The sequence below is a fragment of the Rattus norvegicus genome, chromosome 11 (assembly GCF_021556685.1).
Source record: "Rattus norvegicus strain SHRSP/BbbUtx chromosome 11, alternate assembly SHRSP_T2T, whole genome shotgun sequence".
Lineage (NCBI taxonomy): Eukaryota > Metazoa > Chordata > Mammalia > Rodentia > Muridae > Rattus > Rattus norvegicus.
In genome coordinates this window covers 90,380,275-90,437,074 of record NC_141544.1, presented here as the reverse complement: position 1 = coordinate 90,437,074, position 56,800 = coordinate 90,380,275, and the positions used below count along the sequence as shown (strand labels likewise).

General features: G+C 41.7%; 1 long non-coding RNA gene across 1 annotated transcript; it reads left to right on the top strand.

The window, feature by feature from the left end:
• The first annotated feature begins 24,607 nt into the window (after window positions 1-24,607).
• Window positions 24,608-33,750, top strand: LOC102553356 (uncharacterized). The gene is made up of 6 exons (XR_015633163.1): window positions 24,608-24,667; window positions 25,040-25,361; window positions 30,483-30,629; window positions 31,208-31,280; window positions 33,044-33,107; window positions 33,329-33,750. It is a non-coding gene; the product is annotated as an uncharacterized LOC102553356 (long non-coding RNA).
• Window positions 33,751-56,800: the final 23,050 nt, after the last annotated feature.

Genomic DNA, 56,800 nt, shown 5'->3' with positions numbered 1-56,800 from the left:
AAGAGACCATTGTGATCCAGTGTTTCCTGTCACCCAACATTCAGAAAACACTCTAATGGAGGAATCCCACCTTGCTTGCCTCCTTATACTTAAGACCTATGTCCTTTCAACTCATTGTGCTGGAGGTTCATTGAGAGGAGAGACCTGGTTTCCATAGGTTGTCATAGCAACTGACATACCTCAACATCTGAATCAATCGGCTCACAAAAGGCACTCTGCAGAGGGTTTGTCAGTATCTGGGATACCAGGTCACATCTGCATTTCCTATTTTTCATTTGTAGAATTCAGTGGTTAAATGAGATGATCTCTGAATCGCTTTCCATCTCTAACTGGAAGCCTTAGACAAACTCAATGAATACCTTAACTTTGCAAACAGAAATAGTGGGATCCCTTTAAGAAAGTGAATGGGACCAACGGAGGTGTGGGGCTTAAAAATGGGTGAGTGTGAGAGATGAATTCAGTCATCCCTCATGGAGTGACAGTACTGGGCAAAATAGAGTCCTCACCAGCATGGTAAGGAGCAGGCCGTGAAGTTCAGTGGGAAGAGCTTCAACAAGCCTGGGAGCCCAGACATATGCTTCTGTACCAAGCTTGCCTTTGTGTGCCCAGCTTCACCGAGCCTCCTGTTACTGTGATTTGAAATCAAAGCACCAAGGTCATGAGCAATCAAGAGTCTTACTGCCTCCCTCTGCAGGCAGCCATTTCTGTCTGGGTGAGTTCTATTTACCAGAAATGTTTCAAAAGCATGCTAATAGCATCCTTAATTACACAGGCCTCAGTGCTCTTGCTGGATAGCTGATCAGCTATTTGGGACCTGGTTACTGTACAGTAGGTAATTCCCTGGAGAATTACTGTCCCCACAAGTCTCTGGTGTACTGCAGAGAAAGCTGTCTCTACATCCAGCCCTCAGCCTCTAGGTTCACACACCGAGCTCACATGAATCACTCAGAAAGCACATAGTAACTTACTGCTTAAAAATAATGTCGATTTTTGGGGATTTTTCCCTATTCTTTAATCAAGGGAGTGTTACTCACTATTTAATTTATGAGGCAGTTCCATACAAATGATTGGGATTAAGTACTGGCTTGATTGAAGTCTTGGTTTTGGCTCCCTCAGAGGTGATGCAACCCAAATCCAGTTATTTTCCCTTTCCAAGTTTGTCCTGGTACAAAAAAATTAATAATATTTACTTTATGAACTATTGAGAGAATTAAGCTGAGAATTCAAATTAGGTGGCTTGTCCCATGAGAAATACCATTAAGTCATTAAGAAGACATATTTTCTCCACAGTTCAGCCTTATCCACAGTAAGTCCTTTCTGGTACCATTGACCATCTCATTGGTCTCAGTTCTGTCTTCAGAGACCATGCAAAGTAGGCCAAAATCCTCTTTCCACTTGGCCGTCTTTCAAGTATTTCCATTTGACCACAAGCTCCATACATGGCAAAGAACCTTACCAGAGAAATTGAGGTGGGAAAAAAAGTGTATTCAGGGTTTCACCACAATCTGGAGGGAGAACCAAGGAATTCTGACTTCTGCCCTGGAGTGACTGACCACTTCACAACCTGACCTCCAAGAACAGAGGGGCCAGCCAGAGCTCTTGGAAGATGGCATTGTGGTAGCGCATGGCACTGGAGTGCTGACACATAGCTCTTTGATGTGGCTTAGCTCATGATGTTGCTGTATTTCCCTAAGTTAGGAGATAAGCATGCCACTAGAACCACTTCAGTGAGGAGTATAGCGCACTGCCCCAAAGGCTTTTAGGAATTTTCCCACAGAAGTATTGCAGCCAATTGTGCAAACTTGAAGATGTTTTCATGCAAATCTATTTTGCAAATACACACAGTCTTTTTTCCTGAATTGTTTTTATGACCCCACATCACTATACTATTGAAATTCTTAAATAACCGGTTCATTCTTTCAGGTAGAAGCAATTTCAGAAGCAAGAAAGGATTTGACTCAATAAGCAGAGACTTGGACAAACTGTTTGATGTGTTAAATAGGCACTGTAAGAAACTATTTGCTACCTTTCTGCCTGCTTGGGATTCGAGCACTCTGTGATCCCTTGTTTAGAAGTGCAACTGGCAGACAATTGGAAAATCCCTTTCTCTTTATGTGGTCCTGTAACTTGTTCCTCGGGGAACCTTCTTAGCTCTAGATGGTGTTGAAGCTTGAGCTCCTATCAGGAGTCAATAGCTTATTGGGGGCATCATGACAAGATTCTATCACTAGGATACTGAGTAGGCTCCAAATTTTTCAAGGTTACTTTGAAACCAAGACGTACTTTCTGCTTCTGGTGAGGATTTCATTAAATGGTGCACTGGAGGCTGCTGTTCACTGTTGTGTCTTGGTCACAATTTCAGGGATTTATTATGGTATTTCCTGCGTGAGACTGGAAAAACCTCCCCTCCATGACTAACAGCCTGTTGAAGGTAGGACCAGCCAAGGATTTCATTTTGACCTCCTGTCAGTCTCAGGGCAGGGCCCAGTCCATTACTATAATGACTAGATCAGAAAGTTGACCTTATTAGTCATCGTTCTCTGTCTATAGACCATCCCAGGCAATGTTTACTATGTAACTTCTAAGAGTCCCAGAGTCCATCCTTTCCATTTTCTGTACCTGGAGCAGCTAGGGCTCAGAGCCCTTTGTCTCCAGTGACAAGGATCTTCTCGGCCTGCCCCAAGAAAATAATGCTGTGGATTGTTCTGTGCACTGGAAAGCACCGAGCTTCATGGTAAATATTAAGTCTTTCAAAATATACAATGTTATTTTAAAATTATGGGGACAATAAAAACTAGCCAGTCGTTGGTTGTGCCAACTTTGTCCCTAAGGTCATCATTACCTCTTCCTTGTAAGCTGGTGCCATTTTCGTTTTTCCTAACTCCATTTCTCCATCTAGAGAAGAGAATCTGTAACTTCAAAGACTTAGACTACTCTACAATACTGCCCCATAGAAACTGGGTGGAAGGCTTTGACTGCTCTGCCCCAACCCCAAAACTGCCCTAAAACAGACTCATTCAGATCAGATATGATTTCTTCCAATAAGCTTTCTCTAACTCTTCACATTCCACCAGGCAACATGGAAATGTAATTGCTCCGTTCTCCAAATTGCCTTTTCTTACAACAAAGAGCAGTTTTTGAATCCTGGTAAGTCCTGTGTGAATAGATTTCTAGAGAGTGACATCGGGGTAGAGGTGGGGTTCTTGCTTAAGTGTTGCTCTTGATATTCCTTTAAAGCACTCCTGGCGAGAAGAGCAGGATGTGCAAGTCAACTGGGAGATGAAAGACAAATTAGCTGGATACGTTCCTTTTTGACCACAACACCCTTATAATTTCATTACTTTGCAAATTTGAGTTCCTCGGGAGGCATTTTTGGGAACACTCTTGGGAGCTTTCAGAAAATTTAAAAATCCATGTCAGGTTATTTTATAATGTCAATAACACAACCTATAAACACAGTGAGAGCACATGTCAAGCATTAGATGCTCCTGTTAGACCAGCACAAATAAAAACAAATTGGAAACATTTAAAGATTAAAGTAGAAAAACCCTTTACTTAGAAAACCGAAGACTTGGAAGAGTTGAGGTTAAATTGGTTAGCAGTGTTTTGAACGGCCACTTTTTTTTAAAACTTTGTTTTAAAAACAGTAAGGAAGAGTCATAAGATGTCTGGGCACAGTGCCCCAGTCAACTCGTCAATGGGATTCTGGAATCCAAAGGTTATATGGTGTAACAACACAGAGAGCAAAATGCACAAGGATCTTCATGGAGTCACAATTTTTCAAAAGCAAACACCTCCTCCCAAAGGATAAAGCAAGACAACTTGAAGGTCTCAAAGTGGGAGCGTGGTTTTATTAGTTAGAGAACAGAATGCAAATTATATTATCTAGGCATTATAATGCAAACTTTAAAAGGAAATGCTCATTATGTAATGTTAACTGAAAAAAAATCAGGCCATAAAATGAAATGTGCATTATGCATGCATATGATGAAAAGACAAGAAATAGATAAGAATATGCAGAAATACAAATAGTTGGCTGCGGTGTGGGATTCTGGCTTGTTTTCGGTTTTAAAGCCATTACATCATCTTTCCAATGACAAACCACATTTTAAGTTATTGAAAACAAAGTCTTGTTAGCCTTGTCCTTGCATAAATTCCCAGAGAACACATTATTCTTGTTCCCTTCCACCTCTGCTACTTGTCTTTGATTTGGACCTGTTCCACCTCTTCTTCCTTTTCAGTCCTTAACTAGATGAGGAGAAGAAATAGACCCTCATCAAACAAGGAAGCCAAAGGTACCAACTGTGCGGAAGCCATGCAGTAAAGCTGGAAACTACTGGAGTGGCTTCAATACCTTTACTTTTCCCCATCCTTGCAAAGGCAGACCCAGATTCTTGAATGACCACAAGTGGCCTCGGTTTAACAAGCCTTGCCAATGAGGCACAATGTTCCCGTCCTCAGAAATAGAGCCCGGCAGAGCTTCCAAGGACCCATAAAAGTCTGCACTTTTGGAAAGATGTGACAACCCTGGCAACAAGCACAATTTCGTCATTCTCTATATTAAGAGGACGTTCAGTTGCATCAGGCTTTTGAGCTGGGCCAACACTTAGCAAAAATTTGAAGCTGGCAGTGCCAATTTTCATCTCTAGCCCAAGGCTCCTTTCTCTATAGATGATCAATAAAAAAGTCACTGTAAACAGTTGACAAAGTCCTTCAACACTTCTCATCCGAATCTTATCAGCCTAATTATGTCAGTGTTCTTACTAATTTGACATTTCAGAAGTTTGCACTAGGCCTTGAGCTAGGAGTAGTAGGGTGACTAGTCTAAGGCCACCCAGCTAGTCAGTGAGAGAGGCAGACAAGGGGCCTCTGATATACTTGTGCTCCATCACCCACCCTCTCTTTTTCAAGGGAAGAGTCGACCTTATATATTTCTCACATGAGTACTTGGTGCTTGTCCCATCTCAAAAATACCTTCTAAAGGATGGCACCTGGGGGAACAGCATTAGATAGTGTTTAGTCAGACTACAGGAAGAAAAAGCCAAGTGGAATTCTTAGGATGCTGAACTAGCCTGACCTGTTGGTTATGAGAATGACAGAGGAAAAAAATTACAATTTTCATTTTATTTATTTACATTTGACTGTGGGGCATATGTACTTGGAATGGTCCCAACTTAAAGCTGAAAGGATTCAGGCCGCTGTAGCAAAACAGAAAAAGAGAGGGATTATGGTTCTCCAAGTCTTCATCTCACTTCCTTCTCACTTCCTTTGCCTTGGAACCTTCAGATATGAAGACAGGGTGATGCTGAGGCCCAGGACCTGTCACAGGTAAGGCTTTCTATCAGTAATACAAATTGAGGCACAGAAAGAATCAAACCAAAGGAAAACTCTGATTCTTGGAGGCTGTAGACATGGGTAAGTGGTTGAGAGCCAGTACTGCTCTTGCAAAGTACCCAGTTCAGTTCCCAGCACCCAGGTCATAAATGCTTGTTACTCCAGCTCCAGGGTATTTAATTTCTTCTTCTTGCCTCTGGGGGCAGTCACACCCATGTGTACATACTCACAAACATTATGATAAATAAACTTTAAAAATATGAGTATGTAGATCATGATGACTACTGGGGGCATAGCCTCATTAGTGCAATGAGAGAACAAACTGAGAGTGGCTTGAGGAAATCATTTTAAAAGCAGAGAATATGAAGATGTTGTGTAGCAATTTCCTCCAAGATTGAAGCACTGCATCCTGAAGAGAAACTCCTTCAGTTTGAAAACAATCAATTCAAAATAGCTGCAGGAAGTTCCTGAAACTGATCAGTTTCACTAGGCCCCTACCTCCCAAGAGTAAATACTAAAGACTGACGAGAGTCACTCTCAGACAAGCCAAGTTGCAAATAAGATACTAGGGCCAGACACGCTGCTTGGAAGAAGCAGAAACCAGCCAAGCTTCCTGGAAGAGGTTTAGACCAACTGAGTCATTTGGAAAAGACATTCCCCAACTTGCTGAGCTGCCTGCAGGCTGTGCATTGTGCTCCAGGTTCCCAGTTTTTGTGAGCTGTCACCCATGCTGGGGCTGGCTTTGGTGACACAGCTGTCTTTGAGTCATTTCTGCTCCTGTAAGCAACCCCTCACACATATTCCTGTAAATAACTCCAATAAAATTCAATGGCCCACTAAGTTTAAGTTTGATGGTATACGTTATGGATTCTCTATCTGGGGTGAGTAGATGTGTATATTGGTCACACAACAAGAGTCAATAGAGAAAAGTCAAAGATAGTCCTAGAAGAAAAAGGTTGAAGTAGAGAAGAGGAAATATTTGTGAGAATAATGGGAAATAAAAATGAAAAGGCAAAAAGATCAAAGATTGAAAAAACCCATAGAAGAAAATAAAATAAAAATATTCAGATGCAAATTATATTGAAATTTTAAACACTGAAGAAAACAAAAGGTTATAAAAGCTTTCATGGAGAAACAGTAAGGCCAAAACAGAGACAAGGAATTTGGGAAAGATATCAACTACAAAGACACCAACTTGCCACTGGTGCCATAGTGACAAGACTAATTCATGTTGTAACCAAGTTCTCTCTTGATTGCATTTGAGGTCTGGTCTCAGGATGAAATTCATGCTTGAAACTGCAAACACAGTTTAAACAAAAAACAAAAAAGAAAAACCCATGGCTAGAGAGGCCATAGTGCCTACCAGAGAATTTATTGGTATTTATTTTGTAAATGGTCATGTTGTCCAACTGCTTTCTAAACATTTGTTTATATTTACGGATTTGTTCTGCTCTGAACCTTGGTCACAGGAGCTTCTAATTGCAGCATCAGTACAGAGACTCATCACCGTGCAGAAGAAGCGCAAAGGATGTCAGAGAGAGAGGGTAGAGAGGAGTGCTGTGAAATGTATATGGCCGCGGCACATGTGAACTCCGAGCAGCTGTGCTCACCTGTTAAGACCAGCATAAGAGTAATCCAGTTGAGAAATTCCAGCATAAAGGGCAGATTTACTCTGGAGACCCAGTCCCTAGCTAAGGAACTACTGGCAGTCACTCCGGGAGTAACTGGCAGCTATTGGGAGTGAGAGTCACTTTTTTCTGTGTTGTATTCATTGGTTGGTTCCCAGAGCCCAAGTAAATGGCCCTACACCTATATGGGTAGCATTATTTGACTCTGTGTAAAAGAAATGTCCTTGGTTTTTAACAGAGAGTATAAAGTTGGGAGGGGGATCTGATGGTGAGATTCTGAAGGGACTTGAAAGGGGAGTGAAGGGTGGCTATGATCAAGGCACATTGTATGTATACATGTGTAAATGTTAATAAACCCAAGGGGGATAACAATGATATTCAAGTTCTCAGCAACAAGTGAGGATATAAGAAGACCATGCAGATATGTTTTCACATTTGTGAAGACACAGAATTTGGTATCCAGTCAAACATTTGTTCAGATGGAAAGGCATGTTAAAATACTCCAAAGCATGCAATCTCGAAAGCTGGACACACAACTATCTGCAGGGCATTTTCCATAAAATAAATGAGAGGATGTCACATAAAGTGACCAAATACCTTTGCAAATTTGTTGTCTTTTTTTTAAAGTTGAGAGACCAAGAAAAAGAGAACCCAAAAGCATGTCCGAAAAGGCCAAGAGTTTAAGGTCCTGATGAGTTCCCATAGTAGATAGAGGTGGAAAAACGACTTTAAAGGCCTTGTCTTACATGACTGAAAACATGGACAACTTTAAACAAGAGAATGAAAGAAGGGGGAAAACATAAGGACTGTAGAAAATGACTGTGATACTGGAATAGATGGATTAGTGTATGAATACCTACTTCAGATATAAATCAGTCTACTTGCCAAATAAAACAACCATATCTTTGCTCTGTATTACAAATATTCTAAAGTACCATATGTTCAAAAGGATATAAAGATATTTAAATGCTTAATCAGGAGAGTAGAGCTGGTCTTGGTACATAAGAGGGCTCATCTAGTTGTCAACTTGAGGAGATGTAGCATCACCTGGGTGATGAAACTCCCAGCATGCCTGTGAGGATCATCTTGGTTATGTTGATTGAGGGGAGAGACTCAGACCTCTGTGGGCAGTAGCATTCTGGACTGCTACAGAAAGCACGGAAAGGATGCTGAGTGGTATGGAAGCATTCATGGCTCTCTGTTCCTAATGATGCATCAGTTGTACTCGTCCTATGAAGTTCCTGCTGCCTCAACTTCCCCGCCATGATGGCTGTACCATGGAACTGTAGGCCAACATAAACCCCCTCTAAGGGTCTTTATTTCATCATAGCAATGGAAAAAGAAACTAAGATATTACTAGATAGCATGAAGATTACAAACTTTATAACAAAAATAACAAGAGCAGAGAGAGAGAGAGAGAGAGCAGCTCAACAAAATTTTAGTAAATTTAATCCAATAGTTAATTTAGCACACTGAGCTTATCAAATGCTAGGGATAATTTGAATATTAGAAAAATCTATAAACATAATTTATCCAAAAAAACGAAAGATTGCCAGCAAATAAGTAAAAAGGGGCTTTTTAAAAATTTTTGGCAGATGGCATTATTTCCTTTTTGTAGAAAGCTCTGTGGGCTGGAGTTATCTCTCAGTGGTTCAGAATGCTTGTTACTCTTAGAGAGGACATGGGTTCAGTTCTCAACACCCACAAAGTAGATAAGAACTGTCTAGAACTCCAGTTTCCTAGGATTCAACATCCTCTTCTGAACTCTTCAGACATCATGCAATCACATGGTGGACACACATACACACTTTCAAGCAAATTACTAATACACGTGTAATAAAAATGAAAGACATTTTTAAAATAAAAAGAAATCTACATTCAGTGTATTAAAAGTAACAATATTTGAGTAGTGTGGTTATAAAATTAACTTGAAAAATACTCTATCTTCATTGTATCTCTTCAACAAAGAACTAGAAAAATTATTTGGAAGAAAGATATGTTTTGTAGGACTATCAGAAAATATCAAATGATGAGGGAAAAGGAAGCTACCAGTCTATACGATGTGTATGGAAAATAGAAAATGTTATTGGAATTTCAAAGACAATTTTCATTTCATTCCTCTGTGAAGTTTCCTGCTTCCATTTGGGATAATTTTGTCTCAGCTTGAAGAATGTTCTGTAGTATTTCTTGAAGTGTTGTTTGAAACACAGTCTCAAAAATATTTTTAATGGAAATAGCTTTAAAGAATATTTTTTAAAAGCCACCTTTTTAATGTGTGTGTTTTCTGCTGTATCTGTGTGCATGAGTGTTTTCTCTCTTTCGTCTGTTTGGGGCTTGGTAAGCTTGTTCACTCTCTGGACTGATATTTTTGATCATTTTGAGACCTTTTGACCAGCACCAAGTCAAATATCACGTTTGCCTTATTCTTTCCTCTCTTGAATTGGAACCTTAGACTTTGTCGCTTATATATTTCTAAATTAATTCACAGGCGAGTTGTAAAGTGATTGTGCTTTTATCCATGCTTTTCTCTCATGATTTTTCTATGTATTGTTTCTTTATTATTTGTTTGTGTTTTTCTTTGGTATTTCTTTTGTCTTGACTTGGAATTCAGTATGTTGTCTTTTGGTCTATACTTCTGGGTCTGGTACAATCTTATACACTTTTAATGAGTTTTCAAATCTCTAGCTATTACAAGATTTTGATGTGTTTAAAAGAGATTTTCAGGTCTCCTATTTTGGGGGGTGAATTTTGTTTGTTTGTTTGAACCTAATAATCATATGCTTCCTACTCCTTCATTAATGCCAGAATGCAATTCACTTCTGAGGCTAACACTCCTCCTGTTTGCTTCCCCCCCCCATCATAGTTTGCAATTACTTATTCATTACTGTCAACAGGCTTGTTAAGTTCTGATGTAATACTGAGCATTGCACGTGTGAACTTTAGAAACTTTGGGAGATCTTAGTTTTATATAGAAAATGAAACTTGCTTCTGCCAGGCAGGTAAGTGAGCAAGGGACACTCTTGATCCTGACACAGCCTGGTTTTAGACGCCATTCGACATCGTCCCTTTCAATCCTCTTTCCTGTTGCCAAGATCCTCATCTCATAATTGTGGAGTTCCGTCCCAGGCTATGGCTCACCAGAGGCCTTTCACTATGTTAGAACTTACACACTGCAGTCCTCTGGGCCTGAAACCCTTCCTGATACTGACAGCTTGGGTCAGCTCTGCTGTTAATTTTGTAGCTGAGAGTTCACGTGTGTATCTCAGGAGCTGAGCAGAGCAAAAGGAAAAACTTCAGGCAGACGTCTAGGAATCGCTTCTCTCCTCAGGATTCCCCATTTTGGGCTACCTAGTTCTTCAGAACTTCCCCCTCTACTGCTCAGCCCAGCAAGCCTGCTCAATAACCCCTTCCCTGTACTTCTGGGTACAATTTGCCTCAACTAAAGGTGGAAAAGGAAAGGCAGGAGAAAGTGGAGAGGCCACCCAGTGAGCTTCCCCAGATGTGTGCACAGTAATGCCTCAACTTCTGCCTGATTTGGCTTCTTTCCATGCTTTCAAACTGTTATCTCATAGACTTTGACCAAGTTTAACAGTTGGTTTTGATAAGGGGGATAGTCACGGCGAGAACTAGAAGTTTGTGAAACCACAAAGAAAAACAACTTGATATTATCCTGCAAAAGTGAGCGTTTATGGACTTTATAAATTCACCTCACACAACAGTGCTTCAAAGAACTACGTCTGTAGATCATGTCAATAAGCTTTTAAAAATCCACTCCATAGGAGAATTGATGAATAAGCTATTGGATAGTCTCACAAAACAACAGTTAAGTGAACTGCAAGAAGCAATATAGGTGAAGCTTCATGATACGATCTTAGTTAACAGGTGAAATCCTTAAGAGCCAATCACACATGAAGTCCTTTAGATAATGTCAAGGGAATTAATAAAACATGCTTTAAAATAAATATATACTGATAAGATAAATCTTCATAGAAAAGGCAAGGAAGAGATGAGCAATATATGATCTATAACAGCAGTTTCTTTAGGCAAAAATGGAATGATGGAACACACAGATTTATATGGTCAAAGTCCTAATTTTCACACAGAAAGATGTTTTATGAATGTTTATTAAATCAAATTAGTTAAGGAAATTAAAGGCTCCACATGCAAGAATTATAACTAACTTGGTTGTAAGTTCCTGAGAGCTATATATATGTCATTATGTATTCCCACATATTTGTATTAATGTACAAATATATTTAATGGTTATTTCAAATTGAAGACCTCAAGCACAGAGGCCCTGAAGGGGGGGTTATTTAGTAGTAGAGCTATCTGAGTCATAATTATTTGATGACATTTGCTTCATTGCCTCTGGAGGCCTGCATAGTTCCTGAAATGTGTTCTAAAGACCAAGGGCAAAATCCCTAACTTCCCTGGTCAGATACCTTAACATTTACCAGAGTCAGGCATGTGGCATCTTCTACAGTAGTAATTGACCAACCATCCTCTTCAACCTCACTATTCCTTAAGGTCTTTCACCTAAGCTTTCCAGAACACTAGGAAGTATAAGGTTGACCAGATAGCTTTTGCTATATCATTTCTTTTGGAATCAGGTCTTTGGATAATCTCTGCATTTCATCTGCAGAAACTATGAGTAGCTTTATACTATCACTACACCCTGATCATACACATTCATAACTGGCATATTAATACTTTCTCTGTCCTTTTGTATATAACATTCTGTCTACTATGATCATATTCTCATTTTATTGACATTTTACTCATTGTCAAGTCTCCGTTCACCAACTTTCACCTATTTTCTATCCCCCTTCCTGTGTGTGTGTGTGTACATGTGTGTTAATGATGTGTGTGATCTTCATATGTGTGCACACAGGCACATGTGTACTATGGTGTAAGTATGGAGATGGAAAGATGACCTCGTATGTTGTGTTGTTCCTTGCCTTCTACTTTTTTTTGACGCCAGGTCTCTTTGTCCTCTTCCCATGGTGTGTTTCAGGAATTCCTCCATCTCTTTTTCTCATCTTTCTTCAGGAACACATGGATCACAGGTGTGTGCACATCCAGCTTTCCTGTGGCTTCGCAAAATGCAAACACATCATGCTTTCATCAAAAGCACTGAGCCATCCCCCTTGTTTCTGAGTGGGATTTCTTTGACTACATGGGAAAGTGGAATAGTGGCTTGAATCTGGAATGTGCCCTACATCCTCAAGTGCTGGGGGCTTCGCTGCTAGCTGTCAAGAAGAGGTTTGTTTCCGGTTGCTCTGATTAAATCAGAGATGCATTGCTCGGTAGATTCATAAAATCTTGGCCTTATGGGAATAGTAAAAGGTGGAGCCTGTTTGGCAGGGCTAGACCCTTTAGGGCAGGCTCTGGAAAGAGCTGTCTTGTTCCTAGTTCTTCGTCGTCGTCGTCGTCGTCGTCGTCGTCGTCGTCCTCCTCCTCCTCCTCCTCCTCCTCCTCCTCCTCCCTGTCCTGTGTGCTTCCTGGCTTTAAGAGTTAAGCAGTATGCTGCTCTACCACCCACTCCTGGCACCATGTGCTCTGTCTCAATTTCAGCTTACAACATTGGGGTAAGTGAACCAGGAACAAAACCTCTGGAACAAGACAAAATAAATCTTTGCTCCTTGAAATAGTTTTCCTTACATGTTCCTCACAGTGATGAAATACCTGACTGACACAAATGTGGAGAATTAAGCCAGGCATGAAGCTTGCAAATTTCCTCTCAGGAGCGGGCTTGCTTATGGAGGAACCTCTATGGATCAGAGGAACCAACCTAAGGCCCTCTAAAACCCTGAGCTCTGCTCTAGCTTCCCAGACATGGTTTCTAGGCAGCCCAAGTACAGACAGACCTTGGGCTTTGGAATTAGACCAATGTGGATTAAATTCTTGATTTATCCTTCCCAACATATCAAATTGCTGAGAGTTAAAGTATTAGCTTCTTGGGGGAAAAAATGAGAGAACCATTTACAAATAGTGCAGATGGTTCTGTCTGCTATGTCATTAAGTTAGTAGATGTAATTCAGCAGCCAGGAGATGACACACCAGGCCTGTTACTTACACAGAACCACACATTCAGTGACAAACCGAAAGATGTCCAAGGCACTTTTGAATATGAACATTTTCCTTATTTCTTGTAAAATTTAACCCTTGAGTGAGAGGGTACTCAAATATGCTAGCTATGTGAATGGGAAGCATTTTCTAACCTCTTTGAGCTTTGACTTCCTCAATCTTAAATACACTTGGAAAGAATGCATTATCCAAGCAATGATCTGGTATTTCCGATTGTCACAGTTCATTTTCTGTTGCTATAACAGAACATCACAGATCAGGTGGTTTACGAAGAAAAGAAGTTTAAGTATGGCCCACAAAGATTCTTTCCCATTCTGTAAACTGTTCACCCTGTTGATAGTTTCCTTTGCTGTGCCAAAGGTTTTAATTTTGTATAAGCTGTTTGTCACTTCTTAGACTATTTCCTGGGCTTAGCTTCTGTTTAAAGTCCTTGCCTATACCTGTGTCTTGAAGTGTATCCCCTATGCTTTCCTCTAGTGGTTTTATTGTATCAGATTTGAAATTAAGGTCTTTAATCTCCTTTAACTGATATGCATGCAGGGTGAGAAATACAGTTGTACTTTCATTCTTTTGAGTGAATATATCTAGATATCACAGAACCATTTATTAAATAGGCTTTTTATACCAGGGCATGTCTCTTAAACATTTATTTATGGCATGCATGTGGAGATCAAAGGACAACTTGCAAGAGTTGACTCTGTCCTAATACAATGTGGTGTTTGAGATTGGAACTTGGAGTGTAAGACATGATGGAAAGGGGTTGGGGATTTAGCTCAGTGGTAGAGCGCTTGCCTAGCAAGCACAAGGCCCTGGGTTCGGTCCCCAGCTCTGAAAAAAAAATTGGGAGACCAAGACATGATGGAAAGCACCTTTACCTGACAAGAGTCTTTGGTAGCCCCAGGTGTGTTCTGATGCCTTTGTATAAAAGTAGATGGTAATAACTGTATGGGTTTGTTTCTGTGTCTGTTTTTGTGCTGGTACTTTTTGGATTTTGCCACTATGGCTTTGTAGTATAGTTTAAGACCAGATATTATAGTCCTTCTATTGAGTTCTGAGTAACAAATTATAAAAACAATCTCTTAAAGTGTGCCATGTTCTTTCTACTTAGGGTTTCATTGACTACTCATGGTCCTTGTCTTTTCACATAGATTTTGTAATTACTTTTTCCAGTCTGTGAAGAATGTCATTGAAATATTGATAGGAATTGCTTTGAGTTCAATTACTTTAGGTAGTTTGCCCATTAACACAATATTAATTCTGCCAATACAGGAGTGTGGAAAGTCTTTAAATCACTAGTGGCCTCTTCAATTTCTCTTTGCAATATCTTATAATTCTCTTTATAGAGGTCTTTCACCTCCTTATTTAGATTTGTTCACAGATATTTTAATTTTTTAGCAAGTCAATTATTGATATATAAAAAAGCTCCTGACAAATGTCAATTTTGTATCCTGAAATTTTACCGAAGCTGTTTATTAGATCTAAAAGTTTTTCTAATAAATAAAGTTATGTCATCTGCAAATGAAAAGAGATTAGCTTCTTTTCCAGTTTTAAAATTTTCTTTTATGTCTCTCATGTCATATTGATATGGCTATGACTTTGACGTTGAGAACTATATTGAATTATCATGTAGATTCTGAATGGCCATCCTTGTCCACTCAAGGTTTTCTTTCATTCAAGGGGAATGGCCCAACCTCTCCCCTTTTAGTATAAATAATGTTGGCTCTATGTTGTAATATACAGCGCTCATTATGTTGAGTTGCTTTCTGCCTACTCAAAGCTTTTCAAGACATCTCTCAGGAAGCCATGATGGACTTTTCAAAAATGTCTTTTCTGACTCTATTAAGATAATAAAGCATTTTCTGGTCTTCATCAAGTTTACTGGTTTTTATGTTGAATCGACCTTGCATCCCTGGAATGAAGTCAACATGTTGTGCTGCATGCTTTTTTTTAATGTGTTCTTAAATTTATTTGCAAGCATTTTGTCACTAGTTTTTACGTCTAGGTTCATCAGAGAAATTAGTGTGTCATTTGATTTTTGGTGCTGCCAGTTTTGGTATAAGGGCAATTTAATTCTGGATTTGCAGGGTAAATTTTGTAGTGTTGAATATATATATATATATATATATATATATATATATATATATATATATATATATATATATATTCAACATCTTTAAGTCATCAGAGAGATGCAAGTTAAAACTACTTTGAGATTTCAACCCAGTAATGACGACTGTCACCAGGAGAACAAGTGACAACAAATGCTAGTAAAGATAGGAAGGAAAAGGCTCTGTGGAAGTGAGTGCAGCCACCATGGCAGTCAGTGTGGAATTTCCTCAAAAATCAAAACCAGAACAAAACCCAACTAAAATAGGTCTAGCTTGTGAGCGATGACATCACTTGGTGGTGTGTTTGAACCAGGCTCCGTGTCCACACAGAGTACTTGCATGTACGTTTGTCACTGTTCCAGTCACAATAGCAAAGATGTTGAGGTAGCCTAGATGTCCATAATTTGAAGAGTAGGTAAAGAAAGTGTGCATCTTTTAAGTCTCCATAAAGGACAAATTTGGAATATGAAATTTGCAAGAACTGTAAAATATTATATTAATGAATGTAACTTGAACTAAAAAAAAAAAAAAAAAAAAAACCAAACCCTACATCTTCTCTCTATAGGCAGATCCTACCTTCCACTTTTATATTATATCTATGTGTGTTTATGTGGAAGTGTGGGAGTGATGTGGACAGAGGTCACAAAACTAGAAAGAGGCCCACAAGGGAAGAAAAAGATGTCTTAAAGGAGGGGATGAGGAAGGTTATAGGAAGCAGAAAGATGGTGCAACAGGGGGTAGATGTGGAGGGTGGCAGGTTGGGGTGGAGGAGTCAGGGAATGCAGGGGTACAAGTGGACATGTGTTACTATACTAACTGGGACTTTCAGGGACAGATTGCCTGCATCTGTAGAGGGTATCATACTCCATCACAATATGGCAAACCACAAATGCATGTAAAGCGCACTGTGAAAGCCAGCTGAACTCACTCTTAGAACAATTCACTCTGAAAGCAGGCTTGCTTCTGCTGTAATAGCATTGGTCCTTTCCTGAGGGCTCTACCTCTGTAAGCAAATCGCCTCTTAAAGGCCCATCTTTCACAACTGTTTTATTGACAATTAAAGTGTGAACTTCTGGAGGCCATATTCCAATCACTGGACTTGCCTTCTCTTTGTTTTCTTCCAAGGCAGGTGTGGGACTTACATCCTTACCCCTGCAGGATAGATGAAGGCAGGACTTGTTTGTCATCAATAAAGTACACAGCAAAGAACACAAAGGACAGGGCCTCTGTTCTAGATCAAAAGGTCACCTAACTCCTGTCCTTTGGGGGTAGAGGGTTAGAGGTCTGATGCAAGGAGTATAATCATCGTGATGCCACCATGCTTTACTGCTCAAACAATAAGGAGAGGTGCCTAACCAACATTATAGTCTAAGCAGAGACATAACATGAACTTCCATGACTGGATGCTTCTAGATGATTCTGATCTACAGCTGCAAACCTCCAACCTGTGCATCCTGAAGTAGAGGCCCAGACATTCTGAAGTAGACGCAAACCAACCCTTTATGGGCTGTTGACACTCTGGCCCAGAGACTCTACTTTCTTGTGTCTCTGAGTTTTTCAAGTGTCATTAGAAGTTGAGACTAAGAAGTCTGATCAATGAACAGAATATATTTGTTGTGCCAGGCACAGAGCTGCCGCTCAGAGAGTGAAGGCTGCTCCAGCGATGTGTCTAATGCCTAGCCTCGCAGCCTTAGATCAGCCTTTGTTTTGCCTGTCTAAAATTTCTCTTTAGAAATATCTGCCCAAGTCATTCAAAGGGTTATTGTGAAGATCAAAGAGGATAATGGATGTGAAAGCACTTTGGAAACTGGAATGTTCTGTACAAATCAAAGGTTATCACGTGCATATGATACCTGCTCTTGAAGGGCTCTGGTTGGAGAGCATTCTAATAAAGATTCTGTAGCACTTAGTACCTGAACTTCTAAAACCAAAGGCTCTTGGCTCGAGACTGCAACTTAATTCCTTGTTAGAGATCTTTAAATCTAACCATTCATCAAACAAGACTTTATTACATTTATTATAAGATAAAACAGTCGAATGCAGCTTATTTTCAGAAAAAAAAGAGAAAGGAACAAAAATAAAAATCAAACTTAGGTCATTCAGTCTAATCTTCAAAACAAGCCTGTTAGATTTGGATGCCAAAACACAGACAGAATGATAGAGTACCTGAAGCTCTCTGTAAGCTGTTTCCAGAACCCCCTGAAAAGAGAGTGAAAAGAGAAAGAGAATTTACATGCGTTCAGAACCTACAGTGTGCTGGGCACTATGCCAGACTCTTTATATGCCAACTGACTCGACCCTCACAGTAACTCTTCAGGATGGCCTTATATTGTCTACCTTCCCGAGGGAGGAAACGGACATTTGTGTGGATCATCTTGGCCACGTTCACATCTGCAGCAAGTCAGCATCAAAGGCTAGGGCTAGTGACACTGCACCATGTTGTGAGTCCCTAATTCTCTTTCTCCCTTGAATCCTTTCCATAATCGTGTTACTACAAAAACAAATGAACAAACAGAAAACAAAAGCAATGCCTGCTTAGGGATTTACCTGTTGGTTCATAGCACTCTTATTCTATCAATCCCTTCTAAAACCCCATAGCAGAATGACTAAGAGTAATATCTCATTTGCAGGAGACTTAATTGTTTACCAAGTGTGTTCACAATGTGTCACTTCTTGATCTGTACCAGTCCTGTCAGGAAGGCATGTATGATAGCAAGCATCGGACAGATGTTCAGTGAAGGAAGGATTTGTTTACTGCCACATGAAGGTTTTCCATCAGGGTGGCCACAACACGACCTCTTCACATTGTTGGCTATGTCATGACAAAAACATGCTTTTGTGAGAGAGAGTGGTTATAAATCTATTTTCAAAGTCACTACTGGATCACTTCAATTTCTTTGTGGTTCCCTTCTTGTTTCTACTGGTTGAATAGTTAATACTTTTTCCCCTTGCAATGTGTCTAGTGAAAGAAAGATTTCTCACTATCTCACCAAGGATGGCTTTGAACTTCTGATCCTCCTATCCTTACCTCTTCCCCTACCTACGTTCTGGAATTACAAGCACCAGGTATGGGTACAGGACATTGTATCAAGCTTATTCAGTGTAGGGTGCTAGATTCAGAGCTGCAAGAATACTAGGCAAGCACTGTAGCAACTGAACTATCTCCTCGGCCAGAGAAAGTTCTAGATGATGTCCTTTCCTTGTTGCCTGATCCTCCTTGTGGCATAGATATTATCTTCAATCTACTGGCTGTATAACTCCTCTTAGGCAGAAATTATTTTACCATATTGAATCCCATTTTAAAAAGATAATACAGGATCACACGAACTGCAGATCCACTTGATTGGGCTCCTCTTTACAACACACCAAGAGCCAATGAAAGGATAAATGTGAGGAGCTAGATATGGTGGTACACATTTGCCATCTCAGCACTCAGGAAGCGGGGGCAGGATGGTTGTCTCAAGTTCAAGGCCATCCAAGTCCATGTTATAGTTTCCGGGACAGTCAGGGCTGCCAGGACAGCCAGGGTGACACTGTGAGACCTTGTCTCAAACAAACAAGCCAAAACAACAACAAAAGAGAACATGTGGATTGCCGTACAGTCTTCCATTTCCATTCTCCCAATTGGTTAAGATATTATGAAATATACATGCATCTAAGTGGGCAGAGTTTACTTTATTTGTAAGATGTAAAACATGGATCGAACTTCTTGGTGGATGTAAATACATATCTGAGGGTTGGGCAAACATATACACAGAGTACATGTAAATACATTGGAACTCAAGTCCTGTGGCTTGCACAAGTGTTGGATTTCCTTGTTTGATTTTGGACTGGGGTTGGAGAAAACTAAGTGAAAAGGGGCGTGGTGCCCGCTTCATTTACCTTTGCAACTCCCTGTGCATCTTCAGTCATTTAAGAAGCCACTGACCAGTCCATCTAACACTCTTAGCCTGTGAGAGTCACTTGCTGCCCCTCGAAGAGATCATGGCTGTAGTCACAGTGAGATGTTGGAGACATGGTTTTCTCTGTCAGGCTCAGCCTCTCGTGTGTAAAATGGATAGCTCTTCAGTTCTAAAGTCCTGGACTTGTTTAAGTAGGAAATTATAACTATCTCTTGGTCTGTGGTTGACTGTGTTCATCTCTTCTATATGTGGTTCTCTTTCTCTTTCCTGGAGAGTAGACTTTCCCCACCAGATCCTTCAAAGGGTTTCCTACGACAAAAATCAGAATATACGAAAACAAAACATTTTAAGATTTATTTTAGTTCTCTGCGTGTGAGTGTTCGTGTGAGCATGTGTACGTGCATGCATGTGCGTGTGTGTGCTGGTGCCCCTGCCCCCGAGTTCAGGAGAGGGTTGTTGGATCCCTTTAGAAGTAGAATCACCAGCATTTGTCAGCTACCTGACACGTGTGTCGGGATCTCTAGTCAGTTCTGCACTGGCCTGAGGATGAGCAAATCATGTCCAGCCCTGACAGTGCTTTGATCAAGCCCTTGGCATACAGTGTAACAGACCGAGTGGAGGGGAGGAGGTGACATTACCTGCCGACTGATAACCTCAGCTGGGCTGGACCCTGGAAACCCAGAATCCATGCTGATTATTCTCTGCCCCCATGACCTCCTGAGGCTGCCCAGACGCTAGCTGCACAGGCAATGGCCCCTCCGCGGCCTACATTATAAGAGTTTGTAAAGGGAGTTGGATGAGACTCAGAGTCTGTTTAAAGTTGTAATATCTCTCTGACATTGAAGAAGGAAGTTGTCCTCAGATTCATAGCAATTAAAAGCACAGAAAGCTGGGGGAGGGGAGGGTTATGCCTTTCCATATTTGTGTACAGCTCCTGAACCCTAGAAACTGCTCAGCTGGGAATAAATATTTATCTAGGATACGAGGACAAGAGTGATCCTTACAATGGCTATTAAGGTAGCAAGGACAGTGTAGTATTTCAACTATGTACCTTCCTGTGACCGGTTTCTCTGCATTTATTAACAGAAATAACCTCATGGTGATAAAGAGATGAATATACATGTTTCCTTTCTACAGCAGTGCTTAAATGTGAGACTCTGGAAACAGTTCAAATGTCCATCCATAGGGTATTAGCTAAAACAGTGGTTTTCAATTTTAGAGAAATTGATATAAGGATGACATCTTTTCTTTCATGTAATAAACATCACAAAATGCTATTAAGCAGCAGTGCTAGTACCCCACAAAAAGGAAAAAGACATAACAGGAGAGTGAAGGCAGATCTGCTACCCAGAATCTCTGGAAACTTCTGTGAGCATGCTGGCAGGAAAAAGGTTCTTTAGTGCATCAAATGGTGACACCTGTAAGAAGGCTTATAGATTAACATCATTTTATCAACCTTAATCTCTCAGTTCCTGGTTTTCCTAAATACGGAGAGAGTACTCACAAATAATCTATATTTACAACTCCTCTGTAAGCCTGAAATTACTTTGTAATAGAGATTTTAAATTTTATTTATTCCCTGATCAACAAGAGGAAAAGCATGCCTGGTACTAGAAACCAAGCCAAAACCCAGGGCTATAGTGAAGTTGCGGATCTTGGGGACGAATCTGCAATCAGTGCTTTACTGTACCAGCACAATTCCTGGCTACCTTCTGAATGCTCACCGTTATCCCTAGCTACCTTCTGAATGCTCACCATTATACCCACAGGTAAACACAGGTCTCGTCCCGCAACAAGAAAACTTTTCTTGGCTGTAGTCGGAGACCATTACAGAAAACCATAATCAGTTAAGATACAGAGTTGTGGACCTGAGTCCCTAAGGATAAATCTACAAACCAACACCTGGAACCAAGGCTCAGGAAGAAGGGGTGGGAAGACTGTAAGAGCCAGAGGAACAGGGAGTTTGTGTGATGCTGTGTCTCCAGGGACTGTCAGAAACTACACCCATAGAATCTCACCAACATGACAGCCTAAGCATGAACCGAACAAGGACAACAGCAGACATGCCGGAGTAGAGGGAAAGTCCAGGAGGCCTTGCAAAGAACTGCAGACAACTAAGAAATGCAGAAGGAAAAGTCTTTCCCAGAGAAGAACACACCATTTGGTTATACAATTCCAAATGGGCAGTCCTAAAACTATACATACAAGCAACATTATGTAGATTGAATAGGTTATATTTATGTATTTAGGAATGCATAGACATATATGTATACAAGTATGTATGTATGTATGTATGTATATGATAACAATTAATGAAAGAAGAGTCCATGAATTTGAAAAGAGGTAGGAGGGGTCTGTGGGAGGGTTTGGAGAGAGGAAAGGAAAGGGGGAAACAACAGGACTGTCTTTATAATCTCAGAACATACAAAAATCATTTCTTAAAAATCACACTGGACATTTCCAGTAAAGCAGTTTATAGTGTTGAGTGCTGTCCTATGCTATGTGAGGCTTCTCTTGGGATGAACCTATTCACAAGACATTACTGTGTCATTTAAACCACCCAGCTAGTGCTGGTCCCTTGCTTTCTCCAAGTTGAATGTTTAAGAAATGGAAGAGGGATTGAGACCAGGCAGAGAAGAGCTTCCCTATATGGTTGGTGCCTGCTCAGCCCTCCTGCCCAGAGCCCAGGGCTTATAGAGCAGCACCCAGCACGATGTCACTCTGACAGGAGCAGAGAATTTGCTTCTAGTAGCCCACTCACACAGAGCGTGAGCCCACCTTGTCAACATGAAACAAAAAGTTGCTCGAAGTAACTTGGGATGAAGCCATGCCCCACTCTACAGAGAGAGAGAGAGAGAGAGAGAGAGAGAGAGAGAGAGAGAGAGAGAGAGAGAGAGAGAAAAGCAAGGGCAGTGAAGCCCTTTTTGTCTTTTTTGCCTTGGGTAGCTTGGAATGTATTTGCTTCTGGCCATGAACCTACACACCTACACATTACTTATGCTATACATATATATTAAATATATATGAAATATATATATAGACACATGCATGTGCACACACACCCCACACCATATATATATATATATACATACATATATATATATATTTTAACTACAGATACACTAGACCAAAGGTCCAGGTTAATCTTTCTGAAACATTTCCTGGTTCTAAACTACACAGCCTAATACAAACAAAGATAGGTTCTTAAATCCAACAGTTAAGGTGCGTGCAGTGTTGTCGCACTTGTCTTCCTAGGTTTGTCTCTCTTTCTCCTGAACAAGCCTTCCATTCAAAGTAGCCTGGTCGTCAACTGAGTACAGCATATGTGTCTCTCCCTCAGGCCATTGCTTATGTTGTGCGCTGCGCTTGGAATGTCCCTCCAGTCATCCCCTTCCAACCAGCAAATTCCAACTAATTTTCTTCCGGGAAACTGATCTGGTTTAGCTGCGTGTTGAATGTATCCCCCTGCAGTTCCCATGTCGGTATCTCAGCCCTATTATGAAGTTTTCAGCAAACAGACTCTGAACTTGACTGCTGAGCTGTGCTTGGTGGCGGAGCCTCTGGGAGATGAACATACTTAGATCAGATTACCAGGGTGGAGTCCCCATGAATAACCGTGGTGTTGTATAAAAATGGCTCTCGCTTGCTTATTCGCTCACCTGCTCTTGCTCTGTTCTGCTCTGCTCTGTCTTAGGGCTCATGCAGGAAAAAAAGGTTACAGTCATGTACAGACATTTGAACATCTAGGAACTGTGCACTGTGAGCTAAACAAATGCCTTTTTATTCATAACGTAACTCTTCCTTGGGTTAATTCTTCGGATCAGTGGGGTAACTCAGAAGTACACCCAGCAGAGTTTAGTATTCAAGATTTGTAGTAAAGGCTGGAGGTAGTTCAGTGATAGAGTACTTGTCTAGGATATACAAAGCTTTGAGATCAATTTCACACAGACTCTCTCTCTCTCTCTCTCTCTCTCTCACACACACACACACACACACACACACATGCTCTCTCTCTCACACACACATACACTCTCTCTCACACACACACGTTTACACACACACAAACATACACACACACTCTCACACACACACACATATATACTCTCTCACACATGTATGCACACACACATACATACACACACACTCTCACACACACACATATATGCTCTCTCACACATGTATGCACACACACATACATACACACACACTCTCACACACACATACACACTCTCTCACACACACGCACACACACATACACTCTCTCACACACACACGTGTACACACACATACATACACACACACTCTCACACACACACATATATGCTCTCTCTCACACACGTATACACACACACATACATACACACACACACACATATATGCTCTCTCTCACACACACATACACACTCTCTCTCACACACACACATACACACACTCTGCCTCACACACACATACACACACACTCTCTCACACACACACACAAACACACAGAAATAAAGAAAGGCAGAGACAGAAAATAAAGCAAAAATAGAAAAGAAATGGAATAGATTCATCAAATGATATATATACATATATATGTGTGTGTGTGTAAAACTGTATATACAATGTATATAAAAGGGCATATGTAGAGGACCTAGGGCCCTTTCTGAGCACCTATATAATGCTACATAATGGCTTAAAACCATCTACAACTCTAGCTCAGGGGATCAGAAACCCTCTTCCGATCTCTTCAGGCAACAGACATGCTTATGGTATACATACATACAGGCAGGCAAAATACTCAAAGACATAAAAGAAAAACAAGTGCATCTTTCAAAATGAAAACAAAAACGTGTTAAATACGCAGGCGGATGAGTGGAACTAAGAAGTGTTAGGTAAGGCAACCAAGGTTCCTGAAGACAAACACTGGGGCTCTCCCTTATATGCTTTGCTGGCTTCTAAGTTTTATAAAGGGCCAGGTGAGAGGGGAAAGGGTAGGATTGCACAGGCAACTTGGAAAGGAAGGACAGAAGAGCAAAGAAAGAGTGATCCTGTTAGAAAGAGTGATCCTGTTAGAAAGAGTGATCCTGTTGGGATCCACACATATTAGTAACTGGGGACAGAAACAGTTATTTGACAACATTTAGTACCTCTAGCCTGGCAATTTCTTTAACAAAGCTCTCTGCCCACCTTCAGCCTCCCTGTCAAAAAGAGTATTGGAATGAAAGAAATACCCAGTTCTCCCTAGAGATCAGAGCTAATTGCCCAAGCCAGGATTCTGAGGCAGGTGGATTCAATCTCAGCCCATCTCTCTTGTTTCCTTTTTTTTTTTTTTTTTTTTTGTGGCTCATCTGCAAAGGGAGAAGGCGGTAAGAGAGTTGCATTCTGGACTAGTGAAAGTAAAGATACCACTTTGCTCATAGTGAAACATCCAGTTGAAAAGAGAAGTGATGGCTCTCAGTCCCGTGGTGACAGTGTTTGGCCCGAGAGCTCTGAGGGCCTGTGTTTGCCTTGCTCGGTAAATATTGAGTGAGTAAACAGAGCCTGAGTGGGCTCTAGAATAAATTTCTCTTGTCACTCTGGAGCCCGTGCCTTTTCAAGTGATCAGCATCTTCCACTTCCTTAAGCATGTGTGAGTTCGCAGACCCTGCGTCTCTTTCCTCCTGTTTGTCTTTCTCTCTCTTTGTATGTGGTGGACACGGGTATTTCATGAGCTACACGGAGTAACCAGGGCTGGAGGGAGGGATGGGTCAGCAGTTAAGAGCACTGGATTCCCCTCTAGAGATTCATAGTAAGGTTGGAGACAAAGAACAATAAAATAAAAATAAAATAAAATAAACAAATGCCTGTAATCAAGTTTAAAGAGAGTTCTTAGCTTATTGGTTGGTGAATTTTTCATTACAAAAATTATTCTGATTGCTGACCTGCATGAGTATCATGACTACACAACTAATGTTGGTGACTGTGTTTTGTCCCGTGGCATCTCTCCTCATGACTGTCTCAGATGGCGTGAGCAGTGCTTCCGGTGTGCCCATTGTCTTGTTCGATTCTCTATTACACCTTGTGAAGAATCAATGTTTACGTGGCAGTCCTGGCCTGTAGAGGAAACAGCTGCAGACATCCAGTTTTCAGAGCAAACTGCACCTTTAGCTTTTTGCTGAGCAACTGAACATGGAGTGGGAATGCTAAACATGATATACTAGCATTTGATCAAACAGCTTCGAAGCTGAATATTTTAACTCTGGAATATCTTGAAGTGTTCACCTAGAAGACTTCCGTTGGTGGTGACCCTGCTTTGGGCTGGAAAACCTGATCCACGGGGCCAAGTAAGCTTGTGTTTGTTGTAGTTACTGGCTGTTTCCTAAGCCATCCACGTTGTTTAGTGCGTTGTCAGTATGCAAGTATGAAGTCAGAGTTGAGATTTCCTCTGGCATTTGCTTGCCTCTCTCCTTGTATCTCACAATTCTCTTTCATTAAGCCATTGTTAAGCCAGCAAGTAAGTTCAAACTTTGAAAGCTAAGCTTTTTTGATCTCTGGAAGAGTCCTCATGCAGCTGAATATCTTACCCACCAAGCTCCTCAAAATCTCGGGTTTTATTCCCCACTTGGGTAAAAAAAAAATTAGGAAATCATCAATAAAAATCATTTAGTGAAATTACTGTGAATGATTCATGACAGATCTCCCAATTCCAGCTTGATATGTCAATTACCATATTCCTGATGGCATTTTTTAGTTTCTCTTGACTTAGTTACATAGACAAAATAAATGTTAATTCAGACAAAGTAAAGAATCAGGCAGAATTTCAATGGGAAAGGAGAAGATTCAAAAGTGCCATGACTGCTTTCTTCCAATGTGCAGGTCAAATATTAATGCGGACCTGCAAAGGCTCCTGTTACTAACACAAAGAGAGGCAGGTGAGATATCAAGGCTGACTTGATTCATTACAAAGAAGAGTTCTTAGCTCAGAGTGGTAAAATACAGCTGACATCCCAGCACCTAGGAGATGGAATCTGTAAGTTCCGCCATTTATATTTATGCTTATCTACATTGTAAGTTCAAGACCAGCCTGGAGAGAGAGAGAGAGAGAGAGAGAGAGAGAGAGAGAGAGAGAGAGAGAGAGAGAGAGAGAGGAGGGGGAGGAGAAGGAGAAGAGGAAGAGAAGAAGGAGGAGAAGGAAAAGGAGAAGAAGAAGAAGAAGAAGAAGAAGAAGAAGAAGAAGAAGAAGAAGAAGAAGAAGAAGAAGAAGAAGAAGAAGAAGAAGACTGTTAGAACAGTTTATAAATGACAAACGGGGAACAGGCTGCTTCAGGAGCTAGTGAGTCATTGTCGGCTTAAAAAAATGTTTATTGGGTACTTGGGACAAGCTAGGCACTGTTTAAGGAAATAAAGTTACAAGGAATGAAGACAGCAGAATTATTGATCTTAAGTTAGTACAGAGCAGCAAAGGAAGCAACAAGAATAAGTAACTGTGTGCTTTGACAAATGCTCCAGCAAAGGTGGAGATGGCATACTGGGTTTTAAAAGTCTCTGATTAAGAAGGGTTTCAGAGGGAAGATGAGGTTCAAAGGGAATTTCGGAAAGTAATTTGGACATTGTAGAATATTGGAAATACCTAGGCTTTAAGGGGGTAGGAAAAGAGACATCCTGGGAGGGATTTGTTGGAGAACTGAATGAACTAGATTCCTTGTCTCCTTTATCCTAAAGAGTCTACCACTCTATTGGCTCAAATACACCTCAAAACTTTTCAGTTTTGATCATAGGGTGATCTATATGTATTTTCATTAGAAATAATACATTAAAAATTTTAACTTTTAGTTTCTCCCCCAGCCCAAGAATATAGAAGAGTGAGAACTAGAATGTTTGCTAGACTCTTAGATTGATCGCTCAGGACAACGATCCTGGCACTCACAACAATAGGAGAGCAGGTGAGCAGCTGCTTTGAAGAAGTAGGTCCTCAGATCATGCTCTAATGGGTCTCTATACTCATGTGACTATCACATTTGTCATTTGCCATGTTCCCAGAAAATGCATTCATGTTAGATGGCATCTGGGCAAGTTTTATTCTGTTGGGATAATACCTGTGTTACCATATGGGATTCAACTCTCAGAAGTTCCTTCCAGAATCTCATTCTCTAACCTACAGACAGAACTTCCTTTGTATGATGACTTGTTACTTGGACAACAGTTCATTTAAAATGCATCTAACAGGTTCTAGAGAATGGTTTATACTTGATCTCTTTGGTGATGAAGTCTTTGGGCTCTGGATGCTTTCCTGCATCAGCTATAATCTTCTTGACTGACCACCATGATGGTTCATGGAGAAAATGACCAAAGATTGCTCTTGAATTGCCATAGGTTCTTGTTTGTTTGTTTATTTATTCCTGCTGGGTTTCTACCTCCTGAAGAAAACACTCTGATGCTTAAGCCAGCAAGTTGATCTAAGTTCCTAAGTCAATGTCCCTTATTAGTAAAATTGACTCAAAAAGAATTGATTTTCAGAATCCTGCAGCAGCAGCCATTAAATCGCCTACATGAAGATTATAACAAGGGCAGGCACATTGCTTAAGTTGACACTCTTTGCTTCCTCAGCCATTTCTACCACCTTTCCTCTAGTCCAATAATTTCCTAATCCATGTTCACATAAATTCACATAAAGCAGTGTGCATAATATTGTATTCGTAAACTTACTGTTGTGAGTGCACGACTTTAATCCAAGCACGCAGCAAGCAGAGGCAGAGGCAGAGGCAGAGGCAGAGGCAGAGGCAGAGGCAGAGGCAGAGGCAGAGGCAGAGGCAGAGGCAGAGGCAGAGGCAGAGGCAGAGGCAGAGGCAGAGGCAGAGGCAGAGGCAGAGGCAGAGGCAGAGGCAGAGGCAGAGGCAGAGGCAGAGGCAGAGGCAGAGGCAGGAGAATCTCTGAGTTCAAGGTCAGCCTGATCTACAGAGTGAGTTCCAGGACAGCCAGGGTTACACAGAGAAACCCTGTGTCAACAAAACAAAACAAAACAAAAAAAATCATGATTACCTAACACTGCAAACAACTCACACACATCCATCGATTAGTAGAAATGACTACAAAATCCAGTGAACTTCTCTCCAACAATTAAAAACAATCTATTGATATGAATTTCCAGTTCATTGTAAGTCAAGGAAACAATTCTAAAAGCAAATTCTATAATTTATTTCACATATGTGACATTCATAAAAGGAAAGAAAAAAAAATACAGCATTGGCTGCCAGGATCTTGGGAAAGACTAGGTATTGACAATGAAGGACCAAAAATAATATTTCTTTTCATGAAACTAATCTCTGCTCTGACTGTGATACTGTCTAAACAACTACATGCATTTGTCAAAACTCATAGAATTAGATGATAGCAGTGGGAGGAATTATTGCAAATAATCTATATCTAAATAAACACGATTCAGAAGAGCAGTGCAGCAACAGAACAACCTCTTCTATTCAACTGAACTTGGGCCTCCTGGTCCCACATCCACCTTACACACACACACACACACACACACACACACACACACACACACACACACTTTTGACCCTTCCTATCTGCCAACTCGGACTTCCATTTTCTGTGCCTCTGGTTTTGTTTTACAGCTCAGTGGACTTGCGCAGTACCTGTGTGCTCTGTTCAGTGTCTTCTCCATCCTTAGCGAACTGCCAAGTCTAGACCTTCCGTCAAGTATCCCCCCTGGAGGAACCTCTGCTTTCTTTTGTGAGCAGGGTCCGTGTCCTCTGAGACTCCTCAACACTCATTCGGAAGTGATAATCCACACTGGCACCTTGGTAACTCCTCTTGTGCGTTAATCTGCACAGAGGAACGGAGGAGCAAGCCTGTCACATTCCTTTTTTAAGAAAATGCTTATTTTCGCTTATTTAAATAATAAATTCATTACGAGCCAAAGCAGCATATTAAAAAACAAACAAACAAAACCCCAGCTGTTTTCCTCACCAAAACTGACCCACGGAGAAGACAATTACTGTTTAACTTTTTTTCTCTTTTTTTCAAAGTCTCTCTAGTGTCTTGCTTAACTGGGGACAGCTGAATGCCCTAGCTGCTGCCACATGCCCTCTGTTGCAATATTACATGTCATGTCGCCTCTGGAAAACTCCATCCACATTCATGATTGAACGAGTGTGAGAGAAACAACTAGTGTACTGTGCTAGGGTCATTATGAAATCTCTGTTGAGAAACTAGCTCTCCCCAGTAGGGTTCCAGAGAGCCACAGGGGTTCCAGGAGAGCACAGGGCCACCGCTTACAAGTCTCCCTGCTTTTTGTTACTTGATTTTGTTGTTGCTGTGAGCTTTATTTTTTACAGCACCTTTAGGAAGAACTCTGTCTCTTCACATGCACTAGCACCCCCACTATTGATGTCCCACACCCCAGAGGAACATTAAAGTCAGTGACTCTACAATGAGTGACACAGTATTATCAGTCAAAGCATACAGCTTGTGTCAGGGTCCACTGTAGCAGCTGTGTGTTCTATGGGTTTTGACAAAGAGATGGTGCCAAGTACCCACCATGGTTATATATGACCATGAATGGGTATTGGATTTTATCAAATACCTTTTTTGCATTATTAATATGCTTGTGTGATGTTTGCTTTTTAACCAGTCACTATGTTATTACATGAATTGGTCTGTGAATAACGAACCACCTTTTTCGCATATTTAGGATAAGTCCCACTTGGTCATGGTTCATAAATTTTAATTTTTACCTGATTGATAGATCCATTGATTGATTGATTGACTGACTGAGTGACTGACTGACTGACTGATTCTGTGTGTGTGCAGGCACATACACGGATACAGGTATGCACGCCTATGTGCACACATGTAGAGGCTGGAAGTGGGTGTCTGTTTTTCTCCATTGCTCCCCACCTGACTCCCTTGAGGTAGAATCTCTTGCTGTACCCAGTCTCACCTTTCCTATCCCGGCAGACCGGCCAGTGAGCTCCTGGTCTCTACCTTCCAATGCTAGTGACAGCCTCATGCAGCCATGTCTGGTGGGGCTATGTCATGGGTGCTGGGGATTCAAACTCAGGCCCACATGGTTCCACAGTGGGTGCTCACACTCCCTGAGCTGTCTCCTTTTGAAGCATTATTGGATTCAATTGTATTATTTTGCTCAAAAGGGTTGCTTCTCTGCTCCAACAGAAAACAGATAACTGCTGAATTTGTCTTCCTTTGTATTAACTATCTGACTTTTGTAATATGATAATGGTGGCCTGGATGAATGCATTTGGAAAGTATTTCCCATTACACTGTCTTCTGAAAGAGAAGTGGTGTCATTATTTCCTGTAAAAGTTCACTAGTGAACTCAGCTGATCTCCCACTCTTGGAGAAAAATGTATCACGGTAAAGCTGTAGCCTTAATGCAGGTATAAGAGGTAACAGAGGGGAAGCTTATGTATTCTCTACCTTGTCTCTCCTAGTGCTAATATCTGTGATGGTGTAGTGTGTTATCAGAGCCGAAGTCTTGGTATGTGGCCCAGACTAACATCAAATTCACTGTATAGCCTAATGTGACCTCAGATTGGCAGCAACCTTCCTTTCGGCTTCCTGAGCGCTGGAATTACAAGGTGTGTCCCAACATCTCTGGATGATACAACCTACGTTATTTAGATTTCCTCATTTTACTCTGCTCATCTCTGTGCCTCCTTTTAGTTCTATAAATTATAGAACTAAAATTAGTTCTATAAATTATAAATTTAGTTCTATAATATAATAAATTTAGTATAATATAATATAATGGTATAATATAATATAATAGTATAATATAATATAACAAAATAATATAAATAAATTTAGTTCTATAAATTATAAATTTAGTTCTATATTTATAAGTATTGGTTTGTTATCTCTAACAAGAATCCAGATACAGACAAGAACGTAGATTCTTTTGACTCTTTACTGTCACAATCTGGACACATCTTTGTTGTGATGGTTGACATTGATTGTCAACCTGACAGGATGCAAGATCACCTAGGAGACAGGCATCCAGTCAAACCTATGAGGATGAATCTAGATTAGGTAAATTGAGCTAGTTATGTGAATCTTAACTGTGGGCAGCACCATTTCATGCTCTGAGATCCTGGACTGAATTAAAAGAGAAAGCAAACTGAACTCTGACATTCCTCTTCCTGCTTCCTGCTTGCAGATGAAATAGGACCAACTTCCTCACATTCCTCCCTTCACAGATTCCTCATCATAATGGACTGCTCCCTCAGACTGTAAGCCAAAGTCAACCCTTCCTTATGTTGTTTTTGTTGGGTGTTTTTATTGCCATGAGAAAAGTAACTAAGAGTTGTTAGCACATTTTGGGGGGGTATTCAGAAACAATTCCTGGGATTTCTTTGTTATGTTATCTGTAGGAATGGTCTCATAGGCCATTACAAAGAACTGGCATTAATCTGCTTATTTCTGTATCAGTTATGGAATTCAGCCTCATGTTCATGTCACCTACAAGTCACATTTTAACTGTTAGAAGCTGATGACCACAGCACATCTTTCCCTGGGTGAGAAACAACCTATCTAAGTTTCAGAGCCAAGGGACAGCCATTCACATCTGTGACAGTCAACAAAAGTGTCATGCTCAATATGCCTCCCAGGAGTGTGTGATACGGTTGTGTCAACCCAACAAACTGATAATTTGGAAGGAAGTGCCTCAAATATAACCCATTTATTCATCAATCAGTTTTGAGAGATGCCTTTTGCATCAGTCCTAATAAGGAACCAAAGATGATCTGAACAAATATTTCTATAAGCAAAACTTATATTCTAGCTAGGGAAACATGACATGTACATGTAATGTATCTTCTGCAATATAACCTCTTCACATCACTGTGCCCAGCCAGGAAAACACCCATTCACTAGGCCATAAATGGTGTCCTTTTCTCTACTCTCATTTATGCTATTTTCCCCTCTCTATGCACACTTTCACAATACCCCAAGCAGGCTCTTTCTTTCCCTTCTCAGAAGCTAGTCCTGGCTGTGAAATGCCATATATTTTAATTAATGCATGTACATGTCTGAGCTCCCTGGTAGATAAATACCCAGTTAGTAGGATCTAATTCTCGGACGCTGAGGCTCTAGTCATGCCTCCTGCCAGCATTGACAAATGCAGTAACCTTCTGATAAAGCACAGCTAGTTTATAAAGCAGGGATCAGCCCTGCTTCCACATATCCAAATCTCTACCAATAAGAATTAAGATACAGTTTGGCTATGAACATTTGATATGGAGCTTAGAAAACAGGAGCAAAAAGCACAGGATCATAAAATATTTTCAAATTTGTTTTGTAATCCCAAAGCTTACAAGCATTCCTCGGTTTCCTGTGGTAAAGAACATCCCCCTAGGTTCTAACTAAAGTTCCCCCAGGAATAGAAAGATTAGGAAATACACTGCAACAGAACACCACAGCTGAACAGTGCCTTAGGGATCAGCTAGTTCGACAAACTTGCTTTAAATATAAGAAAATGAAGCTCAGTAGAGAATGGGGTTTCTTCAAGGTTATAGTGTCAACTTGCCAAGCTGGTCTTGTCCTTGCCCAATAGCCTGTCTAAAGGTATTGCCTGACTTGACCCTGGATGTCCACACACATAATACAGCATGCCCTCAATGAGCACAGATTCATGTGAGGTTGACACACTGTATAGAAGCAAGAAGCTATATATCAAGAGTATGCCATCAAGATTACCAAAGGAAGCTTCTAGTGATTAATAAAAAATGAGTCCATAGCTGCAGCTCAGAAGGAGGCCATCTTAAGAGTAAAAATCTCTTGGACTTGGAAGAACCTTGGAAGCCATCTAGAAGAGAAACCAGAACTTGAATACTACAGGGGGGACATAGCAGGTTGTTGACAGTGGACAAGTGCCCATCTCTGGCACTCAGTTTCCAATGCATCAAATAAATAAGTGCTAAATGATACCAAAGGTGCTTTTCAAACAGAAACTTGGTTTTCCTTCTACAGAGCATCCAATTTCCTGTTTTGACAGGTGAGGAAGGAGAGACATAACCCTTTGGAAGTGAGTTGGGAGCCTAGCTGTGATTAGACCCAAGGTAAGCTTTTCATCCGCTGTCTGTGTGTCTAGATTCATCCCTTTCACGCTGTCCTGGAGTCTTGGGAGGGACTTCTGCAATTGCTGTCCTCAGGCTGTTACTCTTGACCTCCTTTTAACCTCTGGGACTACTGGCAGCATGGGAGTCTGGACATGTTCCGAAAGTGGTACATGGGTCAGAGGACTCTCTTCCCTTTCCCTGTTAAAATGAAACCAAAACAGATATGATCAGTGTCCTGCTCAGCCATCACCAGAGAACCTTCCCACCTCGGCAAATGGGAACAAACACAGAGACCCACAGTCAGACATCATGCGGAGAGCGAGAGACGTTGGAATACTCAGTACAGAACTGGATATCCTCGTCCAATCCCTCCCCTAAGGGCTCAGAGAAGCCCATGGAAGACGAGGCAGAGAGAATGTAACAGCCAGAGGGGATGAAGAACCCAAGGAAACAAGGCCATCTGAACCATCAAGACAGATGCACACATGAACTCACAGAGACTGAGGTAGCATGCACCGAGCCTTCAAAGTGGGCATGTGATAGGGTTCAGGTGCTGAAAGGAGAAATGGATACATGTCCCCATCCCTAACCTAGAAGCTATCTCCCACTGATAACCACTTTCAAATAAAAGTTTTTTTTTCCAAAGGAGTCTCACTGGAGAAACAAACTACTCTTAAGGGGAGGGGCATGACCAGCTGCAGACGCCAACAGTCGGTGAACTCACAGGCATTGGTGGAGGTCCCTGTCTCAGTGTCACGTCAGGGCCTTTTCTTCTCTTTTATTAGTTTTAAACTTTACCTTTTTTATTCTTTATATTTATAATAAAGGATCTACAGGTCCTTTGCATATACATTACAGGATCTGGTTTTACGTTTTTATGGAAAGTTTGAGCAGACAAATGAGTGGCTCTTATGTCTTTTCTTGGGCTCTTTTCCTTCTGTTTGTATTCTCCTATTCTGATTTGTTTCTATTTTATCATATTATATTATATCGTTTCATATAATATTCCCTTATACACAGGGAAATAGAAAGAAAGTGGATCAGGATGGGAAGGAATGTGGGCAGGAACAGGGCAGAGTAGGAGGAAAGAAACTGTAATGAAGGTATGTTGTATGAAAACAATCCATTCTCAATAAAAGGAAAAAAATCACAAACTATGTGTACACTCATTTTTAAGGTTGACTAAGTATTAGAATGAACCTCACTCACAGACCAAGCAAACAACAGCCTACATGATAAAAAAATTCCCCTACCTCAGAAACACATGCTGTCACCTCAAAGCACTGAGTCATATCTTCTGGAATACCATAGGATGCTATTCAACTCACTAGTTTTAAAGAAACTCACTCTGAATGGATACACAACATTTTTGACATTTTAATTCCTCCAGAGAAAATGCACTGAGTAGGAGAATAAAACTACAAGAATTTTTTTTTTAAATTATACTATCAAGACTTTGGGAATCTTCCATTTAGAATAAATATTTTATGCCTCCTAATAATATGGTCTCCCTAAAATATTGTAGTTTAGATAGTTTAAAAAATGAAGAGAAAAATTTTCAGTGTTAGTAACTAGTGGAGAGAAACATTTAAAACAAGAGAAGAGAACTGCACAGCCATTCTCACTGGAAACACTGAAAGTCATGAGTCAGCACAGCTGACGGACAGAGTCCAGCCAAGCTGAGTCGAAGGCTGCGATCGCTGATGTTCTGTCTCTCACTCTTGGGTCTTGGTCTCTGCGTGTTGCATTCTTGGGACTTTCTGCATTATGATTCATTTTGTCTTGTCCTGAGAACATTATACCTGAGTCATTTTAGGAAAGTCCTAAACTTACTATCCCTTCTGCTTTTAGGGAAATAACTTTATTTGCCCCTATTTGAAGGTCTCCTTTATTCACTGGAGATTGTGATAGGCACAAAGGTGCTAGAAATTTCTTCATGACTCATGACTCCAGGGATCTTCTTGGGGTAGCCACCCCTTAAGCGAGCTCAAACAGAATAATTGGAACGGGGTAAACTTAGAAATGGTTGACAAACTCCAATGGGCCAGGAAAATTGCTAATAGATCAAAGACCTCCTTTTACAATACACTTAGAGATCTCTGAAATTGATGTTTAAAGATAGGGGGATCATACAGGGTATGCCCCTGGAGGAATAGAACTCAGCAAAGGGGACGGATTGACTAAAATCACTTTTCCTACTTTACAGCATAGGCAATGACAGGAGAAGTAAACGGTGTTGGGTATTCGTATTTGCTGTTCATAAAAAGACTGGCTCGGATATTTTCTTTGTCTGGAGCACTCTTAAATATTGCCAACCTAAAAGCAGGCTGTCATAGAATAAATGTGTTTGTTCTGGTGGAGACATTCTTTAGATTCTTTGAGTTGGAGTTATGGGGCTGATAGTAATAATGAAATCTGTTCCGTTTGCACTTTCCAGTTGTGGCCGAACCTGTAACCCTGGCCGTGTAATGAAAAATTGAACACGTAATCTGTAATTCTTGGAACGTCATAAGCCTATCTTTTTGTTCTGTGAAATCTGTATAAAGAAACAAACAACCTGATCGCTGGTCAATAGGAGCTGCAAGATTCCCCTGACCATTTATTGCTGTACCTGACTCTCTCCTCCCTCCCCAACTTCTTATCTTCTCTTGAGAATCTGTCAACTGCTGGGGGCTGGCCCCTGGTAGGGATGGATGAGAAAAGGAGAAAAGGGCAGGGTGTATATGATTCTTAGAAACAGAATCTCAGATACACTCAAATCCCATGCTCAATATGTACGTTGAGTGCATATAATCTCAGTTCTTAAACTGGGAAGTAAATGGGCATGAATGAAAAAGTATTTAGCCTCTTTATTATTATTATTATTATTATTATTATTATTATTATTAGCAATAATAATAACAACAACAACAATAATATCGAACATTCATTTTTTTCTTTAGAAAGCAAAGTTTCTCAGAGTAGGTGCGAAGATGGAGAGGTCGGACCAAAGTTGCCCCTCAGCCCCATAGCTACAGACCTTTTCTTTCCCAGCACAATTAGTGGACGTCCCTGAATTCTTCAGGGTAAAGTCAGACAGCAAGTTAAGGACTGGGAGAGAAAATATGTCTGAGGAGAAAAGACGCTACGGCCATGGAACAAAGGCTGCATCTAGCATTGCTGGAACACTGACTTCCTGTAGGACTTTAAAACAGAAGACCATTTGAAACAACATTTGCAAAGGACCATCCCTGAACCCTGAAAATGATTTCTCAAGCATTACTACAAATCTGATGATGTTATCTTAGTCATAGGAAACCCCAAATGTCCCCCTCAAAAGGCCACATGGCTCCAAACACCCTTCGGCCAACATAGCCCTTCTTGATAGTGCCCTGTTTTGAAGTGACTTGCCATCACACAGAAGGGCAGCATCAAAGACAAGCTCATACAAATTGCCTGCCTCCCAGTTCCCATTCTCTGTTGTTAGAGGCATAGAATGAGATCAAGGAAAGGAAGCAGTCTCTGGAGAGATATAGTAACAATTCCTAAGCTGGTTAGTAAGGTTCAGATAACCACAAGTCCGAGGTCAGAGGAGAACGTCAGGCCATCAGGAGTTACACCCAGATTTTACCCAGGTCCCCAGGAGAATTCTGTCCTGAGAGCAGTCAGAGGCAACAATGGCAGCCAAGGCCAGGCCTGTGCTTTTGGAATGGAGTCAAAACCCAGGCCCCTCTGTGCGAAGAGTTGGACAGCAAGCAGAAGCCTGACTGGAACACATGCTTTTCATCAGAGACCTTCAGATCCAGAGGGGACCTTAAACATAATTTAATTCAGTTTTCTGAGCTTACAAGCACAAAAATTAAAGCCCAGAGTAAAGGACTGGGCACAGAAGACTCATACAAGGTCACTTGGCAATTTAGAAAGAGCATGGCAGGGTCGAAGGGGTGGCTTTGGTGAGTGACTGTGTTCAAAACGTCCACGTTGCCACTTCCTGCTAAGAGCCACTGGGTGAGCCATTTGACTACTGTGAATATTAATGTTGTAAGTGTGAAGTGGGGAAGTACGCACATGGCCCCAATCACACAGCAGTCATGACAATTGAAGTGGTTTTTACACCGGAAGTCATTCTTCACGTGATAGCTAAGGTTGAGGTTAAACGATAAGCTAGACATAGTGGCACACTCAGAGGCTCTTGTCAGGGGATATCTCCTACTTGAGCCCACTAGTAAATAAAATAAAACAAAATAAGCTAAAAGTATTCATTACCCTAATAATGAGAACAACATGCTTTTCTGAGCACCCACCATGTAGCAAGCACACATATAAGTATTTGTGTGTGTGTGTGTGTGTGTGTGTGTGTGTGTGTGTGTGTGTGTGTGTATGTGTGTGTGTGTGTGTGTGGATAGATATGTAGGTAGATAGATAGATAGATAGATAGATAGATAGATAGATAGATAGATAGATAGATAGATAGACAGACAGACAGACAGACAGGCAGACAGGCAGGCAGACAGATTTTCACTTGCTCATGCAATGACTCCAGGACTCTAACAACCAAATATTTGAAGCCAATTCAGATACACAGCAGACTCAAAGATGGCCTCTGTTTACTTAGCATTTCCTCCATCCAGATACCTGAGCCTTGGACTGTGTTTTCAGGCCAGAGTTCACTCCCAGCCTGGTCTTGCTCCCCTCCTCTGACAGTAACCCATGCCCCCTGATGTCTCTTTGCACCAGAAGACAGTGTGGTACTTGGCACAAGGTAAGCTGAGAAACATGAAAATAAAGTAAAACATAAGCTAACAGATAAGTTACAATTTCCTGTTCCTGTTATTTAAAAATAGCCCTGCTAAAGGATGGTTAGGTAGAAAAAGGTTCTGGATTTTATTTGAAGAATTTATCAACTCTCAGTAAGGCGGGACGTGGGGCAGGGGTGGGGCAGGAAGCACAAGAATACACCAAGATAATGAAGTTGTGTAGGCAACCCACACTTTAAATTGTTTTACAGAAGCCAGATCGGTCAAATACCATTTCACAACTCATGACAAGATCTTTCTGCTAGCTTCCAGACACACAAAGCTGACAGACCTGCTCAGGTAGGAGTTTAGGTGCTTCCCTAGTGTGCCTCCCCCATCACTTTACTGTGTTCCTTTGTTAGATGGGAGGATGCTGATGCTTCACCTCACAAGAGATCTCTTCTGTCAGTATGAGAGTCCTTGATAAGTAGTGTCTCTGGGTCATTATTTGGTGGCTGCCAGGTCCAAGAAAGCCCAGCTTCCCAACACTGTGATCACTTGAGCTATGTGAGGCAGAAATGCCCAGGGTAGCTCTTTAGTGTTCAAGCTCAAGCTGAAGCTACTCTGTTCTGGGCTGTTCTGCTTCATAGCAGAACCATGTGAAACTCCCTGCCCCTCCCCATTGCTACTTCTGGTTACAACATAGACACACATGGCAAGGCATGTTAATGTCCAGCCATACCTTTTCCTTTTCATTGTTAGTGACATTGCATCCTAGCTCTGCCATCTACCAGACAGAGCCCTTACAAAAGTGTCTGATACATTATTTTCCTCATCTACAAAGGAAGAACAAGACTTGTTGCCTGGATGTAGACACAATGATGATCACAACCTTACTGTATCTCTCTGGGTCACCAAAGAAATACAAGGCTTGTTCTCAGTATTAGGAAGCAAGAGCCTAGATTTTAGATGACCAAGGACATTTAGAGCCCCTGTTTACCAATCACATATATCCAAAGCTTCCAACCAAGTCCATCCACCTAGAAATGCAGACTTGCGACATCATGTAGCCCCATTCCAGCTCCCTCATTGCACAGCGTAGAACAGCTAAATAAGGTCCTGACCTCCAGTTCCTTGATTCAAAGGCAAACTTTGTTTCCCTTCCTGCATTAGGCTGGGGAAAGTATTAGCAAAGTTTCTCCTCACGAGGTTCAGCTAATATTGGTCACCACAAAAGAAACCTAAGCGAAGAGTTACAGGAAGGATTTCCCCTCTAAGGAGACCCACCAGCCTCACTAGGGAAGGCAGCCCGACTGTGCTAAACCTACGTAAGTGAAGATGACCCCACTCTTCCATTGGGTTTTCCTAGATTTGTAAGAATATCAAGAACTTTGAGGAGAGTTTCAAAGAGAACAGTCAAGACTAATTGTTTCATACCTTAATTTTAGAACCCAGAGGACTCAAAGACAAATAACATCTTTTAGGAATTCTTCAGGCAAACAAAAACAAAAACAAAAAAACATTTTCTATAAAGTCAGGTAGGGCACACAGTGGCCTTCTGGACACTTAATGTCTCTGATATCAGCTTCCTTGTCTCTATAGTAATGATTAATAGCCAAAGGAGGGAACAAGAGTAAGAATTTAGTCATGGCTAATGTTGAGAGCCACTGGACATGGTTACTGGAAACCAATCAGTTCCTTGGCAAGAGCAAGAGCCCATTAGAGTTCCCAAAGGGCTGAGCCCACGCTCTAGCCACCATCTCCATTTTAAAAAGAGTTTAAAGAATTTTTAACTAAGTGATTGATAAATGTTATGTTGCCAGCCTTCCCCACACCCACTCCCAGCAGCCCTTTCTCTACTCCTTTGGTCAAACGTACAAAGTAATTGTTTTTCTGATCAGTGGAGTCAAAATACATGGGCTCTTCTAAGGGTAGGTAGGAGTCGAGTTTCCGGTGAATTCTGGTTTAAATGTGTGGGAATGAATCTCAAACTGGTGAGGTATTCATTTTCAGGGATGAGATAAAAGCCTGGACAGGCTTGCATGGACAATTCTCCGCTTTCGGCATTCTTGTGGCCGAAAGAGAATTTTGAGGCTCTTTTTCGAATAAACTTGCTGCTCATCAGCCTGTGTCGTTTCTGGTTTTTTTGTTCCATGAATGAAAACTGCCCTACTTAACTGCTTGCAAATGGGCAGCATTAAAAATGCAATTTTTTTTTACTGATGGAATAAGCTTTGTATATTTCGGGGTGGTGATCCATACTGTATTAATGTCTGAACCAAAGGACAATCCATGTGTCTAAAATCCAATGTCCACCTGCAAAGTATCCTTAGAGAATATTTTCATTTGTTCAGAATCAGACTGTTTACTGATTCTCACAACATGTATGTTGGAAGAGTTGAAGCTGGAAGATTCTTTGCATATATGTGGGGCTGGAGGGTGTAAGTGTGTGAGCGGGGCTGGAGGGTGTAAGTGTGCGAGTGGGGCTGGAGGAATAGCTCCAAAGATTAAGAGCTTGTGTTGCTCTTGCAGTGGACCGAAGTTTGGCTCCCATTACTCACATTGAGTAACTCACAACCACCTGTAACTCGAGCTCCAGGAGATCTGAAGCCCTTTGGATTCCAAGGAAACCTACACACACACACACACACACACACACACACACACACACACACGCTCACATGCACGCACACACGCACCACACATACATGCGCAGTGCTACACCACATGCACACACAAGCCTGAGCACACACACACTTGTAGGTAATAATGATGATGATGATGACAACAGTGGTCTGCACTTATGCAGAATTGTACAGGTCACATAGCTTTCCTTGATGTCATTTCTACTGAGGCTCTGCCCTGTGAGATAGGCATAGAAACAACAGTTTATCTCCGAGTGACAGACGAGAAAATAAAGAGCCCGTGAGCTTCAATAATTCATCCAGACGCATAAACCCTCATTTCCTCACCCTGAATACACCACAAAGAGCTCTAGCCACTGGAGGCTCGAAACAGAAGAATCCATTCGGTGAAAAATCCTAGTATTGTGGGCACCCCGTAGAGCCAGCAGGATCAGCCCCACACCAGCCTGCCAAAGGAGGAGCATGTGGAGAAGAGTGCACACCCTCTTCGGTCTATTTAGTAGCTGGATGTGGGTCAGAAGGAAGAAAACCAGAGCCAGGGTGTTTGAAACTGAGGGCCAAAAGAAGGGGCTGCTGTGTGAGTTTCTGATTACTGCTACGAGGAAGTATGCAATCTGTGTGGTTTAAAAGAACACAAATTATGTTCCTAAGGTTCTGGAAGCTGCTGAAGTCTTAGTTAAATTGTCTGGGCTGAAGTCAAACCATCAGCAGGAAGAACTTCTTCCAGAGGCTGGAGGTGGATTTGTTTCCTTATCTCCTCAGTCTCCCTTCTTCAATTTGAGCCTCTGCCTCAGTCTTTAAAGTCCATCACTCAGAGCTCTCTGCGTTGTCATCAAGCCCAATTCTCCATTTATCCCGCCGTAGAAACATCCCGGTGCTTATGTGGTCCCTTCGAGGTGATCTAGGATGGGTTTCCACCTCTCAACCCTCCATTTACTCCTATGTGGGCAGGGAGATAGCAGGCATTCACAGCCCTGCGGATTAGGCTGTGAACATCTCTAAGGCCATCATTCAGTCTCTCACAGGTGACAAGGTGACAGGTGGATGGTGGCAGTTGTTTTGTGCTGGCAAGTGCACCACTGGTTGAAAGTCACTCTCCTCTGCCACCTGACATGCAGGACCAAAATAGAACCTCTGTGTTCTGATTCAAAATTAACTGCTCTTTCGGGCACAGCACACATTGCCTCTCAACGTTGGCATTCATTCTTGCAGACAGCCCATCCTTGTATAGATAGTAATTAATATTTGCATAATGCTTTAGGGTTTGCAGTGTCCCTTTTTATTTACATGAAATCATCAAGCCCCTACAATAACCTTCTGAGACAGTTATTATTAACACAGTTTTACATATGAAGACACTAAAGCTCAGAGGAGTGAAATGGTTTGTCCGAGGTCACCCAGCTGGTGAGGGCGAGACCACAATGCAAAACTCCGAACTTGCACGATGCTCAGTTCTAGCTCATGAATCTGTACTCTGCTAACTTCACTAGGTGTACTCGTTACGTTTTGGCAAATACTCAAATGATGACTTTGATCTCAGACATGATTTGGGAGAAAATGAATTTATAAATATCTTAGTAGTATGCAGAATGACTGTGACAATTGCACATCATCTCTCTCATCACCACCATTATCACTGCCATTATCCCTACCACCACCACCACCACCATCACCACATCAACATCACCACCATCACCACCACCACTACCACCACCACCATCACCACCACCACTACCACCACCACCATCACCACCACCACCACCACCACCACCACATCAACATCACCACCACCACCACCACCACCACCACCACCACCACCACCACATCAACATCACCACCACCATCACCACCACCATCACTAACACCATTACCACCACCATCACCACCACACCCACCACCACCATCACCTCCACCACCATCACCACATCTACATCACCACCACCATCACCACCACCATCACCACTACCATCACTAACACAATTACCACCACCATCACCACCACACCCACCACCACCATCACCTCCACCACCATCACCATATCTACATCACCACCACCATCACCACCACCATCACTAACACAATTACCACCACCATCACCACCACACCCACCACCACCACCATCACCTTCACCACCATCACCACATCAACATCACCACCACCATCACCTTCACCACCATCACCACATCAACATCACTACCATCACCACCACTGCTGCCACCACCATATATAACCATCTCCACCACCATCACTACCACCACAATCACCACCACCACCACCACCACCACCATCACCATCACCATCACCATCTGTTCTGGAGAGCAAGAAAATTCAATAGGTGAAAACTATTTCTTTTCGGAATATTGTGCTACTGTATTATAGTTTTTAGGAACAATGATGGTATAACACATCTCAGGGCTCTGTGGTTTGTTGGCCACCGTGCAGGTATGACGGTTGAGATAGCCAAGCTCTTGTGCCCTTGCAGATAAACTGGTGAAGCAGCAGGAGTCCTTAGGCACGTCACTTTACAGTGGCCCTTCCAAATGCATGGTGATGCTTGCTACCATTTTATTCCCTTGTAGAAACCTACCACTTGCTAGTATCTCACATCCAACTACTTGGTTGAAGGGGGAGGAATTAAGATGCACAGGATGCAGGACAGTGGGGACAGTGGGCTGGGGTCAAGCCGTGGCTGCCCTTTTTCAGGTGGAACTCCACTCCACCACCCCACCCCTCCTTCTCTTCAGCCTTTTTTTTTTTTTTAGAATAGCCACCAGCATCTGAAATTGGCAACCTCAAAACCAAACTAGGGGTTCACTGGGAGGACTAGCGAAACTGCTCTCCACATGTGGCGGAGCAGTCAGCCGCCCCCCACTTCATTTGAGTGAGACCGCCAAAAGCCTTCACGTGGCGCCTTGGCCACAGAAGTATAATTAGGAAGTGCACCCTGCCCCTCACAATGGCCACCTTCACAGGGCCAGGCAAAGGTGACAGATGGCAGGCAGGTGCATTCAAATGGTCTTGGTTTGACCAAGGGAAATGAAGTACTAAAACCTAACTCAGTCCCACAATGACTCAGAATGGGGGTGGGGAAGACTCTCAAAGTCCTCCAGCCCCTATTCTTAGGAACGCATGTCGCTTCTGGTTGTTGCCTTAGGAGTCATGGTTCAGGCACTCTATTGCTATGAGACGGCTACCAAATAGTTTTTGGCCCCTAATAATAATAATTCTCGCTTTCAAACTCAGTTGTTTAATCGTACAAATTCTGGCCATCTGAAATGGTCCCTAAACCTCAATAACCCATGCCTTTGCTTAGCCAGATCTAACCAGTACTTCATGTCCACATTTAACCCCTTCTTAGAAGCCTTTCCCTGGGTAGAACATGCCGGCAGTTCCCGTCTTTGGAAGACCAAGATCGAAGACTGCTAAAGACCAGGCTGATCTGTGGAGTGAGACCTTACCTAAAACACAACAATGAAAAGAAGTCCCTAGCTAAACCTAGCAATTCCTTGCTACCTGGGCCCTCCTTACCCCTTTCCTCTCAGCTCTAATGTACATGTATCAGTTTGAAAATGAAAATAGTTTCTCACCTAAATGCTGTGTGCCCTGCTAAGCACTTTCACACTTGTTTGTTTACTTTGCTGTGTCACTCCCTGACATTGGACAACATACTCCATGAAGACAGAGTCATTAAGTCATTGCTCAATCCCCTGCAAAGCTGTATGTTCTCCATAAGTTGTTCCTGGGTTAACAATTTCAGAAAACTAGTTGAAAAAAAATCTTAAACTGGTAAAGAATTAAAAATTAACCAGGCGTCGTCTCGCTTTGCTCCTAATCTGCTTCACCTGGTTGAGAACACCCTGCTCATACGCCATCCACCAGTCCAATCCTTCCTGTGGTCCCCGGAGACCTCCTCATTGACAAATCAAACTACCCTTTTTGCAATCATTGTCATTCTCATGACCACAGTAGTATTCTCATTTAAAAAACAACTGCTTCGTCAGTTTTTTTCAGTATTCTGGGGACCAAAGCCAGGGGCTTGTTCTTGCTATGCAAGCACTCAAGAGCCCCAAATACATAGAACTTAAAAGTTTCTTGTGCTCCCCCACTGCCCACTTTCTGATGTGTACACGTCAGTATGAGATTCTTCAAGAATCCACTTTGAGTTTCTGCCTGTGTCTTCTTCCTAGATGCACTTGGAATCCTGATGTGGTCCAAACCTCTGCCTCTCCCCTGTTTCTCTTCCAAACACGACCACTGCCTTCCCAAACAACAACTACATCTCAGGACAGTGCTTCTGGCTGGCCTTTTAAAGCCTGCTCAAAGGGCAGTTCTCTTTTCCATTCATTCATCCCAGGTGCTGAATCTGATCTTGGTAATTCCTGTCCGGCCCTGAGTATGAGCATTTGCATGGACTACAGTGAGGAAGTTCAAAAACACTCAAGTCTCTTCTTTGATCGCCCTATACCAACCACCTGCTGGAAGTTTAACTTCAGAAGTTAATATTTCAGCTATCCTGTCCCTCCCTCCACCCATAATGCCCTGGCTCAAGTCCTCATTTCATCTAGCTAGACCTCTGCAGCATCTACGTCCCAGTCTGTATGTTCCTTTATGCCATCCCTTTAGAAAGAGAATCAAGGCTCGCTCTTGTCTTGAAATCCCCCTTCTGTTGCAGTGCCTTCAAGACTGAGGTAAGATACTCTGGCTGGGGACACGCCCCTCCTGGCATTCTGAGCTAATTTCACCTCCATCCTTGCCACCTCATGCAGTCACTTGGCTCTCTTAAATCAACACGCAGTTTTCTTCCACATTTTGGGAGCAGGAAGGATTTGTACACGTCTCTATCTTTCCCTGTCGTGTGCTGCTGCCTTGCAATTGCCAGCCCAGTTGTAGTCAAGACCATGGTGGCCCCTCACGACTCTCACGAAGTTGCCCCCTTTTCCCAGCCAGCCAGAACCGTGTATCCTGCCCCAGTCTCTCACAGCAATTGTTTGTATTTCTGTAGCACATTTACTGTACTTTTTCATAGGTCTGTCACTCCTTGTGCTTTAAGATTCTAGGGGATTGACAATCTATACTTTTTTGTTTTGTTTGTCCTCAGATTTGCTCATCATCAACCCTCAAGAAAATGTATATTAAATCAATTAGTGATCATGCTCAGAGGTGCTTTGTGCTAAAAGATAAGTCTTAGTGAGGTGAAATTGTTTGGAGATGTGAGGTCCACAGCTAAGAAAAGGAGACTGGACTTTTCCATCACATATGCTGTGAGAGACTCTGCACAGGAGTGTAGGCAAGAGGTCTCAATTCCACGTCTGAGCTTCTTTATCTTTAAACACCTACCTCCAACGATTGCCATGTTGTAGATAAGAATTTATATGATAAAGCATAGACTATGAAATCTAACAGATAGACATGATTATTAACAGTAATGGATGGTCCCTTTCACTCTCTCTCTCCAGGACCCCTTTCTATAAAATGAGGTTTTTTTTACTAGTGTGTCTGAGATTATAGCAAACTCTATCACTATAAAATTTTGACCTCAATACATACCTGTAACATCAACCATTCAGGCCTGGACTAACACTTTTTTTTGGTGGGGGGAGATTGGGAGGGACAGGATCTCACTATGTAGTCTCAACTTGCTATGTAGGCTAGATTCACCCACCTTTGCCTCCCAAGTGCTGAGCTTAAAGGGAAACACTGCCAAGCCCAACCCTGGCTGGAATGATTAACTCTAGTAGTTTCTTGAGCATAAGTTTTGCTCAGCATAACCCAAGCCTGAGCATGACAGTGTTTATTCCCTCCATTTCCCCACTGTATCTGGCTCAGGGTTAGGCACTGAAAGGGCTCTTGAGTCTACATGAATAAAAGAAACAACTAGAAAAACACCAAGATGTCTCCAGGGGTCATCCTGAATGGCCAGGACACGGCCGCCAGTACAGACTTCCCACCAGTGTGCTCCTGGTTTCAACTTTGTGAACTTATTTTGCAATCCCATATTTATCCCCAGCTCATTCTCATTAAAGCCCTGTTAACAGGCTCATTTGAATTGTGGCCACCACCGTGCTTCACATGAAGGGCACACATGAATTCTATTTAAATGTCTTCGGAGTCTTTCAGAGAAGAGGTGCCTTTATCCCACACTTGCACATTTAAGATTTATTTTTGACATCTTAATATGATTATTTTTTTTTTGTTCTAGTAAAGCACTGGAGCAGAAAAAAATAACTGGTTAGGTTTCTTCCCCCAACAGTAAAAACAAAGGAAATAGCCAATTCTTTGGAAGGGAGCTGGTTGGAGTAATATTTGAGGTCTTTCTGAGTAAAATAATTAGTCATTGCTTAAAAAACTCAAAAGCAGAGGATTATGAGGAAGAATAGTGTGCTGAGGCCTTTGTATCCAGAGCTTTCCCACTCTGAAGGAAGATTCCAGAGAGCCAGTCTGTAGTAGGAGGGGTGTGAACCCCAGATTCAGCCTGACCTGGCTTTTACCTCATCTCTTCCAGTTGCACAATTTACGCAATTTCTACAATGCTGATTCCCCATCCATAAAATGAAGATGATAACAGTGGCATTGGGAGAATTTTTTAAATGTCTAAAAACCTTAGTGTATATATAAAATAGATGTTTAGGCCTACACACGGGGAAGGCATGGGCCAAGAAGACTAAAGCTACCTATGTCCTTTTGCTCTGCCTTGTTCCACTCTCACTTAAGACTTAAGGCTTTATATATATGGGGATGGGATGGAGAGATGGTTCAGGAGATAAACCAGTGGTTAAGAGCATTGGCTACTGCTAAGACTGAACCCCCAGTGAACGTGATTGTTGGGGGGAGGGTGGCAATGGGGGGAGGGTGGGGAGGGGAACATCCATAAAGAAGGGGAGGGAGATGTTTGCCCGGAAACCGGGAAAGGGAATAACATTCCAAATGTAAATAAGAAATACTCAAGTTAATAAAAAAAAATGTTGTTATTAGATCTTGACCAACTACTAGTCATTGCTAGGCAATGTTATTTTTCAAAGTTCACTAGTAGTGCATAAGTAAGGGCATAGCCTAGTTAGAGAGGTATTAATTTCAAGTGGTATTGACATATCATGAGATAATTGGACTTAAAGATAAGTTGTGTCAATTACTGTATATTCTGTTTGATAATCAGGATTTTTTTCTTGTGTTTTGAGATGGAATCTTTATATACTTCTTCTTGTACCTGCTTAGCCCAGGTTTCAGTTTCCCCAGTGAAAAAATTACAGGATGATTTTCCCCAAAGATGTTTAGCATCAAAGGATTTTTGCTCTTGGTTGTGAAGAACAGTTAACTTGGTTATTAAGGGTAATTTTTAGGTGACAGAAAAGCAAACAAAAAGTCTTTAAGCAAAAAGCATTGTAATTCTATGTATGTATGTTTATGTATGCATGTATATATGCATTTTTTTTCTTGAACTGGGAATAAAGCCTAGTCTCTCATTTGTCCAAAAAAAAGAGCAATGGCTACTTCTCCAGAAGACCGAGGTTCAATTCCTAGCATCTGCCTGGCAGCTACTGTCTGGGACTCCAGTTCCAGGGAATCTAACACCTTCACACAGACATACATGAACATAAAATAAAAATAAATAAATTATTTTTAAAACGAAGGTTTTATATATGTATAAAGAGTTAAGAGAAAGTAAAGACCTAGCAAAAGTTGGTTCACAAAATGTGGGATTCTTCAGCTGTGTTACACATGTGTGCCAAAAGTCAGGAGTTTGAAAGAAAACCTGTTACCCAAGGAAAACCCACACTTTTCCTGATTGAAAACCCAAAACAGTTTTTTTTCTTTTTATGGAAAATGTTCCCTAAGAGACAAAAGACCTAATTGCCCACCCCTCATTGCCATTTGTCTTACAGAATAACCTTGTTAAGATTGTACCTGGTACACAGGGGAGATTGGACAGGATGCCCTGCAAACCTTTTCTAATGCCTGGATTTTATATCCAGCTTCTTTTTGGAGCATATCTGCAGTTTCTTTCACCAACTATGAGCATTTTTCCCTGGAATGTTTCAGTACAGCTAAACTAGCTCTTTCGTACAGAACACTAACTCTTCATCTGCAGATGTGGGCTTTTTCTTTCTCCACTGCCACAGGACTCAAGAAAGCAAAATTCGCCCAGCGAACCAGGCAATGTTCAACAAACATAACAATGGCGCCATTAAAGGCGATTGAGAGTAATATGAGCAGATCTAGATCGACACACGAAGAGTTGTTATTTCCAGAACTATCTTTTTTCATACTCAATTCCCAATTCTGTTGACCTTCCATTACACATAATTCTTCCTCATTCCTTTTGTTCTCAGTGGGACCTGGGGAGGGCTTGAGCTGTGCTGAGCGCGGAAAAGTCTGCCACGCTCTTTTCAGGAGCATGGGGCCGGGGAACACCGCTTAAGCTTGCTTTCCAGCAATGGCACTTTGATTTGTATTCTAGCTCATACCAAGAACCCAATGGAAGAGCTTTTTTTTTTTTTTTTTTTATGGGCGAGAAGGCTAGATGGAGAGGAGGTATTCTATTTCTATCAGAGGTGAAGAACATCTTCTCTACCAGATTTATTTCACTCAATTCCTTTCTGTCTCCTCACAGCCCAGCTGTCCTGCAAGTTACTCAACCTCGACTTTCCTCGGTCAAAAAACCTCCCCACCCTCTAACTTCCTGCTCCTTCCTTCACGTCCTCATTCCTCCAGACTGCCTGTGCCTTTCTTTGCTCGTGGCTTTCTTGAAACAGAGTAAGTCACCCCAAGAGCTGAGGGCAGCAGCTACAACTAAGACAGAACCAAAATTCCAGTCTAATCTGCAAAGCCCCCAAAGCAGCACTGGCAAATGAAATCATTAGTAGAATTATATTCTGGACTCTCCAGTGAAACACCTATTAAATTCCTATGCAAGTAACAGTTCCTGTCTCTGTGGTATTTCTTGGGGCTTCTATGATACCAGGAGTCCCTAGCAATGACCTCTAGTGATCTTCTAAAGCACTCAAGGTCTAAGGTGTACCTGAAGCAATTATTATGAGATCTCAAAGGATGGCATAAGGCCTTAATATTTTGTTAAGCCTCCCACCTCCCCAAGATTCAATACATAGGAAAGTTCTGGAAAGCTCTGAAAGTTCTGGCTTATGGTAATGTCATAATTTTAGCACAAGTAACCCCTGTATTGTAATTAATCATATACCATTGGTTATATGTTGTGAACAATTGTTTTATTAAATTTCTTTTTCCTACAGAGCCACACAAAGAGAGAAGCATGGAGAATATCATTAATTGATTACATTGATTTCCTCAGCTTTTAGTCACTAAGCGACTACAAAGAAGTTAATGTGATCAGGTTGCAGGATTGGATTGGCAAATATTTGAGGATAGAAGCCCCTAAGGCAGCAGTTCTAGCCTTCCGAATGCTGTAACCCTTTAATACAGTTCCTCATGTTGTGGTAAACCACCCACACACCCATAATTATGTTGTTGCTACTTTATAACTGTAAATTTGCCACTGTCATGAATTGTAATGTAAATATCTTATGTGCAGATTATCTGATATGGGACCCCCAAAGGGGTCATAACCCACACACAAGTTGAGAACCCACTGACTGAAGGAGACAAGCCCTAAACTTGTGGCTGCACATGATAAAAACAAGAAAATTAAACCAAGAATGCTGGATCTTTAATTTAATTCCTCTAAGAAAAATGAAACTAGACTTGAATGGGTTAAACTTTAGAAACTAAATCCTAATGACCCAGAATGGAAGATTCTGGAATTGTACCCAAAGAAAGCCAGAGAAACATATTTTCAATGGAAATTTCAAAAGGAACATGACTGTTATTTTTATTACTTGTTTTTATTTGTATGTTTTGATTTTTGGGGACAATTTCTCACTATGCAGCCTAGATTGCCCTGGAAGTCACTGGGTAACCAAGGCTTGCCTTCAGTTGGAAATTCTCCTGCCATAGCTTCCAAAGTACAGGGATTCCATACAAGGACCACCATGCCCAGATGGCTTATAGTTCTTAACTGAAGTGGTTGGGTAAACTGCCCACTAGGAACTACAAAGAGAATTTTATTTCTTCATCTGTCAGTATAGTGAGTTTATGATGCTTGCTTAGGATTACAAAACAATCCATTGTATTCAGTCCAGGCTATAAATTCAAGCATTCAGATTGCTCAGAAGACTGTTTGAGAAGGCAGGAGGCAGATTGTCCAATCTGGCTGCTCCACATGCCAGGAGTTATTAATTATGTCTGTTCTAATAACAAGCGCCGGGGAGCAGCAAACTCAAACCATGAGGGGCAAACAAAACAAAATAAGATGGTGGTTTGCCTTAATGACAGGAAGCAAGTGGCTACAGCTACAGCACAAACCCTGCCAGCAACAGATTGCAGCTGTGACTGGGCATGGTGGCCATCGCTATGGCAATCTGAGGACATGGAGTCCCAGGGGACTCTCCAACATCTGTCATGAGCAATGAAGACACCTTCTTTCCTGTGCTTTTCAAGGATAGGTGGAGAGGATTAGAGAAGTTAAGAGGGGCCAATCAGCATTTACTGAGATAAAAGAACTGACTGGTATATTACACAGTTCAAATAAACCACCCAACCCCAAATACTTCTATACATAAAGAAACTGGATTCTAGAGAAGCTGAATGGAAAAGCCCAAGTTACCAAACAATAACAAAGTAACATCTAGATTTTCTCATTCACATCTTTCTCTAGCTAGTACAAGAATACATTTCTTTTTGCCTAGGAGAATGGCCGTCTTTAGCTTTCTACAGACTCCCACAGTAGACATAAGTCTCACTTAGGTAGATATCTAGGAGTGTGGGGCTTCATTTTCATGTAGAGCATCGTTTAATCCGTTGGAGGACTGGCCACCACCCATCTCATCCTGCTTGTTTTGGTCTGAGGTTCAAAAATTCAGATTGTAAGCAGGAGTGACATTTCTACCAAGGGGCAGATGGCAACTTAGATTTGGTAGGACAACCACCATTTTTACGAAGGAACTCGTAGGGCTGGTTAAATAAAGGATACACCAGATTTGTCAGAGACTGCCATCCCTTGACATACTAAACAGCCAACTACTGGAGAATCTCTAAAGCCAAAGGCCTGTGCTCCTCTCTGACTCACTAGGCTCCAAGGCAGAAACTAGATCATGGTCATCTTTGTATCCTGATTGTCACCTGGATGATTTTCAATACACTTTAATAAGGGAATGGGTCTAGCATTTAAAGGGATAATGTACTAATCAGAACTCACATCAGAGAGGGGGCACCCTGGGAAGAATTTTCCTTTTTGAGGAATGAAAATAAAACTCAACTTGAAGAAGGAAATGGGCAAACTGTTCACTGGGGGAAATGTCTTCAAGTAGCCAGGGGGCTAGCTCTGGGATGAAGTAGCCAGGGGCCTAGGTCTGGGAAGACAGACAAATGAAAATTCTTGACGGCTTCAGGCAATCATGAGAAGCTGGGGGGGGGGGGGATGGCACACGGCATCTCTAGAGGGGACATTCTCAATAAAAATACGAATAAAAAAACGGCCATCAGCAAGAGCGCTGGCCATTTGGAACTGCAAGGGACTGTTGTCACCGTTACGGGAGGCCACACTGAAGGGAAAGGATAAACACAGTAAGTTGAACTCCAGACCATGGGTAGGAAAACTTGAGTTCGATGGTGGGACAAGTGTGTTTGTCTCTCCTAAGTTTGCTCTTCATTTAACAGCAGACTGATTACTGAGTGTTTCTATCTGCCGTGGCCTGTGTTAGAAACTTCAACCCAACTGATGACAGTCCCCGCAGAGGACTATTGAAAAAAAAAAATAAAGGAAATTGACTTAAAAAAAAAAAAAAAAACAAGCTGACAAGGTTTGTGCGGAAACTGGCATTCTGCATTGAACACAAATTGAACACAAATTGAAACAATCCATTTGGAGAGCCATTTGGCAATACTTTTCAGAGCCATAAAACTCAGCCAGTGATCCCACACCTAAGGATTTACCCTAAGGCAAAAGTCTCTAAAAAGAAAGAAAATCTGCACTCGGAGCTCTTTCAAATAGCAAAGCCTGGAAAGAAACCAAACTCCCCGGGAGATGGTTAAATAACTTCTGATGTATTAACCCCTAGGAAATTACATCCCCATTAATATGATAAATAAGGAGACTTTGTGGCAACACACAAGTCATGACAAATAATGTTCACGAGTGGCAGTGGATCTCATGCCTATACTATGATGGCACCAGTACAGCTAAACGTTGAGACATAATGAAGAAACATAAACATTATTGAAAGTTTCTATATAATTATTGCATATGTTTAGGAAAATAAAAACAGATGAACCTTAGCTAGGAAAAAATTTGACTCAAAGCATGCAAGTTACATAGCATCTTTTAGGTCCTTGGTTAATGCTCTCGTTTTTACAATGGTGCAAATAAAGTCCTGAGAAAAGCAGCTGCCTTGTCCCATAGCCAGCCAGTGACAGACTTGGGACTGAAACACAGGAGCGCAAGGCAGACGGACCCTGGAAGACTCTATTCCAGAGAATAAATACACAAAGAATTCAGGGCATTAGCAAAATCAGGGGCCATAAAAGTTCTCAGATGTGGGGAGCAAATGTTGTCAGTGAGAAAAGACTTGTCCCCTCTTGACTGAGGCCAGCTTTACCCACTCATAAACTGTGTTAAATATGGAAAAAAATAGCAGGCTGTCTGCCTTTATGGACCAATTTCATCCTATCACTCATTATCATTCTTCAAGGTCAAGATCTGTCTACCAATCTCTGTGTGAACACCTGCTTGCTTGTTAAGCCTGGAGATCCTGTGGAGAGTAGTACATAGAAGGCTTCTGCTCTAACACCTTCTCTCATCTTATGATAGAAGACATTAAAAAGAAATGAATGATTTAATATGTAACATGTAATAGTTTAAAAGCAAAGTAAGAAAGTCAACAGAGACCAATGAGGAAGGACCCAGGATGAGACAGGGATTAGTATGAAGGGAGACACAACCTGGTATGTGTATTGAATCCTTTCTCTGGTGGCTTAGCATAGCTTAGCATAGCAATGTCAGCCTTCTGCTCAACCACACCATCTATCTTTTCTTACTGTGGCCCAAGAGATCTTTCATAAAATTTAAATGGAGTATCGTATAAACTAAGGACAAGACCACTCCAAGGCATGGTTGATGTTGGTATCGTTTATTGTAGACGAGAGAACATCCAGAGACATCTGGAAGAGTCCAGGGCAGGGAGAGAAAGTAGTTGATTGAACATGGGTGGCAAACTGGACTTCGCTATGAGAGGAGAAAGGGACTGAGAGGAAGAGAGAGTGCAGCAAAGGAGATCAAGAGAAAGAGAGGCCAAAAGAAATAGAGCCGGGGGGGAGAGAGAGAGAGAGAGAGAGAGAGAGAGAGAGAGAGAGAGAGAGAGAATTGTTGAAATGGGAGAGTTATATGGAAATAAGAAGCTGGGAAAGGGAAGGTCATGAGCTAGAGAATGGGGTGAGAAACACCAAGAAGAGCCATGGGTAGTTGTGACACTGAGGAAGCATGGCGGCCAGCATTGCTTTGGTAAGCTAATAGGCACCATGGGTAACCATTTGTCCTTTTCAACCTGACAGATGACATTGGCCCCTCTGCAAACTTTCAAAACTCCTTGTCCATGCCTAGCTAAAACAAGTCCTCAGCACGGATGTCAAGGGCTCCACACTTGCCTCCCACACAGGACCAGTTCTCCACCTGAGTCTGAGCCTTCCTTATCATGTCCTCCTCCTCTTCACTGCTCTCATGGAGTACTGCACTTATGTAAGGCTGGCCACTGGGATGCGGTATTTGCCTCTGTGATCGCTACTCTTTGCATAGCGGACCCTTTCTATTCCTTTCTCTGGGGCATTTTTTGGATGTTATTTTTTTTAAAACTTTTTCTTTATCCATCCAGGGGAGCAGATTAAGTTACAACCTTCTATACACTCTTAACATGCTTAGTTCATACACATCGCATTGTAGACATCATATTGAATCATAAGTATTTGTGTGTATAATGCACCATACCTTATTCATGCTTTTATAGTTAGAGCTAGCATGAGCTGTGTGCCTGAGCATGAGCTATGTGCCTAGTATTAGTGGTTATTTAATGAACTATCAGGTAGATCATTAGATGGGAAATGCATAGCTAGATGGATTTACTATTGCGTGAATGAAAGATAACTGATCTGCCATTTTAAAAGTAAGCCAGCTACAATCTGATACCTGATCTTGGAAAAGAAGAAGAAAAAGGAGAAGAAGGAGAAGAAGAAGAAGAAGAAGAAGAAGAAGAAGAAGAAGAAGAAGAAGAAGAAGAAGAAGAAGAAGAAGAAGAAGAAGAAGAAGAAGAAGAAGAAGAAGAAGAAGAAATTATTTTAAAGCTTATTTCCAGACCTGATGTCCTTAGGTCTAAGAGTCAATGAATCACAAAGGATTATTGACATTGGAATCAGAGATTCTACTTAGCCTGGTTGCTTGAGATAACTCAGAGAGCTTCCAGGTTCATGAGTAGATATCAAAAAGTGTGTAGTCTCCTGACACGAAAGACAGCTATACTAGGATTTAAAAAAACCTCTTGGGCACAGTCGGAGTGTCCGCCCGTCCCAGTTGGCAACATTCATAATACATCAACACACTTGCCTAGGGAAGAAACCTCCAGCAAAACAGGTTCTGAGCTGGCTCAGGAACAGCGCGGCTATACATTCCTGTAAATTTCCAGGGCCAGGAGGAGTCTGCTGTGATATCTGCACTGCTACTGCACATGGTCTCAGTAGCCATCTTTGCTGTTCCATGGTCCCTGTGGGTATATAGTTTAGAAGAGACTTCTACAGACTTAGGTCAGACATCAAGACAGAAATAATCCTTAACTCTGCTTCCAGTTGAGAAAAAAAGGTGAAGGCACACCATTTCCTCTCTGCCTGGCTAGAGAAGTTCATTTGAGGTTCGTGGCAAGCCAGAAGGCCTATCTTGATGCAGCCATGAGCTAAGCCCTATCTTGAGTGATATGGAGAGCAGGAGGAACAATGCAATGTCTGCAGTCTTCAGGGTGTCTACACATGTGAGACAATGGCATGCCAATATGCCGTCAGGAAATAATATGCAGCACACAGGGAAGCCATGTGGATGAGGCACTGAAGGCGGAAGGAAGGACAGATCACTTTATAAGGGAGGAAGTCTGGTCAACAGACAAACAGAGATCCGCATGTCAGCCAGGAAAGTTGCTTAAACAGATGTGTTTAGGGCTCAAGCACAGGGCGCCAGAGAAGATCAAAGTGTGGGGACGAGAAGAGAAGAGGGCTGGTTTTTGAATTTTTTATTTTTTTCCCCTATAGCTTTGGAAGATGTGAGAAAGAAGAGTGACCCCCTCTAGGGACCTGCCTTTTTATTTAATTAAAAAAATAATCTCGTGCCAATTTCTGTGAAACCCTGTTGCTATCCCCAGATTCCAACATCCACAGTTTAGAATGCACTGCAGGAAGCGAAGAGCTGTGTGGACCTGTGTCTCATTCTTACCTGGATGACCACTAGCAGAAGAGCCCTGCCAATAGCTCCACCCTCATGGACATGGAAGCTCCCCGAAGCTCGCCGACTTCTTCTAAGGAGCTTCTCTGATGGAGTCTCTCGATAACCAATACAAGGCATGTTTAGAAAATAGGAAAATGTTCACACACAGACCCGCATTCAGATTTCTCTGAGAAGTCAACTGGAACAGCGAAAGTGCAATCTAGAGGCCAGGACACCTGATGCGCTGCTCCAGCAGGGAAGCGGCGTCCAGCAGACCCTGGATCTAGATTGTAATCCAAGCCTCTGATCTCTCCCGCAAGCAGCAGGTTTGCAAGCCCAGGATCAAAGGCAGGAGGAATAAGTGTTGAAGAACAGAGACCCTTCACTCTGAAACTCAGAAAGAGAAACTAGGTCTAGACCACCAGAGCTCAGTCCAAACAGGCTGAACACTGCCCTTCAAAAAATGTAATCAGCATTAAATTCACCAACTTCCTTTTTCCCCTTCCTTCAGAGGAAAGAGTCGCTGTGTCTTAACTGTGGAAATGCACTGAATACAGGCTTACTTTTTAAAGGACCCAAGAGGGAGAGAGAAAGGAATGGCTCAAGTCCCACCACAGACAGAGCTAGACAGCCGTAAATGCAGCCCTGCCCTGGTGGCTTTTTGAAAGTTTTTCTCACAGATGTGGGGAGTCATGTGGGTCTTTGCTATTTTGGGGAGGTTTTCATTTTGACTGAATTCTGGGGACTCTGTTCATCCTTTACTCTGTGAGCTCTTTTAGGGCTAGAATGAGGATGCTTACACAGAAGAGG